Genomic DNA, 72,089 nt, shown 5'->3' with positions numbered 1-72,089 from the left:
AATTTATATGTTCCTAGTAGGATACTAAAGGCTACGTTTTATGCAAAGGATTTAACTTGACTTTTCTACCTCATTTAGAATTTCAAATAAAAGTCTTAGCCCTAGAACCTACAATGTCAAAATATTGGTGACCGTCGGTACTTTGTTCCGGGTTGGCTTCCGGGCAATTTACGGTTTGACGAGGGTCTACCGATCGGAAACCGGTGTCCGGAGCCCTACGTTCGCCTCACCATGGTGACCCCTTGACCATTTTGGTAGCCCAAGAAGAAAGAACGTGAACGTAAAGTGAAGGAACGGGGTTTTTGGACTTTTTTTTTCATTTAGACCTATTTGCGTAAACGTTCGGAAAACACATGTCTCATGTCAGCCAGGAATTTCACTCTTCATTCTGCTCAATTGATTTCGTTGGGAAATCGCAGTAAATTCCTAGATTGAAGCGAAACCTTCAGAATAAAATTGGCTCTTGATTCTAGCTGGACGAAAAGATTTGCAAAATTAGAGGTTAAGGGCACGATTCATTTTTAAACCTGAAACTCACTTCACTCGTTCTAGAATACATATCGATACGCTATAGAAAAAGGCCTAACTGGCCATGTTATGGAAATATCGAACAAAAGCAACGGCAGGTTAACGACTGCTAGTCACGTGATGAGCGATTTTTTTTTTTTTGAAAAAGCAAGAAATGTTTTATGAAAACTTAAAAACCAGATGAAAGGCGTCACGCGCTTGTCGCATAGCCCGATTAGAAACAGTTAGGTGAACATTTTGCCTCGAACGAAACCCTCCGCTACGACTTTGAACTATGTGCATGTTACCGAGCAACTCACCTTCTAACAACTTATTTAATGATTGGTTCTTTTCCACGTCGTTAACACGTCGTCATTTGAACTCCTTGAAGACTGCTGTGCTAAGGAAAAGGTAACCATAAGGAAGTTCAAGCAATTCATCATGCAAACTACGTTTAATGACTCAATTTAATAATTCAGTCCACATGAGTGCATACTTTCATGGATGCAATATAAGACGGTCTAAGTTACTTCAAAGGATAGCAAAGAAAGTAATAGAAAGAATCCAGACAAAAATTGATAAAAAGAATAGTATATGAAAATTGTAAGAGATCTGTTTTAAGCTTGAAAAATTCATTCAATGCAAGAGCAACCTCAAAATACTAACACAGTGGAAGGCTTAAACAACTTTAAACGTTGTCAGCATTGTTAAAATCGTTTGAATAAAATAAACATCTTGCAGTCGCTGAATTTTATGCCCGGTTTTTGAACGTCTTGAACCAATAGAATATCTTGCTGGCTAAAATATACTATAGTTTCTCTCCACCCCCCTGCCCCCCACTATCAACATCTTCTCCACCCCCCTTCATCTTTGTGCGACTCCTCCAACTCTTCGGCGACTGTCGGAAATCATTTCGTACGCAAAGTTAAAGACAAGAAAAGGCAATGAAAACTAACTGTCACTACCATTTTATCTCGGAATGCCTTTTTCTCTCATTCCACTTTAAATAGTGTGCAGCCATAAAATGAAAATACATTTCCTTATCTTTTCCCCCGCAATTCGAGGCCGAGGACACGCGCACCGACGATGGGGGATAGAAAAATCCCCCCGATGCGGGTCCCGAATGGCATGGGGGACTTTCAAAGCGACACTCAGAGAAAGGGAACGGGAAAGTTTTCCACCCTCGGTTCGGATTTTTCGGCCGCACTCGGTAAAACCGGTGGGGGATCAATTCCGGTCACGACTGGTAGAGGGAACACACTCCTGATAGCGACAAATTTGCCAATAAAAATGTAATTTATGAAATCTACTGTGAGCGATGGTATCAACTTTTTTCTTTTCCCGTCGGTACATGAAAAAGCCTTTCATCTCTCCAGTGAATCTTCCACTCGTAGCTTAAGGCTCAAGCGAGTTTCACGAGGGAGCATTAAGTTTGAAGCCCTCAGAGAAGGTGGTTTATCAACTGTTTGTAGAACAGACTAGAATACAAGCATGGTTGAACTCGGCTAGAGGGATGTATGTGTAAGTACTTGAATGATCAATAAAGAATCTAAACCCCGTTCAACTTTAATAAAACATCATTTCTTTTCTCTCAGCAGAGCGTTTCGAAATTTGAAGGCATAGAAATAAATACAAATTGATGATTCATTATACCTTAATCACGCTCAATTTCGATCTAAATTTGTTTTCTTATCAAGCACCAGTAAAGCGTCTCTCCCAAACCGAATTACACGAGTGCTTGGGCCCATGATTAATTTGCGTTTAAAGCGATGAAAACGCAATTTCCGATTTACATTCAACCGAAACGATTATGTGACCGCAACTTGATTGAACTTGACGCGTTTTTCCAATTCTTCACAGTGATACTGATTGATTATGCCTAAAGCAAGCTCTGAACACGCTTAACGCTGTCCTTTGAGAGTCCGAACATGACTTTGCTCGGAAATTGGTTTGTGTTTCAGAGTCCTAAAACGATCCTTTAGTTCAAAATGCAAACGAGACCGGCCGAAGGTAAGGTTTTTGTCGAAAAACACCCACCACCTCCCGGGCTGGTCCGCACATAAATCATTTACAATTTCACAATAAATTTTAATTAATTACGCGGCTTTACGGCTGACGTGAGCTTCGGCCGTCCAACGTTTCCAATGGAAATGGCAGACAAAATGGTGCTGCACCGCGCGATGCGAAGTGCAATCGAGTCCGATCAATAAATGTCACCGTGATGATGCCGATGACGAAGCCGGTGGAGGTGATGGTGGCAAGGAAACTTTGTGGAAAAGAGGAAGGGGGGGGGGAGGTGGTATCTCCCACAGTGATTGACTACGCTAACGATCACATTAACATCGTTACACGAACGGCTCTTTCATCGATATGGTCGCGCTCGTGACCAAATTTATAACGAGATGATTAAATTTTTGGTCATATTTCGTCAGAGAATGGGCAAACCGTAAACAACATGGTCACGCACAAAGGTGCCATAACAACGAACGCGTTTTTTATTGGTTTGTTTGAAACTGTATCATTTACACCGTTCTCGTTTGTATTTCGCAGGTACCATTTTGCTCTATTTTACCTCGAATCGTTTGTAGCTTTATCCTTTTGTGAACAAATAGGGTTTTTATGTTTTTATTCGTAATTCCCATCATGACACTAATTGAAATTATCGTGAATTTATTAATGAGGGGTAATATTGATTGCATTATACATTATAATATGTCTTAAATTTCAATTTAAATGATTCGCGTATGATATAATCCGACATACTTTTAAAAACAAACCTTTGCTTATACTGAAAAAGACAAAACTTTATAAAAAGGCTCGAATGGAAGCATTTAAATCCGGGTTATACAAGAGACATTCTAGTGCGATGATTCACCAGAAAGGAATTCCCAAATCGCCCCTCAACTGTCCCGGGAGAAAACGTCGCCCCGTTCGGGAAAGCATCCCACCGTCTCGAGAGTAAATATCAACAAAATCGAAAATGAAGTGCAAATCATATCAGCAACATAATAAAAGTCTCAATCCCCTTCGAAATACGAAGCCTTCGATAGGCAGTGACAACTTCGTGGCCTGCGATTATCCGAACCTCTACCTTTCCACATTGCATTGCACGCGGACTGCAAGCAGGGGGGTGTTTTCGGTTCGTTTTCGCTCCCACTATTCCATTCCGTGGTTCAAAATGTGTCAAGTGCACCCTTCGGTAAATCCAGAAGCTCGGCTGCGACCGATAAATGGCTTCCAGGTTGACCCAAGCACGCACCAAGCGTCCCTTCATCCATTGACATCCCCCTAGATGGAATCGTTTTTTGATTCGCTTTTTGCAAGAAATTCACCCCACAGCTCGACCGTTCACGCCCAAGGGCTACAATTATCATCTTCAGTTACGCCTCGTGCCGAAGAAAGTGGCTGTGAATGGAAAGAGATCCTTCCGCATTGCCTTCGGTTGGCGACGGTCCATAGTTACAGCGGTTCGATAATTGCGTTTGGAGAAGTGCTCGAGGAGGAAAAGGTGCCTTTGAAAGTTCTGGAAGGCATGGAGAAGGGAGAAAACGATCGAAAATGTATTTAAGGTTAAGTTCTTGTATGTTCTTATTGACTTTTCGATAGCATGAGTGTGTTAATGTAAAGTTATCTATTTTCTCATTAAGCTGTTCTTATCAAAACAGATAATATTCTTCAATTTTTTTCTATTTCTTTGATTTTCTATTTCTTTTAGCAAGATTTATCTCATATCTGTTTTACAAAATCGTTCTGAATGCTTTTCTGTTTGTTTTGAACACTCCTATGATACACCCTCACCGGCGGATGAATATGTTGATGTATGGTTAAACATCAATATCCAATTTCATCCAATACTTTACATCCATAAAGCCCTCATCACTATTGATATTACGATGGATTTCGCCGTGCAACCGTTTCCATCGACAATTTCAATATGTGCCACATACGGCAAATCTTGTACAACACACCGAATAGAGGAATGCCAGAAACCACACTGCACCTCCGGTCGTGGAAATCCAGTTGAAAAAAAGGGAAACATCGAAACGATTTTTTACCCTTTATTGTAATCCCACCGATCCTCGGTATGGCAATATTTTTCAGTCCACTCCGTCGTTCCGTCCGTCCGCCCGTACATCAAAGTGCACCCAAGCGGGAAACCAATCTTTGATATTTACCAAGTACGCACCGAGATGATGGGATTCATTGCCCATCCACTAAACCCGGCCCTCCCCGCGCCGTGGGGTCACAAGAAATCTCCCGTAGCATTGATCCCTCGGGGAAGAAAACACTTCTTCGGGCTTTTTGCTCCCATCAATCTCCGCTTTCGTTCTCGTACCCGTCGAACCAAACCCACCGGATTGCTGTAAATAGCTCACAACGTTGCCCTCAAGAAGAAGCACCCGGGAACTTTGCTCACTCAAGAGCGCTCCGGTTCGGTGTTTCCTTGCCTCACACTTTCCAGTTCCACCCGGGCCCTAGAAGGACTCGAGGAAAATTGCAAATCTCCAAAGTGGAAACATCAAATCCCGTGCGTATTTTACGAGCCATCGGTGCCGTGCTGCGACTTGCCGTCCACAAGTCCTTTGCACGCCACGCTCCCTGGACAGATGGATTGCGCCATAGGCCTGCCGCAAACGTCACACCGAGTTCACGTTCGGTTTGCGTTTCCTATAAAAGGAAAATCTCCTTTTATTTCTCTACGTTTGCCGATGGCAGCTGAGAAAGTCGTTGCGAGATTGATTGGCAGCGCGCAGGAAAAGCGTTTACGCCATGCGAAATAACCAATTCCGGGCGCACTTCCCGCAACGTTCCGGGAAACACGAAGCAGCATGGAACTTGTTTGTAGGTTTTGACGGCAGTATTTTATTCGTTCGCTCGCTCGGAAACCTTTTCCATATTCAATGGGTCAATTTTCGGGTGACAATTTCTCAACCCGTTCTAGCAGCGATGGCATTTCGAAAGACTCTTCGAAACGAACAATGAAATACAGTTGACAGTTGGAAGCAGTGCACCGCCCTCCCCGAGGGGGAGGACTTAGGAAATGCAAATAAATTTCATGACATTAAACTTCGATCGGTGCGCTACGATTTTCATCGAAAGGCAGGAAAAAGTCCACCTTCCAAGTTTCCTCGACCAGGTACGGTCGGAAATTTAATCCCGAAGGTTCGTCCTATGCGGACAAACACCGGGGAAATAGAACAGGAAATTGTACAACAGCTTGCAACTAATCTAGCCACACGCTTGACAAACCTCACATTATCGTAATTTCTCTCGAGTGAATATTGTGAGACTGGTCAGGAAAAACACCTCGGGGGCAACTGAATAAAAGCAGAAAAAGTGGAGTAGAGGAAAATGAAATTGATAAACAGAAAAACTATTGCACCATTCGATCAGGATACGACACGTGGCAGCGAATTGTTTACTTTGTCATCTGATATTTTGTTCCTGTGCGACTGCTATTCCTTTCAGTATTTAGCTAAAGAGTTTTATAAGTTGAAGTTTCATTACGCATATGAAAAATATGTTCGAAGTGAATAGCATACGAAAAATATGTTCGAAGTACTGGTGTTAAATAACACAATCATTTATTTATTGTGTTTTAACTCATACACAGTGTTCCTTTCAATTGTATCAATGTTTCATCTGATTTCAAATGGATCCACAACATAAATGCCAACATGAAAAACAATCCTTGTCTAATGACGTCCATTTGATTATAATGCACATACAGTTACTTTCGAATCAATTCAATCGTTTCGATACATGAGCTTCCCCAACCACGGGTACAAGCGACTCGATGGTCCTCTTGTGGCTGACCACGTTTCCCAGGCAATCTTCATCTGGTCGGTTCATTGGAAATGTTTGAAAATCGCTTCACTGAACAAATGGATCGCAATTATTATCCTTCTTGCTCGGATAATTAAAATCAATTGCAGCTGGAGCAGCCAGGGCCCGGAGTTGGCTAGGCGAGCGATTACTTCCAAACGACCGATGCAGTGGCCCGGGATGGGGGATATTTGTTGCGAAGTTCAATAACTATGGCAACGATATTAAGAATTCATTGCGGAACCCAGCCGCAGACTAATACACGGCATTCTGCATCTAAAGAGAATATTGTATGAAATGTTTGATGTTCGATCCAGGGATCAAGTTAGGTATCAAACCGTTTCTTGGAACGTGGGTTGAGCCTTTCCACTGCGGTAGAAAGTTTTGACACGAATGTATCTCCATGGTTCTACACGATATCGATATGTTGGTCCGATGCCAATTCTAAGCTCTAACATTGGTTAAACTATGCGTTCATACTATAGTTTTTCCCATTCTTTCCATACCGCAAGAATGCTAGTGGCGCCCGTGGACTAACCGCGTTGGAGCTAGATTTTATCCGGGTGTGGTTTTTATGCACCATAAAATTCCAATCGACCCAAATTAGTTTTTTCGCAGCCAAAGTTTGGTTGTGCTATTTTGGTTGCTAGCAAGAATCCGATCCATGTGCGATTCCTGTTTGACTGATTTGATGTGCGACTTTAATGAATCGAAAACCCGCGTGTTCGGACACTGTGATTAATTGGAAAAGTTCCGTCCGAACCGTCCTTTATCTGCTCCGGCGCCGGAGGTGTGATATTTACGTGAGTATTTTATTGGAATTTCTTTTGTCAGACATCAATTTGTTTGTTTTGTTCTCTATTTTCTAGTGAGGATATTTAGAACCTCTTATACCGTTGCGCTACTCATGTTCTGACGTATTAGAATTTGGTTTTGTTGTTACCTTCATTCAAACAAAAAAATGAGATGCGTTGAAATATATTTCCTTGATTATTTGGCGTTGTCTCTATAACACAGACTGTTTAGAAACAAAATCCCAACAATAACTAGAGAAACACATTTCTTTGTGTTCCTTCCATTTCTACCTCGAATTTCGGATTCGTGCTAGCCAGAACAAAACAAAATCAATCCATTTTCTCTTTGTAGTTTGTTTCTTATGAAAAAGAACCTCCACACCCAGATCTCGCTAAGAACTTCCCAGTCCAGGAGCGTTAGGGTGCGCCACGAGACGGAAATGAAAAAAAATATTATGAATTTTTCGTCCAATTTCCTTGCGAAAATCCCCATTCCGATTACCCCGGATTTTTCCCCCTATAACCACCCTCCAACGAGATCCCTCGGCCGGAGGGTGGAGAACCGTTCGCCCGGGTTTGGGTCCGTTTCCGGATGGGGGTATTTTGTTTACCTTACGCCTGTGTCCTTTAACCAGCTGGGCGAACATTTTACGAAGGCCTAGGAGGCGCTTTTTAAGGGACCTGGATTGTTCCCCTTCCACGTACGTTCATTTCGGTTCATTTCCCGTTCATATTTATTTGGAGCCGCCGACATTTTTGAGATGAGCACAATTTCCAATTAGATCATGTTGTGCGCTGGGCATGGTATGGAACTTGCCACTGATTAGGTCGGTGATTACTAGGGAAATTTCTCCTTGGGAGGGTTGATGTATTACCTTGATTTACCAAGAAATCAGAGAGACAAAAAATAGTTAAAAGCAGTAAGGATGTGGTACTGGAAATATAACGACATAAGGAAACAGGAAATGGAATACAAATGGAAATTGAAATGGAACGGAATAGAACGTAATCAAAGAAAAACAGAATGAATTTCCCGGTTTAAGTAAGTAGTACTTTGAAATATGATTATTTTTACAACGAACAACGCACATTAGATTTAGTTCCTGGAAAAACTTTCAGTGGAACTAATTTTGTTCTATTTTATCAACCTTCCCATCGAATTTCATGGACACCGGAGCCCACGCAGAGCGCAAATATCATTTGCCTACAAATTGCTACTTGATCTCGTTGGCGCAATATTTTGCGTCAAGAAACGGTGGCCTTCAAATCCAGCGCTCGTTTTATTAATTTCTCCCCTGCTCCCACGAAAAGAACAGGAAACGACCCTTAGGGAAAATGGTTCGGAAAGGTATCGCCACTTGTCTTGCCTTCGGAGCTCGGAGGTGCCATTCGATACCGTTGTTTGTGCTGCCTGGATCCGCATCTTCAAAGCGCTTGAAGTTGGAACTCTGTTTGTATTTCGATAACCGCCCGTGGCGATGACTTGAATTCGCCAGAAATAGCGATAGCCAACGTCAGTATTTGGTAAATTTGGGCAGGAGCTACAGGGATTGCAGATAATGTTGGTGCTTGTTGTTATTACACAGTTCATTCCCGCGATGTTTAGTATGTTTGCCAGAAATAAATTGGAAAAGCATTTCATTTCACCGTAACGATCTACAAGGCAAAACCGTCTTACTTTTAGACCAAAATAAATATAGCAAAGAGTTCTTAAAGGAACAGTCGTTCCAACAGAAAAAATACTTTTCATAGACCAGATCCATCTTTGTTTAAAGAAAAAGTTCCCCCGTTTCTCTTTCATCGTTCTTTTCTACAAAATTAAAACAATCGGTTCAATGCACCTCATTTGATATGCATCCTTAATTAAATCATATCTTTTACGTACAAATTTAATAGCTTCCACTCATATCCACACGCACACCCACTTCTTTCTGTTCCAACCAACAGCTGCCACAGCAGCACCATACGCTATCCTATCTACGCGCTTCATAATTCATGATCCTCTTACTTATGCCGGAAGCGTGTGATTCTTAAGCCGCTCGGAAGACTCCTTTCGCTCACCTGGCATGCTGTTGGCCACCAGTCCACCGAACGTTAAATTTGACGGATGAAAGCTTAAGATACTTAAACGCCATCAGCTTCATCGCCGTGTGCCGCCACCGCACTCATGTCATATTGCGGTGCAATGGGAAATTTTCCACCCCGAGAAGCATCGCGAGCGTGGCATTATGAAGATTTATTTTCCGGGAAAGATAGTTTTCTTGAGGAGGGATCCCACCTGTCGTGGGGGTGGGTAGAAACTTTACCACGAAGCAGCCATGTGCGGGTGGAGTGTTTTTTTTTGCAGTGCTATGCACAATAATAGGCGAAGGACGATCGCTCCGGACGTGGAAGGATAATTTAAAATATATTCATACTTAGTTCTAAAAATATTTCGGATGTTTTCCACAACTTCGCACCGGTGTGACCAGAACATCCCTAATTATTATTCGTATGTTTTATCTGGGAAAACATATCGTTTGCAGTGAGTGAACTTTTTCGTCCGTTTTCTTTCCAGCCCACCCCTGTACGAATATGCTTCCATCAAAATTCCCAGAGACTTCCATTTTGCACAGAGTTTTTCATATAGTTTTTTTCCCAGTGGCTTCATATCATGTCATTCCGTATCATGCCCACGGAAAGTTTCGCGAACAGGCCTGAACGGGCAAACTACGTCGAAATATAGCATAATTATGCAAATGTATTCTTGCTTATTAGATTTTCCATTCCTTTCGTCGCGGTTTCCAAATTGCATCAGCCAATTGTTCCAACGGGGATCGCGATAAATGAATTAAACCAAGACCATACACATATCAACCAGTTTGTCAGTGGTGGAAATTATTCGAAGATGGTCCCTCGCTTTAAAGTGGACTAAATTAAATCCTAACTAAGCCCTTGTTTCTTTGTAAATCTGTGAGTGTGTATGAGCGTGTGTAACTGTTTGGTGGTTTTTAATTTAATCCAAACGCGAGAATCTCTCTGAAAAGATAAAAGAAATATTTTAAAAATACTTAAAAGACATCATCAAACAAAGATCTGTAAGCTTACTTGAGGAAAGAATTGGAAAAATCGATATGTGAACAAAGGCAGGTGAGGTTAGTCAAAACGGAAAATAAAAAGTAGACAACCGACATTCTTCAACGGTGTAGCAATATTCAGCATCACTTCTCCATGCTCTTTTGTTTCCGACCGACGAAGAAACTCCAGCCACCGGCAGCAACTGGTTGGGAAAGTGCCTCAACCTTCGGACGAAGATGATGAAAATTTACTGTCCACTTTTCCGGAGTCCAGCCCGGTTCGTTCGCCATCCCGTAGGATGATTTCTGAACCGCTCCAGTCCAGTCGGGCGGAATTAAAAGGGTTCAAACCGTAAATTACAATCAGACGACGTTCTTCGTCCGCCTCCAGAAGGAATGAGGGAGGATCCGGCGGGTTTTCCGATGTCCCGATGCGATGATGACATGCAAGGCGACGATGAGATAGCAGCAGCAGCAGGGTATTTGGTCTCCTTTCACGCTTCCTAATCCTGCGCCGTGTCAGGACATCCTTCAACGTTTCATCGGGAATTAATGGCTTAAAATATTCATTATTCAGACGAGCAGCGGCACATGGCGGAACGTTCGTCGTTCCGTCGGCCCGCCAACAGTGCTCCGGGAGTGATGACCCCTTGTCGGTGGGTTGTCCCGGGGATGGACGATACACTTACGGCGCCCCACGGATGCGATGTTCCGATGAGTGATGTTCAATTGATTGATGCTTTTTGGTTCGCCGGTCGTCCTGCGACGAAGCCGATAAACTATAGCCCTTTGGAGCCGTGAGCCGATTTAAACTTTCCTGCCAAAGCTCGCGAACTCCCTTGGTTTCGATCGGCCTCCCTCCGACGTGACACACGGTCCGACAGCTAATGCAATTAGTCATCGTTTTCGTTGGAGCGGGTAAATTCAATCGACCGCCCAAAATCAAGCTCAGCGCCTCAGATAATGAGGCTCTTTGATGTGAGACATCGCGCGGCAATTGTGGGCCATGCAAAAATGCCTTCGAAGGATCAGGATTACCTCAAAGGGAAACGGGTTAATGAATCGTTTGTTTGATTACATCATTTTTGGTTGGTTTTTACGAAAGCCTTCAAGGGTTTCAAGGGATAATGAAGAAAAAACAGAGAATTCTAGAAACCAAGAAGCTTGATAATAAATGTTTTTTTTAAATAATTACAGTAGAGAAATGGCTAGCGATGTTGAAAATTTTGCATTTCATTTGCTTAAAATTTGGATTTGCAATTAGCCTGCAAGTAAACCTAGTTTGAAATTAAGGCTATCTAGAAACATTCAAATCTTATCTTAAAGTTAAAAACTTAAGTCTTTACATTTCAAAGGTAAGTCCGACAACAAAGTTGATAAAAGGGAAAAACTATGTTTTAATAACATTTTCAGACAAAAATGTACTATCTTCTCGATGAATAAGAATAATTTTTTGAACCTTTTGCTTGATTTGCACCAGTACGGGTGTAATTTTCCATTCTCATTCAAATAAATTCAAATATTCTCCCAACCATACGTAAAAACGCCGTCGAGTGCAACTCAATTCCGCAGGCCAATTTTCACGAGCCGCTGGACGTCCTTAGCGCGATTCCGTATCCGTCCTTGAGGATGTAGAAATTTCCACAGAAAAAAAAGGATTGATGCTAAACAATTTCCATCCATTGAACGAACGGGGTAAGATTCATTGCTGGAGGGAGCCACTTGCTGCACAAGTAACCGAACTTCCGAGCACTCGTACGCGTATGTTAAAAACCAATTATCACGCTCACTAGAACGGATCGTCGGCCCTTTCCTTTCCCCTACAGCATTTAAGGTTTGTAATACCGAGCCCAATGTTTACCCTCTCGTCATCTCGTATTTCGCAAGTGTTGTTCAAAGAGCACCACTCGGTCCAAAGTAAGTGAGCATTAAATTTACGTTCGGCGGCACGGCTCGAAGCATTGCTTTGGGATGGAAATGCTGCGGGAGCCAACCGGGAAGTGCGGAAGTGGATTCACAAGTGCTTCAAGTGTTGCCACGGTTGTTTGGCCGAATGATGGAAAATTAGGGACTCGGTTTCCATAGGGATAAGTGAAGCGGGCGCTAAGTGGTCCGTCTCATCTCGCTAAAAGGATGTAAGCTGAGAATTTGAATTAAAAACAAAACGCTTTTACGCTTAAATATTGCCAAAAATCTTTCGTGGTGGTGAGGTAAAAATGAATCCATGAGGAAATTGGGTAGATTTCCATTTTTTAGGATTGCATGGGAAATGTTTCCTGTTATTTTGAGTGTTCTTTTTCCGTTGCTTGTCGTTGAAGTTAGTTAAGTAAAATTTTAATTTGTAACCAAGTCTATGGCTACTTAATCATTTTCTCAAATATCTAAAAACATGAAATAAAAAAATTGTGATAAAATTTGAATGAGAAATCAATATTAACATATAAGTTTATTGCTATTTTAAGAGTAGGCAAGCAAGAAAGCAACATTTCCACCTAATCAGTAACGGTTACTGCCAGTCGAACGCTGCACGACTCAACATTGTCAAACCCTAATCAAAAAGGTACACAGTGAGCTCTGCGGTTCGCTGTGAACTGCCCAACACGGATGGCCTCCGTAAGCTCCCCTAAGCCCTTACGAGCTGCGGAATCGGCCGAGATTTTACGCCGGACGTAATCCCATTTTACTGCTGCAAGTTTTCGAACCGCTGGGAGGATTAGTTCAATATTGACTGGGGATCAGGTAGAGGAGTCACAGCCATAAAACCCTGCCGAAATAGTGGAGCATAAATCAATTTTGTACCTCTTTTCAAACAAGGACATTTTCAGTACAGATGTGACATGTGTTTCAATATGTAATCTGCAAAGAAAAACCACATCATTGATGGGAGAATCTTCATTTAGCTAGAAAGTCATTGAATTGATCAGTGTGTCGAAATGTTTGGCTCGATAGCTAACTTGTTTTTGTTATAAATAGAATCAGAAAATATTTTGGAGCTATTTATTTGTTGTTAAAATTGTTCATTGATTTCGATTATTTAATAAAAACCTTTTTCGTTATTATTGATAATAAAATAATTTTAACAGTAATTTTACATGTTTCATAGAACTTTCTAAACAGTTTTTCTCATCTCTTATAAAGAGTTTACAGTAACTAAAATTGTTCAATTTTACCGTCCCGTCCCGGCCGTTATTTACCTCCCCTAATCTTCATTACGCCAAACAAAACAAAGCCTCACCTTTAAGGGCGTGCTTGCGCCGGCAACAAGACTCCCATCTATCCGTCCGTTCCACCCATCACCAAACAAAAGAACCCTGCCCAGCGCTCCCGCACAAACACCCAAGCCCTAAAGGTATGCGCTCCAATGCTAATGTACCACCGGCATTCTCCGGTGTACGATTTGCCATGCCAGTTTAACACCAAACCGAGCGAAATGCCGGAAACCTGGCACGTGTTTTTCTCTCCTAGAACGTGTGAGGGGGTGGAGGAAGGGGACGGGAGAGGGGGGGGAGGAGATCGAACGGATGGAAGGGCCAAGGGCATACCAACGCGGAGCAACAGCAACCGAACCGAAGCAAACACGAACGCAACGACAAAAGGGAACAGGAAAATCGGTTGAGTTTTGGATGAAAAGTAGGGACAAGCGAAAGGAGGGGTGGAAAATGAAACACTTACACTTACAACCGCACCCCTGTGACGATGGTCGAAAGTGCTCTAAAAAAGGACTCCGCCACGAACTGCCGGTTGATTCAACAAGTTTCCTCGGCTCGGCGTGCTTGGGAATGCACTTGCACCGACGGGGAAAATCCATCGTATCCGAACGAGTTGGCACATGCGCCTTGCGAATGTCCTGCTGTGGAGAATCGCACTCTCCTCGTTCACGATGTCTAGGATATCCCGAGACCCGATGCAACCGGGATCAGTTTCCTTCAACACTCGCAGCCGTGAGGACGCGTCGTCCTCCAGTGTGTTTTTCCGCAGATTCGGTACTTTTCCCTTCACGAAGCATAATGTCACTTTAGGGGCGGTAGGATTTCTTTTCTCGTTACGTGTTTTGGTGCATCGATTCATTAGAGCTGCAGGAGGTGTTTCAAATGAGATTATTTTCTTTTTGTTTCCACACGAGAGCAGTGGCATTTTTATGCACAAACATTCCCCTCCGGCGTTTTAAACAGAGTGCAGTGTTGCGTGAACGAAACATCCCGAACCAGTTTCCCGCAGGAAACACCCAGGCCGTATTTACGTTGCTAGGTAACGCGGTGCAAAAGGTGACGCGCCCGGCAAAAGAAACCCGGATAACTTTCCTTCGCGGGGACGGTGGTGGAAAAACCTTGGCCGGTGAAAACAATGCAGCGCCAACGTGTCCCGTACGGGTGCGTTTTTCCTTCCAAAAGGGAAAGGGTTTTAATTGAATTAAACGGAAATTAATCATGTCGTGTTTGTGCTGCGTCGAGCATTAATATCTAATTATGAATAACGAAAACAACGGTGCAAGCGTCGAAAGGAGGATGAGTTGAGTGAAATAATTCATTTTTCGTAAAAAATCAAATGAACCTGAGGCCGTATCAGAGGCCGTGTGCATCCCATCGTGATGTTGCTGTTCGCCGGTGGTGTCTCTCGCGGGAAAATACTGCCCGTTCCCGCTTCCCCATGCCTACTGCGTGCGTGTGCATATCCGCTTGCGTTTGGATTATGTGTGTTCGAACGAAGTGATGGTAATTAAAATTTCAAAATTTTAATCCAATCTCGATGAATATTCATTCGGCGGCCGCGGGTCCGTAATTGCAAAAGCAAACGCAAGTGCGAGCGCGTGGGAGCGACGATTATGGAGTGGTGTCCTATTGTGTCAACTGTCGGCATGTTTTCGTCCGATGGACCGACCGGAAGCGGTGGTCTCATTTGGCCAATAAGCCGCTGATGAGTCCGCTGTGAGTCCGCTGCGAGTTCAGAGCCGGTTGAAAGCCATAAGTGATCCCTTGTGTCGTTAATGAGTTTGTGTGGGATTGTCGTGTTCCATTGTGTGCCGGAAGTGCATTTGAACAGATTTATGTGATGGCATTCACGATGGATTTGGGAATTGTTCTCTTATCGTTATTTATATCCTGTTTATTTAGTTTGAGTATCCCATCTTAAACACGTTTAGTTAAATGTTCAACATAAAGTTTCAGCTAGAAGCGTTCTCAAATGTGAATTGAAAATTCGACGAGAAGCAAACAAGTACCCGAGATGAAACTCACGTTTCCTCAAAATTTTACGTGACAAGTGGTTCGAGTTTGGTGCCGACGTTTTCAACCATGAAAAACGGTCGCGTTTTGTGCCGTATTTTCCCGAGTGCGCGACTAAAACAAGTGTACCAGCCGAGTGAAATCGACATCATCCACAGTTTTCCACTGCTGATCGAAGAATTGTTTCATCCATCGGGCCATCGGGAATGTTTCAGTGATCATCCGCCACCCACGGTTACGTCGACCGTAACGCCGGAAGCTAGCGAAATGTGCGTCCATCTCGACGCGTAGAGAGTGCAAGTGTGTGTCGAGAGTGTAAAGCCAGGGGAAACGGTGTGCCTTTCGACTGCCCGCCCCCTTTCACCAGCCACCATGCGCCTCCATCGGCTGCGGAGCGTCCTCGAGCCGTCCGTTGCCTGGCGGTTGCTGCTGGTGACCGTTCTGCTCTGTGGATTACCCCGGCCGGTCACCGGATACTTCGATCTCTTCCTGAACCACTCCGAGATGATCAAACTGATGGGTAAGTGGGTGGCTGCCTAGCGTGCGCTTTTTCACTTTGATTTTCCCGACCCACCTCGTTGCGCCCCGGGGCCCAATACGAGCCAAACGTCGAGTCGCCGTACCGGAGGCGTCCCTTTTTTCAGCGGTATCCTTCCACCCCGGTTTAAGAACCCAACACCACGGTTAGGTTATATTTCCTTTGATAACAAGGGGAAACCCTATCGAAAACTATTTCCCAACTACAACGCTTACGTTCGTTCCAAACAATGTTTTACCTGTGTTATAAAACGGACATGAAATCAAATCGATCTGTGAACAAACGAGATAACATTTAGGAACAACAAACCAAAACATTAAATGGTGTGGCCGAAACCCTTCACCACAAATAAATCATTTCTAGCGTCCAGTTGGATGGAAATCAATCAAGCAAACCGACAACCATTTTCATAACTTTTCGACGAGCCAGATTGTGTGATTGTGCAAACGTCTCCCTCTGGACCCCAGTGAATCGCACATCGCCCCTCACCTTCGATTGCGGGAGATGAAAGAACCGTTAATGTTAAGGGACACCGCAAACGAGTTTGAAGCGGCCAATATTCGATGGAAGCGGATGGCCGGTGGGTGGGCATGGTCAGTAGGAGTAACCGAATGGGGTTTCCCTCGGTCTCGGAAAACCCCTTTTTAACCGCCAGCATTTAAAGCATCCATTTACCGAAAACCACTGCATGACGTGAGGACAAGTGAGCGATAAATCTTCCATGGATTGAGTTGTTTGTGTGTTGTTGAATTTTGTTTTACTTTTATTCCGGAATGTGAAGGAAAATTTGAGATTTTCCGAAACGGAAAAAAGGTTCACAGCCCGGATTGGCCAATCATCTATGCTGATCAGTTTCGGGTGCTTCTTTAATTGTACTTAAAATTAAATAGGGTATAATAGTTATTTTACGCATTTGTTGTGATGATATAAAATATTATTTTCTTCGTAACAAAGCGTAGATTAATTTATATTTCTATTAGCTGGCTCGGTTAAACATTTCTTGAACGACGTACAACTGTGGAAAATATTTGATTTTCACCTATCACCACATATTGATTGTTCATTCTATAGGTGCCATGTTCGGTGAAAATCAAAGAGTTCAAAAACTCAGATAACTTACAGGTTCATGGGAGTTGGAAACTGGATCGATGAAAATATGTGATATCAGCTTATGTCTTGTATTTTAACATTTACCACTTTAACGTTTACCAATATGCCATAAATACCAAAACTTAACAAAATTTGTCATTATAACTAACAAATTATTTTGCTTGTTATTGAAAATAAACTATTTCTTCGAAATCAACTCGCGACGATCTGTGAACAGGCATGCTGCTGTGACCGTTCATGCTTACAACTAGAGATTACATTTCATATGTCATGTATATGTAGTAAACAAACGAACGATAGAAAATCGTCATTTATTAAAAATGTTTGTAGTTTCCAGACATGAGATAAGAAACATGTGTCCACAGAGTGATTAAAAATGGTTCAGTCGTTTAGAAGCAGTTTAAGGACTTACACTGTGATACAAGAATAATATATAGATTCTATGCTGATGTCTTTACAACACCAGTAAACAGTTGGTCGTGTTTTCCCCGCTTGGAAAGGAAAACACAAAACAACACTCAGCGAAAACTTAACTTCACACTTAATAACTCGTTACGGGTGAGGAATTATTTATAGCCCAACGCAAATGAATCATTTGTGAATAAATTATACCTAATCAATATTCATCAGCCCATCGGCGCTCGGCGCAGGTTTGCGGATTCGGTTGGCCGGCACGCCATCTGAAGTGATTCCCATCATTATCGCGGGAAGGCCACCGCCGCCTTTTTGGACCGTTTTGGCTAACGAAGCTAATAGTCCTTACCGCAAACACATTTGTGTACCGCTTCCATCGGACAGTCGGACTGAAATCGGGTGGTTCATTGCCCACGGGTAAGCTTTAGCAAAGGCTTTTAATGTACGCCACAAACCACAGCGTACCATCACATGTACCCCATGGGAGGAGCAAAAATCGTTTGAGGACGCACATTCAGATGGATTAAAAGAACACCCGTTACCACGAGTGATACTCAAGAGAGGTTTGATATAGTTTTATTTTTCTATGAAAATAAATAGAAACCCTTATCTGTTTTGAGTAATGAGGTTAGATTTTTTTCCCGCATCTAAATTTTTCCCGCTAGTTCATAATGAAAACCTCAATGGCTTTTTCAATAAAAACTTGAAACATAAAATGTTCTGCGGAAAATTCTCACCTCATTTTGCACGCAGACCTTTATCTCCATCCTAAACGTTTTTTTACAGAATGGCAAAGAGAAACGATGATAATGTTATCGTTCATTTGCATTCCCCTCAATAAACAGGTGTTTGGTGATAATGTTCCATCTAACGACTTTGGGGACCTAGAAAAAAGAAATTCTCACTCCTAGGCATTAACGGAACAATGAAACATTTAAAAAGTTGTTTGAAAAAAGATGATAATTCTGGAACGGTCTCTTCGTGAGAGAAGTATCTTGCACTTAGCAAAAGAATGTCGAGCCATTTAAAAACACATTACATGCAATGTCAACCTAACCATAACTTTGTGGTCAAAAAAGTCTAATTGGTTGCTTTAACAGGAATATTTAAGAACAACATTAAAAGAAGCTCCAATTATACATATGCATTCCATCTACGTCGGGATTATTTTCCCACAATTAATCACTTCCAACATTCATATTGAAGATATCAATATTTCTTGACGCAAAAACGCATCTTGCATTGGAGTGGCCACATTACATACAGCCCATAAAGATCAACACCAGCATGGTCGGCATCTACTCGAGCGTTTCAATTTTCTTAAAAGCCTCCTTTTGAGCATCCAATCATTATCGATTTCCCATGCCGACCGTGCGTCGTCATGTGTAACTAGCGTAAACACTTCCATATTTTATGGCCCCTTGTAACGGCGAGAATCGTGCCAACCAAGCGATGCGTGAGCTGTTAACACAAATCGCCAGCATAAATGGTGCTGCATATATGGTTGCGGATCCGTAAACCAGCTTTGGGGCGGGTCGGTTATGATTATGCGCTGCAGTCGTTGGCAGCCCGTCGATAACTTCGGGCGTTAATGTTATGCTTTCGCAAACCACGTCGCTGGTCAGAGCATATTACGACAAAATTTGTCAATTGGGTGACTTCCTTAACGGGAAAACATGCTTGGCCTTAAAATTGTAGTATCCAGACAAACTTACGAGATTATTGCATACAGGAATATTCTTTTTAAATATTGATATCTCTCATGTGTATCGTGTTTCTTAATTTTTATATCATTATAAGTTTGATGTTTCCACATGTTAGCACTTTCATGGTCTATTTGGTATCTGTTTCCGTCGTATCCACGATTTTCACTTAACCAAATGTTTAATTGCAGTTTCTATAGTAAAAGTAGAAGTCATTTGAATCGATTCTAGGTTTGCTAGTTTATGCACGATCTTTGGTTTATATGATTTTCAATAGATCAAGAAAGAATCTTTATTAGAAGGACATCTTCTTTTGCCAACACAAAACATATGGTTCGCTGCTATTGTATGCATTCTTCAGGAAAGTCTTCCACGCCACCGGAAAAGTGCTCGGAACGGCACGGTATGTCCTTTCAGTGAGCCGACCAGCAGCGCTCCTCACTGCCATTCATCTTATTTCGCCATAAATCGACATAAATGTCACTTGAAATCAATTTATTATACGCCAATATTTATTGGAATGGCGAAAATATCGTACCATAAACCACGCGCGCCGCAGTATATGAAACCACCGAGGACAGTTCGATCCACTGTCTTGAGACAGAATCGATCGGAAGGCTGCAGAAATTGATGTTAATACCGGGCTAGAGGGCACCCATTGTAAACTTTTGCTGGAGCCATTTTTTCTTTGTTGACTGGGAGGAGTTATCCTTTTTTTTTGCTACACATAAGACATTCTTTACTGTAGGAAGAACGAAAAACTATCGAACGAAAGAAACGGATAGTTATTTCGAGGAAATTGAATTTTTAGATTCAGAAGTAACATACGTTTTTTGATTGTTAAAAGCAACCTTTATGTCGTGGAATGATTTACAAGTCTGGTTCTGCTAAACATGCCAACTTTATTGAAAAAGAAGAGATTGTTACCAATACGAATATTGTTGCAAGAACTTTTAACATAGAAAAATCCAAACCAAATGAAAGTTTTCAGGATATCGTTTTCAAAAACCATACTGTTCTTCAGGCTAAGTATTCACGAATACATATTTGAATTTAGAAACAGATTCTTGTCCTGTATATTCAAAACTAATGTTGTTTGAACCTGACGCATTTTAGCTTAATACCTCCATCACAAACTATGAATATCAGAAATTTCGCTAACGAGCTCCTCACTATAGGGCATTCTAAATTTGTCTGCATCTTCTTGTTGACATCTAGTTTAGTTTTAGCACGCTCCAAATGCAAAACTGCACATAAAATGTGGCAAAATGCCAAGGTTTGGCTTAAAATGTGTCGCTGATAAAATCATGTCACAAAAATATATCTTAGCACCTGAAGGTTTGTTCAGTTACCCTGGCCTTCGTTGCAAACTAAATTTAGTAAAACATTTTAGCAAATGTTCTTTTTTATTCTTATTTTCCATGCCACTTGCCGACCCTAAAAGATAAACTATTTCGTACAATGTCAGCAGAGCTACGGAAAACCCTTTTCATTCTACCTTCGGCCGGGGACGGGAAAGGCCAACGAGAAAGTTTGCTTAGGCACACTATCGGGAACCTGTGTCATCATCCTAAAATCACAACGGATGTTTATGCTAGCAGGCTTCCAAATTTATCATGCACCAGCGTGACAGCTCGTGAGTTATGATGCAGCAGCGTCGGATGTCGTCCGAATGGACCTCGCCGCTTTTGCTGCCGGCGCAACCGTAGGAGAAAGTTTCAAAGTGCATACGGTTTTGGGAAACTATGTAACTTATGTCACTCTATTATACTGTAAATTTTCTACTCAATTCTAAAGGGCAAGTTGCTAGAAATATGGTAACATAGGCATTCATCGGTTGAATGAGTTTCTGAGAGAAAATTACGGATTAGGAACAATGTCTGTTATTTTCTTCAATTTTGTGAAACTATTAGCTATTAAACTAATGTAAATAAAACTGAACAGAACCGTCCAAAGTAGTTAAACTTTATTTTATGTGCTGTTTTTGGCTCTTGCAAAAAAAGCAAACGTTATGGCTGGAACATTCGTTCAAACGAGAAACGATTCCGATAGGCAAAATGCCAACAAGCTCACACAGAATGCATAATGCCAAACATTATCTCAACTTTTTCAAACTTTTATTGTAGACAAATAAAGTCAAAGTTTGTGCAAAGAAAAGCCTTCGCGTCTAACACGGGTTTTAGGCGGAGAGTACCATAGAAAGAAAACACAGAGCGCCTCGCAAAACATACATGAACGATCCATTCCGTTGAGTCGGTCCATCTTTCCAAAAACTTTCCGCGTGTGTAGCAACAACAACCGTCATAAGACTTCATCCTGCACCCCGCATTCCGCAAGATCAGCCGCACGAAAATCAAATTGAACCATCGGTAGGAGACATTCGGCAAATAGAGCCCATTAAACGTTATCTGGATGCAATTTATGAACAGGGACCAACGGGGAGAAGCAACAAAAAATCGTAGCGGCCAAACGCTAGACACTTTCCATCCCCGGCAAACACCAAACCCTCCGCTCAAGAGGCTGCGCGAAAGGATATCGGGATCGCCGGATTGCCGGGAGGCGGATGTGGAAACCACTTTAGACAAAAAACCTTTTATGCAACGTTGAATTTTATGAAGTTTCCTGCGACGGCTTTTTGTGCGCTCGGAGTTCGGGTGTATTTTCTTGCCATCGGGAAGGATGGCGCTCCGCTCTTCACGCACCATAAACGCAATCTGAATACTTCATACCGGTTATTTTCATTCAATCCCCCCCGCTCGCTTCCTCCGACTGTCTGGCTATGGTTTTTTTTATTTTTCGACTCTTTGGAAGTCGGCAAATTTGTGAAGCGCTGGCGAGGTGAACAACAAAATTTCAAAAAATGATCAAACGTAAACAAACAGTTCTTCCTCATTTCTTTCCGTTCGCCAAACGGCGGGGAAAAACTGACACATGCCGAGGGCAACGGCCGTGGGTGAGTTTTTCATCTGACACTGAGGCGGACTTTGATGTTGCCGCGCCGTGGAGTTTGCATTTGACAGCTTGGTTATAATGTTGCAAACACACACAGCGTTTGTGCAAAATTTCTGTTGGGCTCGTTGTTTCTTAAACTAGTTCAGTACCTTGTTTCATGTGTTTCATAAATTGCAGCAAAAGATTCACCGGATTTGCTCTACTTCCACCGAAAAGAAACTTCACTCTAGGGATGCTTTAAAAAATCCACTCCTAAATACTCCCTCGCCAAAGAAGTAGCTTCCGCCTTGCGAGAGTCTCCTTGACGACACGACCCTCGATTCACTTTTGGTTCTATTTCTCCCCGAGAAATTCATTTTCTCATTGTTACTTTGAATTTCATATTTACAGGCTAATTCTCGACACAATCCGCCATTCCCAGGCCTAGCGGGCCAGAAAAAAGAAGTGGGAAATAAATCCTCTCCCACCCTCCTTTGCCCAACCTGGCGCACAATGTAAAAAGAACAGACGGACGGGCGGAGATACTTTCGACACACGTCACCTCCGCTTCGCGCGTATGCTCAAATCAAAGTTCTTGCGTTTTGGAAAATGTTCCCACTTCCAGCGGCCGAAATACGGGGAAAACCCAACCGGGAGTAGGGGGGGGGGGGGGGATTCATTCTCCCGGCGTTTGGCTTTGTTTAATTTCATTCCGGACCCGGGAGGGTGCGCGTTACAATTTCAGGTTTTCCGGTTCCCTCCGCCAGCGATAAGACTTTCAACAAACGGGCTGCCCTATTTCCCATCGGATAGCGGCACAATAATAGCACAGGGGTTTGGCTGCCGCCTTTCGCTCAATTTCGGCGCTCGTTTGGATGATTTTCGGCGCAGCACTTCAATTCCGGGCGGTGCGTGTGCGTTCGGGTGGAAATATCGCTTGAGCCAGCTCGCTGCCAGCATTCGTGCCAATTGCGGCAGGTTGTGGCCCCACGGTTGTGCTAGACGTCAGATAAGTTTTTGTGGGATTTTACCCTGCTTCCCCGGCCCCTCCCCACCCTCTGCCCCGGCGCTAGAATGCTGGCTCTTGCCCTTTCGAAAGGAGAGATGGAGCTGCGAATCAAGATCTTTTTTAGCACGTCTACACCGTACCACTTCCAGAACCAGATCCTGCCGGAAGTGGCCCCATTCCTGAGGGGACACAAACTTACAAACTCCGGCCCGCTACCGAGGCACCGGGAGGCTGGTGGCGCCACCGAGCGGGAAGGGGTGCTATATTCAATTTTCATGATAAATAAAATTGATAGTGGCGTCTAGGAGCAGACTGACTGACTGAATGGCTTCACGAGCTGAACCACTCACTCCGACTCGGTGCGCTCGTATAGTTTACCCCACAAACAACACACACACGTACATACATGCACGCCCGCTAGCAGAGGAGTTGCCACTTGGAAAAGGAAGCAGCGTTCCTTCTGGACCAGCCGAGGGAAAACTTTCACCATCGCTGATGATGATAATTGCATTCCGGTGAGAATGTTTCGCAATTTCTCACATTTCTGCCATTCGAGTGGAAAACGCCACGCCGCCGGCTTATCCTCGGGCGCGTTCGTTTTTATCAATATGGTAATAGCTTTGCTAAAGTTGGTCACTTCACACAATTTTCATCATGTTGTTGGGAACCGGGCGGCTTCCGTTCGCCAGTGCAAAATTGGGTTCCCAGTTCCTGGGAGCGTTATTAAATTTTCATCAAGCATTCAATTCTTAACTTTGTGATATTAAAGATTTCACAAACGAAGACGTAAGTGTGCAATTAAAAAAATCATTTATAGATAACGATAGTTAACTCTAAAAAATAAATGAAAATTCGACATTTAAACTATAGTAATGCAAATAGCAAATTCTTTGTGAAGCTAAGCCTTAGCTAGATCTTTTAAAATCGTCAGTTAAATGGATATTAAAAACAACTATCATCAAAACAGATTTTACTGAAAACATGAGCTAAAAACGCTTGGCAATGAACGTGTTAAAAATTACTACACTGTTTGAGAAATGAAAAGACGGACAAGATTTACAGCAATGAAACCTAAAAAAATTAGTATAGTTTGATCGAATATGCAATCTTGTTAAACAACATTATGGTTTCAAAAGATGCACATTTCTCAGAAAATTTTAAAATAATCAACTTGGGTTTGCATTTTAATTGAATCTATTGTTTAAGAGAGTAACGAATTTCAACTCTGCAGGATTTGAAGCAAATGTAGAATGTTGCTTCATCGCAAAGCAAAGCAATCCAATTTCCAACTTCCTAAAGCCCATTTCCGTACTCCCGACACTAACATGGCCGTCCTTACATCGTAAGGCTCTAATGAACTTTGCTAACTGCTGTTTCTGTGCGTGTGTGTATACGTGTATGTGCCTCATAAGGAAATGAGAAATTTCGCCTCAGATTCATCGCATTCGGGGGGCCATTTACTTGTTGTGCGTTGTGACGTGCCCGGAACCCCGGACCCGAACCCATCCACCCACGACGTGTCCCAGCCGTGCTTTGGGTCCTTATCCGGTGGCCAGACCGACGAATTACCGACACCACACACCAGCAACACCGTAATCACACACGCCCCGAAGAAACACGTTTGTTGCTTAATCAAGTGGGACATGTTCTGCTCGCTGCCACTTTTCCATGCGTGTGTCGTTTGTCATTCTATTTTATGTGTGACCTCCGCCAACTGGAAAGCGCCCGAGCGGCGTTGGTTGCTGATTCGACCAAAATCCAAAACCCCCCTCCTCCCGTCGCCGACACGGTTCGGTTCAGAGAGATCTGTTGCGTTGGGGACACCGCACAAATATCCACCCCCTCGAGTTCCGGGGCGTACCGACTCCAACGACGAACGAGTTACACAACCTCGACCAAGACCCCGGAACAATTTCTCACTTTTCACCAACGCGTCAGCCAAGAAGTGTGCTCTGCCGTTTCGATGCGAGCTTCATTACTTGCCAACAAGGGGTTGGATATTTTATTTTAATTACGCTTTAAAGAGCATTACGTCGGCGTGGAAAATGGTGGCCCGTTTCATACTTGGCGGCGGGAAAGTAATTTGAGTGCCGAGTGGCAAGTTCGAGTCGAACAATAAAGTTTTCCCGACACTCCTCACCACGTACAGATTTTCTTGAAGAAGTGCATTGAGATGGATTAAGTCACAAAACACCTAGCGTATAAAGTAAGTCGAAGATCAACTTTTTAGTAAGATGGTATGTGGCATTCTTAACTTTCTCTTCAGGAGTTTTTCATGACTTTTTCAAAATGGTTATTTCAGCACCTGAAAATTGACAACTAAGATGTTTAATGTGTTTGCAAATTCATTAACAAGGAGAGTTGTGTGTAGTAACTCGTTGGAGACAATTCGGACCTGCGGTTCCACAGTTCCATCTGTATCTGTCATGAAAAGGTTTCGTAATCCTTTTTTTAGTAAGGGTATAATAGTGTGAAAAGGAAAAATCACCCTACTTAAGCGGAATTAAATTGTGGAAAAACAAAACATATTATTGGCTACCCACCACGCAGTTTATTTATCTACTAGTTTATACTTGTGTGCTTCTCTGCGCATCAAAAGAAAAGAGTTTGTAGTAAATTGTAGGAACTGGAGCTTAATCTAGGTACATTAATACGTAACAAGAGATGAGGTTCATCAATTTCCCGGTTTAGTAAATTAACTATAAACATCACTTTAGCCTTCTCTCAACAAATTTTCAATGTTTCGGGTCCTTATCCGATAGAGTATCTCGAAGTCATAAGGCCACCTTAAAAGTTTAATTACATGCCTATTCGATTCGTTTGACCCAACGATCTGTAGATGGGCACCACATAACCGACCCAAGCTCTAAGATGGATCGCACTAGGTAATCAAATTGGGTTTTTATACATAAAGGATTGTTGAATTCGCACGTCATCTTACGGACTAAACCGAAAGTCCAATTGGCTCTTGTGATGTCTAAAAGTTAACTTATCGTTCGAAAGGACTCAGATCACAAATCCTATCAGTACGTTGAAGTCTTAAGCTGTTTAGGTTTATGAATACTGATACTGATGTTTTACGCAGGAGAAAGATGTTACCGCACATTCTTCAACACAGATGACCAGGACAGATTCGACAAACCCTATGTTGTAAAATATCACAATATCCTTATCAAAATATCTTTATCTCGCTGGGAGAAAAATTGTCACGTCATCAGCATACATTAAAACCTATCACAGGGTAGTCCTGAGGCTACATCATTCACGCAAAGTAAGAATAAGAAGGGCCCGAGGTAGCTGATTTACGAGACTCCAGAGGTACTTACGAAATTTCTAGCAACCTTTCGAATAATATTTCCGAGCTTTTGATACAATGGTCGTTTCCTTTTTGTTCTTCATTGAACAGTGTAAATAATTAACTAATTTAACCATTTCAATCCCGTTTTATCCCACAGGAATAGAGGCCGATCTTTTCTACGTACGCGATGGTGCAGTCAACGATTACGCGATGAGTTTTGTGGTTCCGATGAAACCTGGCATCGATTTCTTGCGATTTTCCTGGCAAAGCCGAACCGCTTATCCGGTAAGTACGATAGTTTAGATTTTCACACACAAATCGGGCATAGGGCAAAAAAAGTATTTCAATGTTAATTTATAACAAAAACGCAATGGGATAGATCAGAGTGTTGATTCATATCTACAAATTTCTGTATTATGTCGGACCGAAGAAGTGTTTCCCAACGAAGTGAGTTCAATGTTTGCACCATTATCCCAAATGTGGTCTATGTTTTTTTTTTTGCGGCCAACAATCGGTAACCCTCAAACCCACTCGTCCGTAGCTGTGCAATTTTGCGTTTCATCACGTTCGATGATGTCTGATCGGAATATGGTGTTTCCTTGCCTTCGAGTGAGCCGGCAAAAAGAAACCAACGCATATCAACCATGATAGCATGCTGATCTTCGCCGACTGGTGCGCCATTGAGCAAACACAAGACGGATAAAACGCAGTGTAAACAATGGATACCAATTCCGCACCATTAGGCCGGAATTGCATCCGGAACCAAGGGCATGAGCGGTACCTCGTCGGCTACGAAAATCCATGTTGATAGACCGCCAGCTTACTGGCGAAAGACCTAGACATCGGCGGCCAAAGCATGGATTACGTTCTTTTCTTCTCCTTTGGGCCATGGATTTTCGGGGCCAAGTCGAGTGAGGAAGCGTAAGTCTGCATTACAATGAACCGGTGCCAAACTGCTGGCAAGGATTGAATGCTGAAACGAACGATGGTTTATAACTATTTTTCGAGGTTCATCGTGCATGGGTCGGTTATGTTCTCTCTGGTCGCTTTTTTTCCTCACGTCAGTTAAAGCCATGAAAAGTTCTAGTCGTAGCGGCTTGGTTTGTCTAGCAAGAAAATAAGTATCATGGTTTGATTATCTTTTCCTTCCTAGCAAAACAAACACAATATTTCATGTTCAATCGACGTTATATTATTCCATTATGTTGCCTTCTTTTGTCGTACCAAGTTCCAACCATTGATGTTCAATTAAAAAAGTTCACATTTTATTCGTTTTAAATTACTTTCCTTGTAGTAGGGAATAATGCCTTCAATACCTTCTTGCATAACTTTCCCGTAACCTAACGCTATTTTCATCAGCTGTTGCGAGCAACATTTGTTGTCGAAGTCAAATTGAACGCGAGCGCTTAAACTGGGTCAACATAATTTGCGCTCGAAGAACCATAGACCTCTTTTAGCCGGGTTAAAAGAAACCTCCGCGCAGGACACGGAGAATCCACTCAGGAAACAAAGTAACGACTCACTCTAACATCGCGTTGTGCTGGTTAGGGGCAAAGCCCGAAGAAAACACAACAGCGAATCCCTACGCAGCCACCGATAAGCGAAAGGTGCCAAGCCGAGGTGAGGGAAAGGGAAAACTTAAACCATTGCCGAATGTTTCCTCCTGTCGGGCCTTCAAGTTTCGGTGCCGCTAATTTTACAAGTTGATGGGCCCAACCGACAAGACAAGACGAAATAAAAACTTTCCACTTTGCACGGTCTTTTGGAAATGGCGGGTTTTTCCTTCCGTGTTTGTTTGCTGGTCTTTCCTTCCATCCCATTCGGCAATTGTTTGTTTTACATTTGGCCAAAGAAAACCTTTCCACGCTCCACAAGGGGTGACGGTTTCGACCGGGAAATTTGCGGGAAAACATTGTGGCGCGCTCCATCGCATTGTCGGTTATGCAAATGAACCAATGACAGTTTCATGCGCAATTTTACTCCGAAAGCCCGCGGAAGGCTTAAGGAAAAACTTGAAACTCGTGCGAAAGGAATATAGACATCGGGGTGAATTAAGTACTCGCCTTCTGGAAATGGTTTCCATAAAAATGCAAAGAAGCTTGTTAGCATTGCGATATGTTTAAACCACGGTTGTAGGTTATTTAGCATAAAAATATAATGGAAACACTCCTGCCTGAGGAATAGGAAATGTGAACTAATTTGGGAGCTTAAATAATTTGCGTCATGATAAAAACTCATTTAATTTTTCATAAGCTAAATGTTTTACTGCACAAAAAACCTTGGATTCTTTTTAAAATTTTCCCTGACGAAAGTAACTTCGAAATAAATTTAAACGCTTTAAAGATGGTGAAGAAATCACCTGAAGTAGATAAAAGCTAGCAACTTTTAAAATCATACAGTACCAAAAATATCGAAGGCTGGCTCAAAAACTGATTTCAGAGGCTGAAAATGTACTGATCACACTCCTTCACAGTGAATGAGGATTGGGATAACCTCGACCGATGTGTAGATTAATTTAAATCAAGCACCTATCCTTCCAGTAAACTGCTCCGAAAAAAATGGCCCCCGGTTCGGACCAAACTACCTCAATAAATTTCAATTTCGCCCCATCCGTTCGTCGTTCCCTTTTTTCCATTTGCCAGTTCTTTCTCTCCAAAGAAGCGAAAAAACCGAAACCCAAACGTGTGAAAGCCCCAAACGTGTGGTTTGTTTGTTCGATTTGTGGCATTCGATCGAAAATTTAGGAGTGTTCCAGGGCGCTGTAAACGCCCCACGATCGGGAGAAACGGACTGACCATCCAATCGAGACCTTCCGCATTGACCGTTTCATCGGGACCGAATCGACGTCCCGAGAGATTCAACCGAACAGATCGGGAAGATTGCACATTCTATCATGAAACTCCCCAACGTCCGTGGCGGGGCCACAGTAAGCCCATCATTCAACAGATGAGCGGGTTGGGGGCACACTTTTACGCTTAGCTTTTCAGTAGTGTTTTCTTCAGTCGAGGCGTATGCGTTTTAATGTTCTTTAAGGATGGATTTATGTCTCTTTTGGCTCGAATGGAGAATGAAATGAAAATTTATCTTCAAATTTTTATTTTAAAGCGATTTTAGAGATGATAAATGGAAAATTGATATGGAGAATTAAAGAGCTAAAGCATCCCTAAGGCAATTAGATTTCGTATTTACAGTGATGTTGATACCTTCATAAAATAAAAACAGTAAAATTGAAACAGTTTCAAATGAAAAGGGTTTCTTGCTGAATTGAATTAAACCAACACGCACCATCCTTCGTTTTGGATAATATGTTGCGTCAGTTCCTGTACAGCAAAGTCCTTTTTGATATTGCTCCTAATGAAGTTACACGACGACCCATAAGTGCAGCAGGAAAACTTTCCTTTCTGCGCTAATGGAACGCAACTTTACCCAGTCCCGGAGTCGTGGCTCTTTCATCTGCTTCGCGACGGGGGAGTGAGCCTAAAAGTCGCGGACATTTGCGTACGCTAAAATGTACCCTTGAAAACGGTACCCGGAAAACTAACTTTACTTGGGCGAAAGAACGCAGACTGCGAAGTCCTTGTTCGTCGTGAGTCAAAATTAAACGCGGACTGATTTCCATCCCTTACTTAATGCAATCAAACCCGAGGCCCGTCTCCGATGACCCGCTTTTTCGCTGCCATGTGTCCTTCCTGGGCTGGGTCCGCGCGAGAGCCACTTCCCGCTCGGATGATTTAATTTTTGAGCTGCAACTTTCCATGTCGCCAAATCTGCTCACATAAACTCAATTAATCAATTCAGCCTTCGACGTTGATTTGATTCCTCCGAGAGGACAGTTCCGGTTTATGCCTTTTCACGCTGTTTTGATCGGGCTAAATTGAGTTACTGACAATTTTTGAAACTTCCCTCTCCGAACGCAAAGTTCGTGGTGGAATGGATTTTAAGAGTATGTAAACGGAAAAAAATTGAACAGACTTGAGCATTTCCAGAGCACAAGAAATTCGTTTTCCATGAGACACAAATGGAAAAGCTTTCTTCAATTCAAAGCTCACACTCTTAGAAGTAACACAATGCCAAATACCGTTCAATCGTTCCAGTTTAACCACAGCTAAAAGCCTCTGGTGAACGATTCATGTATGTCGTTCGTTTCAGGGCATCCACAATTATTCAACCTCACTCGAGATCCGTTGGAAATGGCGTCCAACTGCATAGAGGAACGTACCCGAATCGGGAAAATACCGAATACATCGCCCGGATACACCCGCAACCAATACGTTGGCTATTTGTTGCTTCCCTTTAATGCGATTAGCAGCGGCGCAGACGAGAATCAATTAGTTCTCTTTTGTTGTTTTTAATTAGATTCGGAGGGTGTCGGACAGAATTTGTTTTACGGCATACGGTGCGATTGCTTGATGAAGTTCAATAAAGCTCCAGCATCGGTGTGTAAGGGGGTCGGGGGGCGGGTCGAAATTGAAATGAAATTCCGCTTTAACAACTGCGAGGTGTTAATCAAATAGTCTCATGGGTTACTTTAGAAACGCGCAGCAAATGAAAGGTTCGGCACCCGAGCTACAGACAGCTGGTAAACAAACATGGCGTGTAGATTAATTTTACAAGTGATTGATGTAGACTGAAAAAAGTTTCCCTCAGTTTTAAATTACTTGAATTGGTCTTGTACCGATTTGAAGTGCGTGTTTCTAGCCTTACTTTCTATTCCTGAGTGCTGTCAATAGCAACGTTGTCAGACAACCGTTTATTAACCTCAAACGCTTCACGGTCCTACGGGCGGAACTTTGGAAAGGTTCGCATTTCCAATCACCCAAAGTTCAAAAGTCCGATCAAGCTCCTGCCTAGGACTGGGTAATTTTAATTAAAAGCAGCATTACATACTTTGCTGGCAACTTCACGGAACGCTGCAGCTCGAAAACTTTCGTCCTAGAAAAGCAGCCGCCATGGCAGGAGTCGTCGTTCATCATCGGTCGCGATCCATTTGCGCGCTTGATTGCTAGCGAATGCTTCATTAACGATACCGAGTGCCATCGGCCACCCATCGCTCCGTTTTCCCAGCGACGCCATGAATCATTATCAGTGAATTCATTGCGTCGGTGTTATCAGCGAGTTGATTCAATATTGAATAATAATTTATTCCCCCCGCCGGTACGATGTCTGCAAATCATTACAGTTCGATGGGCGACCGACTACGATTATCATCAATTAGGATGTCCTTTTTGCCCTCCGGGGCGTCCAGGTTCATTTGCGCGTCGCGCATCCTTTTTTTTGAGCGGGTTTATTCCTCTCTAAGAATCGACCGAATTCTTCACTCTACCTACACCCATTTCTTGACAGCTCCCTTACACGATATCGGTCCACTTCGATGACAACGAGGGTGCCCTGCAGCATCCGGAGCTCGACATCCCGACCAGCGGCATCATCCCGCGGACGGTGGAAAGCTTCACCGTGCACCTGGTCTGCTGGGGAAACGTCACCAAGGAGGTGCCGGTCGGGATACACCTGCACGTCGAAGGGCCACCGAAGCACAACGACACCAAATTGATTATCAAGCGGAATAAAATTTGCATCAAAGGTAAGTGTCTGGCATCGTTTTTCTTCGTCCTTTTTTATGTGTTTGTGACGTTTTTCCAAACGAATCAATAAATTCAAGGAAAGCTTTACCTGAGTGATGGCTAAAAGCAATCATTTAACTTGTAAGGTTTTGAAAATAAATTTAAGCAGCAGGTAGAAAGCATTACTATGAATAACGTTTGCATTAAAAAAATAGACAAATTCCAACGACTTTTCATGCAAAAACGGAAAACGCTAGCACCTTCCTGTTAAAAGCAAAATAAAGAGTAACATTTCTTTTAAACTAAGGAATTAAGTAACTTTACCATAAAATATAATAAAGAGTACGAATCAGTGGTTTGGTCATAGTAAATCATGCGTAAAGAGCATCGGAGGAGTTGAACGGGTCAAATATAGTTGATATACCCCACACTGCTAACTCTCCTTATGCCTCTCAACTACAACCAATCGAAAAAACATTTACAACACTTAAAGTTAGGATCTATTCCAACATTTTAAAATCCAAACAGAGTAGCATTTGGCCATGAATGCCTCACAACAACTGAAAAACATCCTTACACGATTGGTTTTGAAGTCTGTGGCTAAAGTTTCGGTCAAAAACCGTAAGACCGGCTTACTGGCCGTCAGAATATTTTTATTAATTAATTTACTTTATTCTATTGGCTTCGTTAACTTTTTTTCTTATCACCGATTAAAATTTGTCTTTTTTTATTCAAACGTTAATTTGTTACCATTCTCTTCTTTCTGTTATTTATCACTTTTAAAATTGATGCAGACCTTCAATAAACGAAATGAAATATATTATTAGTCTAACATTCTCGTGAAAACCATCTTAAAAGTAAACCCAAAGAGCACAACTGTATCATCCAAGATGGAGAGGATCGTTTTATTGGTTTCTTCCTTCCTTATTCATATTCGACGCAATATTTTTCCTTCCATTCCTAATGGAATATCCGACAAATTTATTTTTTCGTTTTTATTTGATCACCAACACACTCTTCCTCAGGGACACCCATGCTGTTCGATGGAGTTGGTCAGTCGGTCAGTCCGGATGATTATGCCCTAAAGGCTTCACGCAACGAAACCCCGCGCCTGACCACTGCCCCGCCCCGAACTCCATCCAAATGTTGATTGCAGGATATTTTTTTCGTCTTCTTTTTCGAGATTATATCGTTTGGTTTTTCAAATCGATGCGGCATAAAATGCAAATTGATGGCTTCGATTTTCCGTTCACCAACCGTGGCTGCTGGCATTGACCCGGATTTTCACTCTTTTTTTTATTTTACTATTCGGCTTTTGTTCCGGGTGTGTCGGTAAAAGTGCTTCGATTGTGAGCATCAGATTAGATCGAATGAAATATTCACCCAATCATGAATATTCTTCGATCCGGCCGCTTATCGGGAAGCCATTTTCCCAGCAATCAACGATTCAGAATAAATTGGAACGTTGTTTTTGGAAGGTATCAATTTTAACCACAGTTTTTGTTTTGTGTGAGTGTGAATTTATGAATAGCGTATGGCTTGTTTGAATATAATCAGGAAAATCGAATGAAAAAACCTACATGAATCTACCTTCTTGCAACCCTACTAAAAAGTCAGTTTTGCGCGTGGTGCTGTTAATTAAATAATCGTTTAATATCACCCCTAAGCTAACCGGGTTTTAAAGGTCAGATTGCTGCTTTTGATCTTACGAATAACCTCGCCCAGCCACGGAATAATACCGAGCTCTCCGATGCCGGTTGCCCTCCGGTGGAGCTACTTTCATTTTTAAGCCAAGCACCAAACACCGGCAACCCCGTCCGGGTCGAACGCGTTTTTCCACCCACCGAATGATGTTTCCGGCTGCCGAAAAAGAATGCGATAAATTTCAATTAATTCCCGCCTTCGGCGCGCGAGCAAACAATGAACAGTTTCTTACGATGCGGCCGCAGATAGAACACACCAACCGTGGGTTAACATTAAATTTTCCCTCAACCACAACTAGGCCACATTTGCCGAGGCTCGGTGCGCGAGTTTATTACCGGGGGCATTCCTTAAGCCACGCCAGAATATTGCATTGACTTGAGCAGGGAAAGTAATGTTTGGTATTACGTTCTAGCAACTATGCTCGGAGTGTTTCACGCCTCGTGGAAAATGTGGGTGGATGGTGAAATTTTCCATTTGATTTAATTTTAAACTGGAATTGCGATTTCAAGATAAAACAACGTGCTGGCGTAGGTCAATCGTAAAATAGACAAAGAGATGTCGGAGGCTAATCATAAATTCATTTCAAACAAGAAGAGTTGAACAAGAGAGATATCCTTAGAAGTTTTCTCAATATATTCTAATTTCATCAAAACATTAGCTCTTTTTTTCATTTCAAAATACCCTTGATATTATTACAGGTATGCTTCCGGCAAGGAATCGCCTGCCAGCAGCTGAGATCGCACCTCAACAAGGGCCAGCTCTTCTTGGTGCAGCCGCTTGCGCTCTGGGGCTCGTCCTGGTCGTTGGACTTATCGCCAGCGCAATGTACGTCCGAGCACGAAAACAGATTCGACAGGACTCGTTACAGTAAGTTTTAATAAAAATCTTTTAGTATAAATTTACAATGTCACCATTATATTTAATTTCTGTAAATTTTCTTATGAAACAAACACAAACATATCATAACAAAACCAGTCTGGGTTTCCCCATTTGTTATACCCTTTTTTTTCTTTATGACGGACGAAATAATGAAGAAGATTCCTCCACGATGCCCATGTTGTCATCTCTTGGAAAGCAAAAAATTAAAACATCTTGCTCTAAAAGCATGTCCTAAAAGTGTTTTCCAACTATTGTTGCTAATATCGGTCGTGTACCCCGTGTGGAAACATGTTTGTACAATCTCGCTTCCTGCGCTTCAAACTTCCTTCCTTAGCCTCGTGTACGCAAGCTGGCAACATATGTCCGAACATGTTCATTTTCCCCAACCATGCGGTCCCGTGCTTGTATGCATGTGTGTGCGCCCGTGTGCCTGATTTTCGTTTTCAACATCCACCGTGACAGGTTTTTTATGTCCATTTTTTTTTCAAGAAAAACAGAGCACACCGGATAATCCTGCTGTCAGCATGTGGTGCCGCTCCGGTGCTGCTCAGCTCGGCGAGCGCAAAGTCCGGCAATTTATGGTCCATCGGTCCCTTGTGGACTTTCGAAAAGCTCGAGGTGCCTTTGGTAAAGTGTCGATTGCACATGAAGCGGCCCACCATGGGCAATTTTAGCGCACGTGAGATGAACTTTTTTAAATCGTGAAAAATAGTTTCTTTGTGCAACATTCTGGACGCAATGTCTGGTGGTATATGCAATTCGGGCTGAAGGGGCCTTAGTTTCCTGTTCAACGATTCTTTTCTAATGCTCTCATAGAACAAAGGACTAAAGAGTATCTATAACCACACTTGATAGCCTTTGTGGCAGCTGATTTTGAAGATAGCAACGCATCCTGTCAAAACCAATTTACCATGAAAAATCAAACATTTCATAGAGGATGTAAAACTAAACCATGTTCATAATTTAAACCTTTTATCTCTTTTCAACACAGCACCAGTTTCACTACAGCAGCATATGGCAGCCACCAGAATGTGTTCATTCGCCTTGATCCACTGGGACGTCCTCCGAGCGCGAACAGTGGCTCGTACGCAACGATTGCGAGTCTCAACAAGTATCCCATTAGCGAATCGAAGAAGTCATGTGAGTTAATTTACTTTCAAATTGTGGGAAAAGCGATTCTATAACATTGTGTTTTTAATTTCTTGTTTTATTTATTATCAAACTCAAGCTAGAGTGAAGATTGAGAATATTTTAGTTTTTTTATGCATAGAGTTATGTGTATTTGCAACTATTGCTGAAAATTAGTTTATTCCTGTTTTTACTGAAATAATCTAAATTTTACATTTAAAACTCAGCTTTACTAACATAAAAAAAGGATGTACTATCTCTACACTTCTTGACAAAAATACAACAAATTTTTGAAATCCTCAAAATCATTATTCGTGTTGCACAAACCATTCAACTTACTTGAATTCAAACTACTTGAAGCACAAACGTATTCAACTTTGTGTAGTTTTTACATAAACAATACAAACAAACAATAATCATTCATAACAATTTCGAGGTGGTCATTAATATTATCCCAAATGTAGACTCACAGACGGTTTTAATAAAATAACTAAATCGCGGACACTACTGTAATCCAATGACAGCGAGATATGTCAAGGAGTATTCATCAATGGTTTTACAGTGATGTAATATCAATAATTTGTTATATGCAACATTTGTAACCATTAAATTAAACCTTTCAAAACAACTTAAAGCCTGTCTCATAGTAAATTGAGCCAAAGAAAGCGCGCTACTGTGGCGCCTCTAGTAGCGTCAGCCGGAAACTAATATTTTTAGTAGTATTAGTGAATAGTAACAATCAAGTTGTGCAAGTTTCAGATCTGCACTATTGTTTTTCGCTAAATGCCGTATAATGGAAATTGATCGACCTAAAATAAATCCGCACAAATAACTGGAGCGCCGGTGGACAGGTTGGCAAGGCCTGGAATCCATAATAAAAGCAAAGAAAAATTTCAAGTATTTTTCTTTTGTACAGTTATACATAAGGTTTGTTATAAAAATAGGTTTTTACTTTTTGCGTGTTCCCTGTTCTTATAAATTCACGTACTTTTTCTAGACGATTTTTCGACCTGCCATTATTAAAAGGTTGTCTTGAAGTGGTACTGGGCCAATAAGATCACTTGGTACCAAAACCAAATTTCCCAGAGTTTCACCCCATCGAAAAAATCTGGGCAATCACAAAACTTCGTTTTAGACAAAGTGGTGAAACAGTTACAGATGTTCTTGGCAAGAGGAAGTTAACGGAGGTTGCGAAAACGGTGTCCCATTCCACGACATGGGCGTTAATGCAGGAAACAAAAACAAAATACGTGAATTTAAAAGAACAAGGAACACGTAAATAGTAAAAACATATTTTTATAACAAACCTTATGTAAAACTGTACAAAAGAAAAATACTTGTCAGTTTTTTGTTTTTTTATTTTAATGGGTTCCCGGTATATTCAATTTGCTCAGTTGCCTTGGTGCTATAGTATTTTGTGCGGATTTATTTTTGGTCGTTCAATTTCCATTATACGGCATTTAGCGAAAAACAATAGTACAGGTCTGAAACTTTCACAACTTCATTGTTACTATTCACTCATACTACTAAAAATATTAGTTTCCGGCTGACGCTACAAGAGGCGCTACAGTAGCGCGCTTTTTTTGGCTCAATTTACTATGAGACAGGCTTTAATATCATAAAATAGAACATACAGTGCTTCCTAGAAGTCTTTCATATAAAATTTAGCCGGAAAGGGTGAAAGCCAAACTTTTGTAAAAACTCTCTTCTCCACCCCTTCTTAATCGAGCATCGCTGGGGCGTCATGCTAGATTTCAAATGTGTATTAGATTTCATCCAATAGTGCCGCAATATAATATTGTTGTAATTCTTGTAAGCATACATTTTAAACACATGGACTTACTTATCGTTCAGTTTTCGGAAACATCGCAGTACTTTAATTTAAACCGACTTGTTTGCGAACCTTTTCCTCCAAAAACATTTCCTTTAATTAAATGCTCCAGGGCTCTCAATTTATGTTTCCACCGCTCCGCACCTAAATTACTCTATTCCTTTTATTCATCTTCGGTCTGGTTTTTTCCTTCTTGTATGCTATGACTCGCAAAACAAACGTTCCCGCCCCCCTTTTTCCCTCCCACGATCCCCAAACGTAAACATCGCATCGTATCTAAACGCACCGGGCGCGCCAACCCCAAACATAAACCAAACCCGACCAATCTCTTCCGTTCGATTTTCTTCCATGCGCTTCCGGGCACGATCACTTGCAGGGTTTCGCAGCACACCCTCGCCCTCGCCGTACGCGACGGCCCTGCTGCCCCTCGGGGCACCGAACGGAACGGCCGCCATGGGGACGGAGTCGGTCTACGCCAAGCCGGAATCGGTCTGTCCATCCCGGGTGTCCTACTACGCCTCGTCCCAGCTAACTCAGGTAAGCTGTCCATTTCACTCGGCAAACACCCATCAAACGCCTTACCGCCCTTTTTTCCGGAGCAGCCAGTCCTTTGATTACTCTCCCCCCCCCCCCCCCCCCCCCTTCCCCATGCCCCCTGTTGACCTTGTCTGTTGTCTGCATCCCTCGCTCGTAACCCTCGCCCCTCCGACGGAACGGTTTGGGATGGAACTTCCTAAAAATGGATGACAAGGGTTTGTCCGCGCTGTTTCCGCGCAGTGTCCGGCAGGTTCGGAGGTTCGCACAGGATCGCCCTTCCACAAGCATTAACCCCTGCAGGCGCTGCTCCACAGTCGTTTGTTCAGGACGACCGGTTCACTCTCTTTTTTATAATTTACTACTCCGCGAGTTGATATCTCGTACGCGGGCAGCCATAAAATACACTCACAGTCAATCGAGTGGGGTAAAACATGGCATAAACTGGTTGGCTACACCCGCTATTCGAAACTGTCTGATGGAAAAGTGTTTTACTTTTTGAAATGCTTTGCTTACAGCTTACACGCACATGGATCTGTTGGCTTTGCTTGCGGTTTTAAAACCACCGCATTTGCAAGACGAACAAAACATTTATCGGACGCACATGAACTACGGCCGGCCATTATTTGTGGGAATGGCATTAATGGCTATATTTACCAACCATTACCGGGTGTGTCCTCGGGCAGTCATTTCTTCGTACACCCGACAATAGAGTGCAGTTTTCATCATCTGTTAATGTTGCTAACAGCCCCGGTGCACCATTGCGCTACATAATTTCACACGTGTAGTCAATAGCTTTGGAATTTATGTGTTTCGATAAGGAAACCTAATAAAAAATAATACCACACACACACGCAGCCTGTTCCAGCAAATGTTTACCGTACGCCACTGTCCCAAGTGGTGTAGCAATAGATGGTTTTTCCATACCAAATTCTGTTACAAAACACATGGTGTTAAAAAAGAACCGAAAGCTTGTGGTAATCCCACTTTGTTTTGTTCGCTTTTATTCAATGAAACCGTTTCATTTTATCCATGTTTTCGTAGCCCCTCGGGCAGCAACTGTTTCATGCGACTACTATTATACCCTATTGTATAGTTCCCAGGTGTCGCGCTATCCAACCACAAGAGCACAATTTTACAAGGATTAAAAAGTAATCGCTTGTTTTTCAAAGCTTTTGCCATAAGCCTCACCGGTGGCGGTGGATTTGCTTGCCGCTATCAAACTCAAACCACCGTCATAAATAAGATTAAGGTATCCTAGTGGCGGCTTCTAATTAGGATAATTTATCATCTTCTCTCGATGTCATTGCCTAGACGGTAGACAAACAAGTGGAACCATAATTACTCGCGCGTGTGTTGCTATCCGCAATCCATCAACGCCCTTGCGCTCATTAGGGCTATCAATTTTCATTATGAATTTCATATTTTTTAAACTTGTTCAAAATGGCACAAGAATGCTTAGGCTGGCACATACAAAATGATTTACTAAGTACGCCTAAGCCATCGCAATGATGTCACAAAAGCGAGCCTGAATGAATCAACTACAATTGACGAAAAAATGAAACGCGAAACAGCTACCATTATTTTCTTGCACAATGAGTTTTTTTTTCTTCGACTAATGTCGTGTCGAAAAAATCAATAACTCTCGCTCTATTATGCCTCTGGGAAAATATTATGTGGGACATCAACCTTCAACAATAGGTCCCCTCATTAAATGGCAGAAATTTAGAATTCGTTTATAGGAAAATCATCCTCATTCCGGTGATTCATTTACGCTGCTTCGATCAAAGACATCCAGAGCGTACCATAGCAACCCGGAAAAGCGATCCCACCCCCGTCCTTGTCTTTCTCCCTCACCACCTTCCGCGTCCTGCTGGGGCGTAACGAAAATTTGTCACTGAATTGAAAATTAAGCAATTTGAATAGAGAGTAGGGATTTGCCTATTTCACCCCTCGCCAGAACAGTTCCGAGCGACGAACCGTGACACGAAGCGAGTTTGACAGTTTGAAGGCACAAATTTCTATCAATATCGTGCGCGGGGACAGGGCATCGCTTCGCAAAACAACAAGGCCAGCGCAAGCGTCAATCACGGTGGAAGGTGTGTGTGCCATCGCCTCGCGGGGGAGGAAGTCGTTGAAATGTTGTCGAAAGTTGGACGAAAGGCTCCTTTTTAAAGTGATTTTCTCGTGGGCTGTTGAAGTGTGCTCGAGCGACACCTTGTCTGGGTTGTTGTGTGCGTTGAATTTGATTACATTTTGGGGTAAAGTGGAAATTTACACGCAGTTTTGAAGTGAAAGTCAATAGGCGACGATTCGTATTTACAGTTCATCGGGAAAAAGTGGACGAGTGGAAGATTATTAAAGCATTATGCCTTTGATTTCACGAACGTTTGATGAATGAATGATTATGTTTCCCTATCGAAAACCATTTGGAAAAAATGAAATGCATCAAAATGGACTACCAATAACTTGTCATCTAGGAAAATTTGTCCCAGTAAAGCCAGAAAAAAACATGCCAACCAGAAGAGAATGGCCAAATTTTTTCAGCTGTTTGAACTGTCACGCAAACTAACGTAAAACAAATCCCAACCATTATCTGTTCCCGAAGCGCGCCGGGTGACATAAGCTCGGTCCCGGTTTTCCACCCGCAGCGTAGAGGTGTTAGTTAAAAATTAATAACAATAATGAGACTCTTTGTCGCAGCGAAAGATGAGACCAGTCATTTTTCACAAAAATCACACCCCATTCTTGCCGACCGGACGCACCCTCCTTGTGCGTTTTTGCTTTCCTTTCCTTTTTCCAGCGCCGGAATCCATCGTCTACCAAGGGGGACGCCCTGACTCTTCTCGTGCATCGGAAAGGGCGACAAAATGGATGTGAAAATGATCCCCTGATACCGATGGCGTACTCCCGGCACAAAACACACCGCACCGCATACTGCAGCGTTTGGTTCGGTTTTTAGCTTTTATCGGGAAGCGGAAAACGTTCGGTTAAAAAGGGACCACACGAAACGCACACAAAGAAGGCAAAATAAAAGAGACCCATGGGGTGAAGGAAAGCACTTTTTAGGTTGCTCTGGAACGGGAACCGCAAAAGGTTGCGGTGGGTGAGCCCGTGCCACAAACATAAACTTGACACAATTTGTAACAAGATATTCCGGCTTTTACGCCACGAGGGCAGACATGTTTTATTTCTTCCCACTGTAAGAGGTGGGGAAGGGATGCCGCCCATCGGAGGGTGAGAGGGGGGCGAAAAAATACGGTCCGTGACTAAAGGTGAGAAAGTGGAACATAATTCTTTCGCCATAATCCTCACCTGCTTTGGAGTGGTTCCGCTTCAAAAAGGGGTTTAGCAAAATGCAACCCAGAGGAGGTTAACTTCCGTTTCCTTACACATCCCCTTTGAAATAGGTACATTGGCGCCTAACAATAACGCTTTCTTTTTAATGCATTGAGTGTCTTGACATCAAAGTAATTCATACCTGACGGAGTCATAATGCTTTTAGTCAATCACTACTGGTGTTCTTTAATCCAACTTTGTATTTCTTATAAGAGTTGTCTTACAGTTGCCTAAGCTTAATTTTTCAGTTTCAGATCATCTTACTAACTGGTTTAGTAAACTATGATTTCCACGTGCTTTTTTGTAAAATTTAATGGTTTTTATAGTGTTGGCAATGTTTCATTCCGATCGTTCACGATCATTGCTAAACTTTGATAATCAAAAGCTCCAAGTCACTAAATCAATTCTTCAACCTTTTTCCAAGGTATGGCACAGTTAAACCTTATAACAAAACAGATACTTTCTTAGTAAACTATTTATAAATTATAGAACTTGGACAAGAACTTTTACCATCTCAATGCTTTGGTGTAAAGAGATTGTGAAGCACTTGAAACACTTTACGCTAGGTTTCTTGGATAAGGAGAGTTGAGTTTTCCTTTTATCTAGACTGTTATTAATTACTTACGTTTTTTTTGTTAAGGGTTCAAAAATTATGAACCTCAGAGACTTTTCATTGAGTATTTAAACACTTAAAAATATAAGCACCCAAAACGATTCGTAAAATCAATGGAAATTGCATTGAAAACTCCTATGAATGCTTATTGTAATATCTCTATATATATAATTCTTGTGTCACGGTGTTAGTGTTCAAACTCCTCCTAAACGACTGAACCATTTAAACTCAAACTTTGCACACACGTTCCTTAGGTATGAGAATAGGTTTTTAACTATATCTCATATCTGAAAATTTTATACTTTTTTAATTAATTACAATTTTCTATCGTCATATATTGATTTGTTTGTTTTGTTTACATTCAGCAATGACACATAAAGTGAACTACAACAAGTATAAACGGACACAGCAACAAGCCTTTTGACAGACTGGGGTGGTGAGTTTAATACGTAGGTGGTGAGTTTAATTCAAACAAGTCGTTTCATGTAAGTGACGATAGTAAAATCTTGGTAATTTTTGGTAATAATAACTAATGTTGTTAATTGGAGGTAATAAAATATGTGTGCAAATTATTGATGCTTAGAGCAGTGAGAAAACCTTCCCATTTACCAGTGAAAACCAGTGAAAACGAATTTCAGTATAGCTACTACAGCGAGGCTATGAACTCGCGAATAGGGACGAGCATGCTTATTTGTCACGTTTACATGCAATCCAACGTGGCGTAAGTTTTACTGTCAACAGGACAAAATGCGGCGCATAGTCATGATATAACAAAACGTGTGTTCAAACATTAATGTCGCTGATAAACTCTATTACAAAACTACATGTATTTAGTCCAACACGCTATGATGAGTATCGAGCATCTTTGCATGATAATTGAAAATTTGCCGCTAAGTCATTATTATGTTTTAAGTTCGCCGAATCGAAGTGCATCTAATTTGATGGACACTGAAATAAGTCGTGAACTGCAGCATAATATTGCAGTCATGTTGGATATCGTTTCTCACAACGTATCAATGTTGACTGATGAACAAGCATATGTTTACGAACGCATTATCATGGCAGTATCAACGGGACAAAGTGGTATCTTTTTTTGGATGCCCCAGTCCGAGCTGGCAAAACATTTCTCATATCGCTCTTGCTTTCCAAAATACGAGCAAACAATGACATTGCAATACCAGTTGCTTCATCTGGAATTGTAGCTGGAAATGGAGGTAGAACGACGCATTCATCATTTAGGCTACTTCTAAACATCAATAGGAACCCTAAAGCCGTATGAAACATCAAAAATCAATCACTCATGGCCTAGGTCATGGAACAGTGAAAAATAATTATCTTGGAAGAATGCACCATGGCAAACAAGCATTCTCTTGAGGCGCTGTACAGAACACTCAAAGACGTGAAGTGTAATAAAGATTGTTCCAGTAATACAGTAGGTCCCTGCAGTACGCTATACTCGATATACGCGAATTCGCAATACGCGATTTTTTACAACTGACAGCTCATAGGGTTGCTCGACTTCTGATTAGTCAATTTTACTTTGTTTTGGTAGAATGAAGTTTTTAATATGCACTTTTTAACAGAGATATAATGATACAATACAAAAAATGGAACACTTATTAGTGAATTGGATTGAAGATATGTTAAATAACCGGTTCCCTCTCAGTGTCAACTCTTCAATATGAAGTATAAACGATATGGCAGAGGAAATCCGCAATACGCGAAAATTCGATATACGCTATTGCGTTCGGTCCCAAACATTCGTACTGCGGAGACCAACTGTACTGTGTTTCTCCTCTCAGGTGATTTCAGGCAAACTCTTCCCGTAGTGCCACGATCCACCTGTGCTGATAAGATCACCTGAACTTGCCTTACTCATCGGTGTTGTGGATCAATTTTGAAAAACTTTAGCTAAGCATAACACGTTAAGCGCTACGTCGGTCCCATGGGGCCGACAGCGTTCTTTCCCGTATGCCGGCGTCGGCCCACTCGGACCGACAGAGCCGTTTTGATAGGGGTACATGTACTTCGGGACCGACAGCGTAGTAAGTTTTTCTGTCGGTCCGCATCATTAGAACCATTTGTTTAGTAGTCTTCGGGGAAATTTCATTATAGGGCTTTGCATATTCTAGAACAAAACACAAAGACAGTTGAAATAATAATTGAACATGATTTTGTTCATCGATATCGGCAGATATCACTGTGAAGATATTATTGTTTCTATTAGTAGTCAAACATCGCTTTGTAGACAGAATTGTTCTAATTCTAAAGAAAACAGATGCCACACATGCTGAAGTCTGACCGTATTTTCATTTCTCTGTTTTGCCTGGTTTTGTTTCGTCGAGACATGATTGAACGTGAATGCACTGCCTCGCTCGCCGTCGATAGTTTGCTACGAATCCCCGGCAGAACGGAAAGCAGGGCAAATTACGCGTAGCGCTTAACGTGATAAACAGGCACGTCCAAATGCTACAGGATCCATCAGCTTCTACTTTCTCCAAACAGTTATTAGACATCGGCAATACACCTTAGCAGATTCTTAAAAAGCTCTAATAGAAACCCGATTTAGAAAACTAATATGTACATCATACATGGCTTACCAGGCGTACATAAAACATCGTTTATCTACGACGACGTAAAAAGTGTAAATACAATGAAATTAATGTACTTAAGAAATATAATGTGACCTTTAAACCAATTTTTAAGAACATCAAACGGGTCAGCTAGTGATTAGTAAAAAAGAACTATTACTACCAAAGACTAAAGAATGAAGAACCAAATATTAGTCTGCAAAAACAGAATTTTCACATAAAACCATAAAAAATGTTGTCTTCAGTGATTGTTTGAAATAAAAAGATACGGAATTTAATAATTCAAAACGCATCCAGCATACAACCACACTTTCATTCCAACACGAAACAAAGAACTTCATCACAAAAGTTTGGTATGTGTACCACATACATTATTGTTATCAATACATATTTGGAAATAACTTTCGTAGCGACGGTAAACAAATATCCTCTCAACCCACAACAACACTCGAAACCGAAAAAATTACTCAACTTCGGCAAAGTATGTTGTTTCTTTATTTTTCTAGGGCAGCTTTTTGACACCTAAACCATTAAACATAGCTCTGGACACATTCTAAATTCCAGTCAACACTTTCCTTCCTTAATGACAGAAGCAATCGTGGCGGGAAAGTTTTCTCCCAGGTGTGAAAGTTTCATGACAAGCGCCACAAAAAGACTGCCCGGTGACAAGTGGAAAGTTTCCAATGCACTAAAGTATGTGTTTTAATGATGTGTTCATCATTAATTTGGAATTTTCTTCCCCGTTCCCCCTTGCCACCCAAAAACATCGACAACAACAAGCACCCTCCGTTGAAAAACAACCATTAACCCGCCTGTTGTTAAATATGATCCTTGGTCGCAAGCAAGGAAGGGGGAAAGATACCAGAACTCCACACCGCAACTCCATCATTTTCAACACCATTCGTATCCGGGTGCCCCTTTTTCCACCTTCCCAACGAATTGACCGAGGCTTCTTAAAAGGGGTTGGGCACGGCAGCCGGGGGAGCGAGGTGCGAAGGGTGACAGTTTTTCACCGGGTCGGTCCCGCAGCCGTAATGTTACCGTTCTGAAACAAAAGTATCCACCGGGAAGAAAGGTCGGAAAAGCGACCCGTTACGGGAAATGAAAACCAACCACCGGGCGCTGTGAGTGTCGGTGTGTGTATCCCTGCTTTGAAAAGGCACGGAAGCCCCTTTTTAACTGCGGGCGAGAGTGTTTCAATCCGCACGGCCAAGTGAGTGTACGACGGAAAAGTCAACGTGCGGTTTGACTGCAAAACCGAAAATATTCCACTACACACGACGTACGACGCCGGGATGAATCAGGTGCTACACTGAAGCGACACTTCGGTGCCTTTTTCCAGCGATGACATAAAGGTCCATAAAGCGGAAGAAGCTTACCAAGGTTGGGGCAAGTGCCTTAGGCTGTAAACGAAGCGCCTAGCTTAATTAAAGCTGACTCGTTTTAAAGAAGGAACACATGTTTCTTGTAACGTTTTTGTTCTGTAAAGAAGAAAAATGATTCTTATATGTTGATGATGGCCAACTACTATTTACGATTCGAAAGTTTCCATACTACACGCTACAGGTAAATGAAAATTCCACATCGTTTTCCAACAGCGAGCAGCCGCTCTCCACGACGCACCATTCGATAATTGATTGCAATGTTCGGTGGCCATAGTGGCAAACCATTGACACGATTAATCATCCTGCTTTTATCACTTGCATTACTAGCTTCCCTTCGCTCCGTAGAGCACTCCAGAAGAAAAGGTCCTTCAGTGCAAACACTCTTCTAGACGCTCCAACTCTTCTTGGACGAGTGCCAACTGGCAGCGACTTGTTGAACATGGTCAAGCGGGACATTAGCAATCCTTGACGGGTTACAAGATCCTAAAGGGCAGTATATTTTTGATCACTGTCTGTGTTATCTGTGTGCTAATGGACACAACATTTTGTAGAGCGATTTTCTTCCATTTACTTTGAATTCTCTTTTCAATACACTACGAAATAAAAATATGTCCCAACGTTGCATTTTGAAAGCTTCTGACTTAAGCAATACAGAGATATCTTTGTCCTTTGCTAAATAACATTTGACAAACACATTCTTCACCACAGCAACGCCCACAATTCCGGCAAAAACAACACTACGAAACAAGAGACTGTTTGATAGACTAAGGAATGAAACATAGTCTTAATTCAGCCACTACAAAGTATTAATCATCTCTCTTCATCGGGAAAAACTCGACGTCCACCGCTTCGTAGCAGGACAATGTTGCCCACTGTCTTTTACCCTTTTTTATTCCCTTTCATCACTATTCCGTTAAACTTTTGTAATGCTTGCGCATCCCGGATGCTGAATTGGATTGGCAGCTGGATTCAAGTGGAGTGATTTTTTTCTTCTTGTTTTCGTTCGCTCGCTTCCATTTGCCGTCCGTTTCAATTCTTGTGCCTTCTGCAGGAATTTAGAAACAGCAATTCATTCTATCCTTTTGCCACAATTTCAGTGCAGCAAGGATCTTCTTATGTACGGTGCATTGATAAGTTTCTATCGACGGAGCATTTTGGATGAGGTTAGAGAAGTTTTTGTGCAAACACTTTTACGTCAAAGATCAAGACTCTTAACCGAGAAAGCATGGGATAAGGCCTAAAATATCTGTTATAGCATATTAGCTGTAACAATACGCCAACGCCCTTATTACCATCGTTAATAATCAAGAGTCTTTGAAATGTGTAAGTATCAGATCGTTAGTATCTAAGCATTAAGCGGTGGGATAATCGGGGGCCCTCAAGACGATTCCATTGTCCTAAATGGTTCTATACCAAAGACCAAAGCTAGAGTCCTGCATTTTTAGAAAAAGAAATTGATTCTATACAAATTTCTGTTTTTTTTCCTAACACTGTTGCATATCGTAGAACGAATTTTTTTTTCTTATAACAGGAGAAGGAAGAAGATGTAATTTAATGCTTTAACTTTGATCGCTTTTGTTTATTTTATATTTTTATTGGATTTCAATACGATTTCCAATTATTTCAAACTAAACAAAAGTATTTTTTGGTAGGTAATACACATTCCCTTTTACATCATGTTAACAATCTGAACAATTCGACAATGCAGTTCATTATGGTCTACAAATCCTTAACCGATACGGCCCAATAATTTAATATTGTAAACTGCACTTTCAAACACTGTACTCCGATAAATTACATGGCTTTCTTTTCTTTTTAATAGATTCCAATCGATTTCATTTTTAATAGAGTATCTTTTAAATAAAGTGTGGCCTGTTGATTTTGCCATTTTAAACTATTATCAAATCTTTCAATACGAGGGTTTTATTTTGATTCTTTTACTATTTAAAGTATTGGAAAAAGCATTTCTTTTTTTTGAGCAAACTATAGTTCCAAAGTCGGTTGTGCTTTATTGCCTTTTTCCTTCAATTATTTTTGGATGCGATATGAACCACGAGTAGATTCACTAAATAAATCATCCAAAAAGAAACTTATCGCTCCACCCTTTCTTTAGTACATGTGGCCCCGATAAGTGCACGGTACAATTTTTCTCTCGCCGATTTCAGCGAAGAGCGGGTGTTGATGGATGGAAAACAGAGTTCAAACTGACAATAGAGTTTTCCCTCCGTCCGCTCCATCGGTGCATTTCTTTAGACCAGTGGTTTCTGGCATCCATTTATCAACGAGCCCCCGAACACATCTTCAGCCTGGGGCTACCAAGCGCAAGAACGCCAAAACGCGGTCATCCGACGTCCAACGTGCGCTCACCGACGGACACTGCTCCTTTTCCGAATGAATTCGCGCGCCACAGCGCGAGTCGGGTCCATGTTTTATTCAGCAGCCGGTTTTGGAATATCTTGGACTCGATTCAATATTTGAGCGCAAAGAGTACGGATCCCCGAGCCAGCGTTCCTCTTCCTCTTGCCCCCGAATGCTAACGAGCCACGATTTATACGCGCGCGAACGAAAGGCTTGCGCGCACCGAACTGCACCACACTGGGCCGGAAAAGTCCGTGGAAAATCTCGCTTTATCATTTCATCGCCATTTTTCGCCGGAGAAAAGCTCTCAATTATCGAGATGCTATCGCTCAAGGCGATTAGTTAGAGCTGTATGAAACGGACGGGGAATTGCTGCACTGGATAGGTGCTTTATGAGGCATATTCAAGGAATTGCGAGCAAACCTAACGAATGAAATATGCTTCCGATAGTGTGAGCAACTAGCGTTTCTACTCACTGTGTTTATCTTGGGTTTTATATATTGTCTTTACCAAAGCGACAAAATGATACTAAAATAAAACACATCTTTCAAGTAAATAACAAGACAGCCTTTCAAGGAGCCTTGAAAGTTGTTTTACGCGAGACTTTTTACCGTCCACTTGGATTTTCTTTTTTAATAGATATTACAAATCAATGATACTCTCTGTAATCGATTTTATATAACAATTTAAAGCTTTATACAGAGCTTTATCTTTGAGTTAACAAAATTGAAAAAAAGCTTACGGAGGTTCAAAAGTTGTTCTCAAGATTTATCATTCTTTTTTCATTTTGTTTTACTTCTTCATCCATGTTCTACGGGTTAAGGACTTGGTTGATGATTAGCAAACCAGCTTATAACATCAGATAATTGATTGAACAAAATAACCGACGAGCTCAAGGAAACTTGAACGCTCTTTTTACTTGAGAACAAAAAGATCTTCTTTAAACACGAATTTCAAAATATTATTGTTATTATATTACTACTTGATAACGAAAAAATGTTATTTAATTAGCTTTAGCACAACAACTTTGCTTAGAGCAAAAAAGCTCGAATGCTTGTTTTTCTTTTTCGAGATTGATCACTGTTTATTTGGTTTTATTTCTTTCTCCAAGTTTATAAACAAAACCTTTGAAGAAAATTAGCTTTTAACATCAGATCTTTCTCTTTCGTCGCGAACTTTATCTTGGATTGAATAAAATGTTAGGAGATTTCTAGCTCTCAGACGCGAAAGCGGTTTTGACTCAATATTTAAAATGTTATTCTTTGTTTCTCTTCTTCAAACATGAATTTAAAACTGATGGAAACTGTCTCCATGTAATTCGTATTGTACGATGAATAATTAATTTACTTTAGATATACTATCTCCATGGACTTCGTTGATTGTTCCGAAAATTCTATAAACAAAACCTCAGAAACAAATCGAGTTAAAGTAAACTTTAACCCATATCAAAATTAAGATCTAACCAGCTGAAACAATTGCCTGGTGCTAATGAAAGCCTACCAAAACCACACGCCCTTCCCGCGACCGGCTCGAAGAATCGCATCCTTGAAGGCTATCGGGCATCTCCATCACCTCGCTATCACCGATCTCATTCACAATCCGTTCAAAGAGCGAAACTAATCCAAAGCTTAATGAAAGCAATACCTAGCCCGAGCCCAATGCCGGGGCATTAACTTCACGGCAAACCGATTTGCCAAACACCGACAAACACCGGGTTTATGTGTTGTCTCTCCGTCGGGCCCACTCTCCGACACGATTGCTGTGCTGGCGCAGCTTTAGTTGGCTTATCAAATTTCTCTAATCATCAATGAAATGCCATAAACATGGCCCCTGCCAATCCCAATCGGCAGTATGAAGACGCAAACGAACCAATTCCATCGGCCCAAAGCACGCATACACACACACCGTCTGTCGGGTCGTTCGGTGATCCTTTCCATCTTGTGGTCGTCGTTCGATCCTGGACATGACGTTCTTCGCCGTTGGTCCTTGTTTTTCGTCGTAAAGCTGTGTGGCAGCTCACTACGACGCCTTCAACGATCGTAGGCCCTGAAATTTGATTTTCTCGACTATCTGGTATGAAAAGGGGCGGCGAGGGGGGAGACCAATGGGCTCATTTCTCAAGCTGCCCCGGAAACGTGTGAAATGTCTTCTCGACACGCAATCCTGCAGCCCGGTAGGTGAAATCCGATGCGAACCGTCCCTCCCAGTGTCCTTCGACCTGTTTCCGTTTTCCCTCAAAAAAAAAAAAGTACCCAAAGGCTCGGTGGCGGACAGCTTTCGTCGTCTAATAAGCAATGACAGTCGTTGACGCAAATAGGCAGCCGAAAATGGGCACCAAACGACGAAAGGATTCACCTTAATATTCTCGTCGCTCGGTCGCTTCCGTGCTGAGGTACAGTAAAAAAAACAAAGCGGCTCTATGTGTCAGCCCAGTAATGGCAGAAAAGGGACGGGCCGTGCCGAAATTTGGAAATATCCTCCAAAGCTCGAGCCAGTCACCGGGCCGGGCTAACGAGAGCAGCCTAAATCCCGTAACGTCGTCGTGAGAATAGTGAACGAGACTTTTTACTGGTTTGGCATTGTTCATTTGGCTGTGATTTGCCGCAAATCCGGGTTTTCCCACCAGCACCCGGGGGCACCATCTTGTGTGCACGCCTTTTGCCGAGACGGTACGCTAATGGTTCGCTTTTCTCCCGGCAGGTCTACAGCCTGTCGACGCCGGCCCGGAGCATCCACAGCAACGGCTCGAACCCGAAGGACAAGCTGCGAAGGATCGCCGTGTCCCCGGGCACCATTATCTGCCAGCAGCTCGTCCAGGAGGGCACGTACGGCAGGATCTACAGCGGCATCCTGCATCATCCTCTGGGCGAAACGCGAGACGTGTTGATCAAGACTGTTGTTGGTAAGTCGGTGCATGTTTTAAAAGGCATTTTTGACAATTTTTGCTAGGAAGCTTTCCTCCATGTAGACGTGTATGGTTATTCCTTTTCTTAACATCTCTTTGACATGATTTTTCATTATTTTTACACCTTTGCTGCATGTTTTTCATAAAGCATGCAATTAAATTATCATTAAATTGTATTTGCTCCAAGCATGCATGATTTCTAATTATGCTACAAATGAAGAAAGGTACCATCAATTGTTTGTTCCATATTAGTACATGATTTATTTAATTTTTGCATGTTTTTTTATATAACGAATATGGAAACAAAAGACAAATTTAACTCACTGAAATGACTTTTCTCATTTAGATTTTAATTATATTATTTGTTCATATTACCTAAATATGTTGTTGATTTTCTTCATAAATTAAAGTAAGTTTTGAAAAATTTTTGTTTCCATACACGTTTCGATTTTTTTTCGTTTTTTTTAATTTCCTTCATATTTCCTAGACATAATTTAAATTTGGACTTCATAACTCTAAGAAAGCTGTCGAATGAAATTGGCCGTGGTTTAACAATAAAATCAATTAATCTCCTTTTTATTTTCCCTTATAGCAGTAGGATGATGTAATTAAAATATAAAACATCAACTCGATATATTCCTTATCGATTTATCTTTTTTTAACTTTAATTTTCCGGCAATCAGTAGAAAAAAGATGAATAGAAGAAAATAAAAATAAAAGGAAAACCAAAGCTTTCTTTATTTACCAATGCTATACATTAAGAGAACAAGTGGCGTTCAAAGAAAACCAATCCTTAAAGATAAAAACTACAACATTTTCTCCACTCTCCCCAGATGGTGCCTCGCTGAGTCAGGTGGCTTACCTACTATCGGAAGGTTCGACTCTGTGCGGCATCTCCCACCCGAACATCCTCTTCCCGGTCGCTGCGGTGACCGAACTTTCGGGGCCACCGAAGGTTGCCTATCCGCTCACCGCCAAAGGAAATCTCAAACTGTAAGTAAAACAAAGCTCCCTGCACCGATGTTCGAAGATTTATCTACTGCCCGGCGCCACCGTCGGGGTGGTTCCTGGGTTCGGAGGCATTTTGCACCAAACTGCAACTGATAGACAGTGGCCGGAAACGATACGAAACGGGGCCAAAACAACACAGCCCGACTGGGAAAACGCCAAGCAGCGGGGCCGGAAAAACGATCCCAACCCGGGATCAGTTCCTGAATAAACATTACATGACAGCGTACTGTTTTTGTCGGGCTCGATTTCACGAGTCGTGTTAGGTGTTTTTTTTTATTGTTTTCACAAAACAAAAAACAACGATAGGCAAAGTCCCACACATACAAACACTCCGCATTTCCAATGCGAAGCGAGTGGAAGAAACGTCTTTAAAGACGTTTCGAGGCCAAGGAACCCGTTTTCGGCCGGAAAAACCACCTGCAGCGTTGGCACGACACGCGGAGACAAACAAAAACCCCCGCGCCATCTTGGTGCCCCACGATGGTGGCCGCGATGCAAAGCAACAAACGAAATGTCATCCTTTCCACATCCGCCCTTTTCTCCGTATTCTTTTTGATTTCTTAAGAAACCGCTCCTGGCTACCCTTCGCGCGCCACCACTCGGCCAGCGATAGAACGGGGAAACATTTATCAAATAGACATTAGCAAGCCAAAAAACCCCTAACCGAGCGTCCAATGGAAATGGGGAGAAAAACCATCGACTTCGCTTCGCTTTGATAGGATGAAGTGAAATGGATCGGAGAAAAACATTCTGTTCCCGGCGCTAGCTTTCTCAGCAGCATTTTCTTCGAATTTTCACCCACTCGTGCCTCTGGACAGGCTTTGCATGTTGCAGCATAAATGTTGGGCAACATAACAACATGCTTGTTTCGTGTGGCTTTGTTTTTTCCTCGAAACCGTACAAGTACGTCGGGTTCGGTTGAATGTGTGGGACGAAAACATGCCTGGGTGCCGGGGGAAAACCTTACAGGATGGGAAATTCTGTTACCCCACAGTCCTTTCGAAAGGTTTAAAAAGAAGGAAAGTTCTCGCCGAAACCGTTGAATTTCCGTCGAACGTCAATTTTATTTTTCGATTATTTGAATGATCAATTTCAATACGATTTGCAATTTTTGAAGAAACTTTGTTCTAAGTTTCTTAGGTGTGCGTTTTCCCTTTCTTCTGAAGATGTTTACTCAATCTGTGCTGTGGTTTTTGTGGGATTTTTTTCGTCGTCCCGAAAAAACATCCCGAAAACATATGCCTTTTTTCCCTTCAGGGAACGTATAAAAAGACACATTTTATTCCACCTTTTTTAAATCTTCCCTTTTCCGCCCGAATTATCCTTTTAACTCCCTCCCCGAGCTACGGCTAGCCCGAAGACTTGAAAACTCATCTAAACAAGTCCCCGGAACCGGAACCCGAGCGTCCGGAGAGCAATAGGCAAGCAAATAACTCCCCAGTTTGTGGAGTGGAAAGGGAGATGATGGGGAAACCTCAAAAGCAAATCACCATAAATTTAAAACCAATCTTCTGCCAATCTGTCCGTCCGCGTCCGTTCTCATGTCCGATTCCGTTCCGCTTCTTTCAGGTACTTGCAAAGCTGCCGGGAGATCGGAATTCAAAATTCGCAGCTCAGCACCCGACAGCTGGTGGAGTTTGGCCTTCAGGTGGCCCGCGGCATCTCGCACCTACACTCGCTCGGCGTGCTGCACAAGGACATTGCCACCAGAAACTGTGTGTAAGTGTACTTTGAATCGGGGACGGATGGGCTCCATCATTTAACGCCACCCGGGAGGGGAACAAACGGACATCGAGCGCATAAACATCACATCATCTGTAACGTGAAACTGAATAAAATCGGATGGCCTTCCCTCGGGGGGGCGAGGGATGGAAAAGTCGTCCCAAACATAAACACATTTTTTCCACAACCCGCTTTTGAGACTCGAGGGTTTTGCGCTGTTGTTACTCACCAACCAGCCTTGTCGGGGACTTCGGCGAACCGCAGCGATCCTTCCGAACGAACTACATTTTTTAAGCAAAACCCTAGAATATCGCTCTCGTGAAACGGCCTTGGGCTGCACGTCGACCCACGTTTAGCTGAAGAAAAATGTAATTGGATTCTTCTGATCCCGGCTTGCTAACGCACAGGCGCATTATACACCATGACCCGCGGTTCAACCTAATCCCTTGGCGGTCTTCAATTTAATTCGTTCTAACTGAATAAAAATAAACTACTTTTAAAACATCTACGCTCTCCACATTATCTATTCAGTATTTTAATTTTTTTAATAATCTTGACATGTTGGGTATTTTTGTGCTAGAAATTATACAATTTTCTGATTAAGGTTACACCCAGATCAAACAAAGATGGTTTTTCTATTTACATATGTTGTCCACATTGTTTTGTAGACTTTATTGTCTGTTTTGCAACTTTGTTTTGTAAGATTTTTCATTCGTAGTTTTTCCGTATTTTATTCCGTTTTATACAATAAATCGGTTTTTATAATAAACAAAAATTAGAATTACTGATACTAAATTTTCAATTTATTCGTTTTAATTTTCTTGTTATGATACAACAAAGATAAAAAATTTGTGCAAATAAAGTTAAAATATTTGTTAAATGTAAAATATGCAGAAAAGCACATAAACCAAACTCAAAACTAACAAACACAGAAACAAAAAATGATCTATCAAATATCTAATCAAATATCTAAATCTAAACACACCAATCATCAAGCAAAGTGCTAAAACAAATAGCAATCTATACACAATAGTAACATATTTGGCAACAAGAAGTTGTCTAATTTTCCATTTAGCCTTATAAGCAGACTAAACTAATATGTTTTTTGCGTGTGTTCCATTATCTGGTTTGTTAAATTTGCAACTTTATTTCCTATGATTTTTCATTGGATGTTATAGATGTCTTTTTTCGATTTTCGTTTCAAAAGCTAGTGTGACTTATACTAGATTTCTATATGTTTATTTTAATTTTCCCTATTTCTACTCACTTTTCAGTCTGGACATCGAGCTAAACGTTCGGGTTTGTGATAACGCGCTGTCGCGGGACGTCTTTCCGAACGACTACCACTGTCTCGGGGACAACGAGAACCGGCCCGTCAAGTGGATGGCCCTGGAGACACTCGAGAAGAAGTTCTTCACCGCATCGAGCGACATCTGGAGCCTGGGGGTCCTGCTTTGGGAGCTGGCGACGCTGGCCGCCATGCCGTTCGAGGTGAGTAGGCGAGCCGAACACACTAGCCTTTTAATATCGCCCACTCAAGGGTGTCTTTTGCGATGGGAAAAGGCCCCCACGAGGGCACCGCCATCCTTCCATTATGGCATTACATCAATCACAATCAGCCGTCAGTGTTTGTGTGCATTAAAATATTATATTTACCCATCGAGCAGGCGAGCATCGGTTCGTCCCGTTTTTAATACCCCGACAACATGTCCCTTTGCGCCTTTCCCTCTAGTGCCGGTAATGGCTGGGAGTTGAGGGGATCCGTCTGTTTGTTTATGATTTCGTCACTTACAGCAACGTTATGGTCCGGCCGTTGAAGCACCTTCGAACGAGTCCGGTTCCCTCCTACACAGGAAGCCTACAAGAGTCCATCGCTCGGTCGATTGCTCGCTTTGACACTTCTCGGAACGGACATAAAATGACACACCAAACCGTGGAGGAGGCTAGGTCAAACAGATGGACGCGAACCCAGACCGGAGTCCGGAGCGTAATATGTCTATCGGAACGGTCCCGCACTTTGGACGCCTGCCCCAAACCTCCCTCACATTAATGATAATGGCGATGGTGTTGACCTAGTTCCGCTGGTACACGCTTGCCACTCCAAACTCGACGACAGTAATTTGGATGGGACAACCTCGCGCCACATCGACGCATAAAGACGGACATTTCGTGTAGTGATGGGAATAAAAACTACTTTTAGAGATTTGAATTAAATCATCACGGCGATTCAAATGTTTTAGTTACTCTTTTGTGTTTTAAAACGCGAAAAATATGCTATTAGTTGTAACAGAGATTTGAATCCTTATCAGGGCTCCGAATCCTTGAAGAGTGAAGGAGCAAGTAAAAGATTTGCTAACAGCCCTAGCAATTCAAATCCGAAAGGAGGGTTTCGAATCGCAGATAGAGATTCGAGCCCCAAATAGGGAGTCTCAAATAGGGAATCCCTATAACAGATTAAAATCCTAAGTAGGAATTCGAATCCCAAGAGTGAGAAAAAGAGTTAGGTCTTGTTATCCCAACCAGACATCATTCATCACTAATATCCTTTCTCTCTAGTTTATTTATTCTTTTATTTTATTTTATTTTACTACCCTGACAGACATCGAGTTTCTGATCTAGATTGGAGTCTCTGATTATAATTTGAATCCCTAATTGTCATGTGAATCCCTAATTGAAATTAGTTTTGTGGCACGCATTCAAATCTCCGTGGCGACTGGTAACTTTTTTACTCACTCTTCAGATGAAATTCAGAATTCGTTCTTTGGGAGTTGAATCTATGTGACAACTAGCAACTCTTTTACTTACTCTTTCATTCTTTAAGGATTCAAATCTCTGATAAGGTTTCAAATCAAAAAGGAAATTAAAAAACAAGGAACGTGAGGAATTAAATCAATCAATCCAATAGTAAGATTCTACTCACTCATTCAATCTAACTCAGTACGCACATCACTAATCTGGTGTGCTCCATCGAACGGACGAAGACGCCCGTCCTTGTGATTTTTTGTCAACAATATTTCCCAAAATTATTGGATCCCCAAAACGGACCGAAACGTAACGGTCAAAAGTGTCCGTTCGAGTGTAACCAAATAAACAGAAAATGTGAACACATTTCCCCACGGTGTTGGAGTCGTTTCACAGTCCGCTCGGGAGTTTCGGGAGCCACACACGCTTTACCTAACATCCGTCGCCAAACGATGTCTTCCATCATCGAACCATTACATTGATTATGAATTAATAATAAACAACAGTCAATTAATTAAATTGATTCTTCTTTCAGCCAGTGAGATGTGAAAAGGATCAGCCTACATCTGGCATTTGAGGAACGTTTTTCCCGGGGGTGGAAAAAAGCCCATCCTTGAAAGTGCTCTCGGGGGAACATGTAAGGCCCGTTTTACTTCCCGAGACCCCGGCCATTTGTGGTTCATGCCTGCGGACGTAGCCGCCAATGTAATAACACTCAACGGCGCAACAATAATCATAATCATTTCGAGCTCCCGGACGAAGGGTGTGAGTGGTGAGGGTGGTCTGTTCCTCCCGTCCTCGGAGGCATCATCGTGATTGCATTGTTGTCTCCTTTGTTGAGTCACTCATAAATCCACCTAATCGTTTTCAATCCTTCATGCGCCCCGGCTGCGTGAAGACGGTGGCAGCTTGAGCCAACACTTTGGCGGCATGGAAAACGACATGAAAATGTGTTCTTATGTACTCACCCAATGGTTATCTCCACCCACCGCTTGGGAACCACCGAAATGTTGCCCGGGCTTCAGTCCAATCGGTTGCGGTAATAATGGCGATCGTCGACTGTAGAGAAGATGAAAGGGGAAGTAAGGAAAACGGGTGGGGGGGAAGGAAACATTTGAGAAAACACAAATTTCACAACAACTCGGACAAGAGCAACCCCCACCGTTCCAGCGTCCCTCCCCCTCACCAACCAGCTTCCGGCGCAAATGGATCCTTTCATTACGCAGCTCATTACATGAAAGAATTCGTTTCATCTGCCACCTCCACACTGTCCTCGACCTTTCGTTTTCCGCTTTTCCACTCGCCGGGAGGAAAATATTCAGGCCGGGCAATAAAAACCCCACACCCCTTTCCCTTGGCCGTCGCTGTATGGGAAGATATTTTGGTAGAAATTTTTTCCTCTTTTGTTTTGCTCTCCGGCTTTGTTCCCGTTTCCTTTCAGCCATTATGAGCATCCTTTTTTTGTCGGGGCCATCTTTTTTACTCACTCCCGTATGGTTCACCGGCCCCTTTTTTGTCCGTGTGCTATGTCTTATGAGTTTCGCTTGTGTTCCTTGCAACATGTTTCGGATCCTTTGGCGCTTCCTGTGCGACATAATTGCAAACAATCACTCCTTCCCTCCGCTATCACTCCCATCGTAATGGTCACTTCCTCCAGTCGTCCGGCGTTCAAGAGGAAGTGAAACAAATGTGACGCATTTTTTCGATATTGGATTCCCCCATTTCCTGCTCCTCACTTCCCCTTTCCCGAAACCGAAACCGACGCTCGGCATCCGTTGCAGATTACCGGGACTGAATTATTTCATTGTCTTTGATCCCTTTCGCCCTTCCCGATTCGTTTCTTCTTCCATTCTTGATATCTTAACACCTCTCGTTCTCTTTCGCTCCTTCGCACCACACCCGGGGTATCTCTTTCGAGTGCATTTCGTACGTCCAATTCACCCCTTTCGCTCAGGCCGCCTTTACAGGAGTTTTATTTGCTTTTCACACTCACTTAACGCATCCCTGAACGGATGAATTGTTCTTAATGCTCCCCTATTTTGTTTTTCTTGGGTGTCCTTTTCCGAGCCCTGTACCGTTCCTGGTTGCCTTTGACTGGGCCCTCGTTGGAATTTCCTTCCCGACTTCGAAACCCATCCCCCTTTCGGAGTTCGGACTCAATTTGCCCGTTTAATAGTGGTAATGTAATGGATTATGTTTAATGCGCTGTGATGTTGTGTATTGCTCTACTCACCCCTCTATCATGTTTCGATTTTACCGTATTATTCCATCCCAATCTCTTCCTACCGTTCTCTATCTCCCTCTCTCTCTCTTTACGTTCCACAGGAGGTGGACTGTTTCGAATTATCGGCCTATCTCCGCGACGGCTATCGGTTAGCGCAGCCAGTCAACTGTCCGGACGAGTTGTAAGTATAACCTTTTTTTGCTTTTCATCTCCCTCCCGTCGGGTTCAACTCTTCTTTATCGATTTCCACTCGATCGGTTAGCGTGAATGATTAAATTATGGAAATGTCGAACCTTTATTTTGATTACACTTTAAGCGGATGGACGAAATGGACACGATTTAATCAAGTACTTTCGAGGATGGTGTGCTTTTTATACTGCAGTATTTTGTTTTACTCGGAGCTCCATGTCGTCGACATATTTGATTATTTTTTGAAACTGTTTTTTTTTTTAATTATAAAGTAACTTTAAAATTTTAAAAATTATGTTTCACGAATAACATTTTTTTATGTTAGTATTAAAACAGCGGTTGGCACAAAAATTTAACTCGAAAACAGCGGCTGCTGTCCAAATTAAGAAATAGCTCATCAGTTCCTGGCTCTAAAGTTCTTGGCATCTAAGTTTTTTTCTAACTCATCAGCTTTTGTTTCTTGTCGAACACATTAAAATGAAAAAAAAAAAAATTGTGGTTTCCTAGATAATTACACTGTGACATAAATAAACATTAATTCATTGCTTTAAAATCAGCTTGCGCCGATTAGCAATTCTCCGAGAACATTTTTCTTTGCTCATTTCCAAATCCGCAAATGAGGAGATTCGAGCTCGGGGATATATATAGTTTTTTAATTTGGTCAGGACCAAAACTTTAGAATTGCTTTAAGTTTTTGTTAATTTTCTTCATTTTAGGTTGCCAAATAATAATAATATAATCTTTTTAGTGCAAACAACTATTTTGCATATTTACATACCTTCTAAATTACCCAATGTTTTGTTTGCGACAAAATTGAATTTGCGAAAAAATTGAATTCTGAAGACAAAACCAGATGAACACGAGACCAAAGCTGAAAAGTTAACGATAAACTCAGATGCGTTAGAGACAGAAGGTGATGCGCTATTTCAATTATGACTGAGTTAGACGTAAAGATCAGTGGCAGCGACTGTAAATATATTGCTTATTTCAACTACGGTGCAAATACTTAACCGACTTTCAAGTAATGTTTTATTTGATATACAGAAAAAAAAGCGATTAAAAATCTGTTTCACAGCATCAACTGCTTCCCCAATAGCACAATCTACGATTTGGTCATTGGATTTTTATACTACATTCTTCTTCTTCTTCTTCTTCTTGGCGTAACGACCTTGTTGGTCATGCCTGCCCGTTAAGGGCTTACGAGACTTGTTTGCCCTGTTGTACGTGGATAGTCAGTCCTCTCGTACAGGGGAGGGTCCCGGTCTCGGTTGGGATTCGAACCCAACCTACATTACCATTCATAAATTATTACACAAACTGTTAACGGTACACCTATATTGTTTTAGTACTGATTGATTGAAAGATTTTATCACATCATATCACGCCTTTTCACTTCTTCGTCCAACTCTTTATTTTGGCTGAATTTATAAAGCTTTAAATTTCCAACTGTACGTATTACCGTTACCGCTCATAAACCGGTACATTTCCTCCTTAAACAGCTCACCCCATCTCGCCTCATCTTTCATCGTTAAAAACGTTGCCAAAATTAATTCCCGGCACACGTGTGGCGAAAGCATAACGGGGTGGAAAATGTTCGCCATAATCAAATCTCTAACAACAGGCCGTAAAATGTTTATCCTTCATCATCACCCGAGATGGATGCTCGGTGAGGCTGAGTGCATCCTTTCATTAGAAGTTTTAACATACAAGCTGAGTAAATTGATATGTTGTAAAGAGCCGGGTTGTTCTTTTTATTTTGTTTCCGCCATTTTCATCCTGTAACACAAAGCAACATTTCATTTCGTCCAATTCACCATCGGGTGCGCCGAGCTTTCGCATAATCGTTAGCTTCCGGTGCGCGGCACACACGTACGTTACGAGCTTCGCACGCACGCCTGTAAGCGTTGAGGAGGGTTTGCCAATTTGAATTCCTCTCCCGGGCAGAGTGGGGAGGAGGTGGAACAATTTGTCCCGGAATGAGGATACGCGCGAAAAACCGAACATGAGCATGAAACGTGTAAAAAAGGTGCAAATGATCAAATTGCTGTCGTTAAATACACACGCGCGCACACATACCGTACTGTGTGTCTTTCAGGCATGCCAGAAGTTGCATTTTACTGTCGAAGGGTGGGTGGGAAAACAAACCCACCCCATCATCATCGACACCAACGGCCTGGGGTGTGGGGAAAATACTTCTGATTTGTGTTCATACTCTCGTTCGGCCATCGCTGGTGGAAAACAAAAGGTGAGAAAAACCAAACCAAACCACCCCACCGCATCCGAAAAACAAACTTCCTCCTTCCCCCCCCCCCCCCCCACCCTCGGAAATTCTGCGAAGTGAACTGAAGTTAGTGCACGATTGCGCCACCCGTGACGGTTGTAAAGTTGCACTTTATGTCCAACCATAAAACGTCATTGCACGGATCGTAAAAATGCTTCACACATGCTTTCCAGGCCAGAGGGGCTGGCACTGACCCGGCCGGCAGTCGATTGGCCGTGGGGCGGAAAAGCCCTCAAGGTGTTTATGAATAACATTACCGTTGCGCTAGCATTCCGAGAAGGCATTCTGAAACGAGACTCGCTCAAAGTGCCACAAAGCCACATGAGTTTTCTTACAAGAGATGCCCTGAAGTGGGAGAGTTGCGCGGGCAAATGGGCACGCTCTTGCGGGGTTTGCTTTGCCGAGTAAATAAACAAAAGGACACAATCGTGTGTACAAGATATTAATAGTTGCCAGCAACATTCCTTGACTAAATATTTACCGAAAAAGCAACGGCAGTGGCCCGACGTGCAGCAAGGAAAACATCTTTCGTTCCTTAGGGCTATTATTACTATTATCATTCGCATTATTTTCAACCATTTTCTAGCTGCTCCCTTTCCTTACATCGCGCGTCCGTTTGGCGAAAGCATTTGCATACCCGACACGCCTCAACCGAGTGGTCGGCGACGTTGGATGTTCTCTTCCATCCCGGATCCATTCGATCCCGGGATCCTCCTGGACAATCACGACAACCTTCGCGAGCGAAAACGAATGTCCGTTTTCCCAGCCCGTTTATTGTCTGTTTTTGCCCACTTTTCCACGACGACGTTATCGAAGTAGATCGCTATCGCACGAAGGAAACGGTTGTGTACTTTACTATCCTCTTACTTGAAACTACGTTCTCATGTTGTGGGAAAGCATCGGAAGGCGGGGAATCTACCCCCGGCACAGAATGACAAAATTTAATGCTCATTTATTCCGTACAGTTGCTCAAGCCTTCTACCCCATTAGCTACCGCTTGCATGGATGTACGTGGAATTGCAAGAAAAAGTTGTACCGAACGCGTTGGGGAAGGAACGCTCGCCAAGGCGAAGCACGCGCAAAACCAAAAGTTACTAAAACTGGGCACGACTATCTCTCTAAACCACTGACACGTTGGGGACGACTTTTCCTCGCTGCTGTTTGGGTGCAGGAGAACGAAACCTCAATGCAAAAAAGTGAACCCATGGATTGTGGGTGGCACGACTGGCATTCAAAGCACAAACAACGGGAAATAAAAAACTATAACAAACAATATCGCAATCCAGCGTCGAAAAGGAAGCGGGAGTACAGGAAATAAAAAGCCATTAAATGCAATGCAAGGAGTAACTTCACCCCAATGGAGGGGGAATAGCTGTCCATCGCTTGCAACGGAACCGAGTTGGACCGATTTTGTTTTTCCCCAGCGCGGAGATTTTCCCACAGCCAAGAGTCGCGGGCGGGCTTTTCGTGCTTTGCAGGCTAATGGCGTTGAATAATTCAACTTTTTAAATAAGACACAAGTACCGAACGGTGGAAACAGCATCCACGGAGGACACAAACACACACATTGGTAAACAAACGATGAAACAACCACCCCACCCAATTCGTTAACCACTCTGCGAAAGAAAAACACAACGCTAGTTGGAACACGCCATCACTTTGCCTTCCTCCTCGACGGATAGAATGTGAACCGAAACCGTTGCCCTCTGCTTCTTTTATTTTCGAAATGTTTCAGTTACAGTTCGTGTAACACCGAAGCACCCCCAAAGTGGAGGAAGCATACACACACAAAAAGCCAAACTTCTCTAAAGTATGCTGGCCCCCAGAAAGTGTCGTCAGTATCACGACAATCATAAACTGTGCTTTAGGCGAGGAAACTGTCTTGAGGGCCAAACATCGGGTGTGTGGGAAGGGCCATCACATAAACTGTAAAGTTTCGTTCCATTTGAGAAACGACTTTACGACAGACTTTTCCATCGTCCCGTGATTTTTTGTCTGGTTTTTTTTTTCTCCAGCCGCTCGTCGGTTCTTCCTCCAACGGTTTCCATAACGAAATACATTCCGAAAAGGCGAAAAACTTTCAAATCCTCCGCGGGTTGATGCGTTTTTGCTTTGATTTATTGACGTCAAAGTCATTAGGTTGCAAATGTCGGCGGCGCGCTTGACCTGAGGTTGGGGGAAAACATCACCGAATAAGAAAATTGTCAAATTTTGATTGAAATAAAATCCGAAAACGTACCAAAAGTCGCGTGATTGGATTTGAATTTTAAATTATCAAAACTTTGTTGTTTTGGTGATATCCAAACCTAAACTGAATGTTAGAGATTTTATAACGTATTCCTGTTTCGTCAATGTTTGCCTTTTAAACGGAAAACCTTAGCACCCAGAAGAATGGTGTTTTATCCGTTTTCCACAAATTTTGACATATTTTGAAACCTTTCAATGTCCATTTTTCAATTGTTTCACAACTCAGTTAGTAAGAATTACACATTTTTGATTTTATTTTCCCATGATGAAAATTTTCATTGATTCAATTTTCGATACATCCATTGCTAACATATGGGAAAGTCTGGCCCGGGGGCCAAATCCGGCCCGCCAGCTGATTGTATCCGGACCTTTAAAAAGAATTTAGAACAACATTCAGAAAAAACAACCCTCTGATCGGACTTGTTCACGATATCACACTCATTTTTTCCTAGAAAAAGTACGATCAACAGTTTAAAACGAGGTGTTTAATACTAGGCGAGATTTGATCTATTGGGTCTTGTACAATTACCCAGTCTTGCGGATCTCATCCACAATGCAGCGGCAAAATAGCATGTAACAAGTTTCAACGAATGCATTTCGATATAATTACGAAACCAAATTTTGAACCATCAATTCTTCAAGCTGACCTATTTCAATTATTTTGTACATTTTTGTAGATTATTAATGTCAAAATAAAATAAAAATAATTAATAGAAAGTACAATAAACGAACAATATGTTGAAAAAATATAAAATTTTACGGTAGAAGCAAAAGCTTTGAAATATGTTATATTATGTTAATGTTACTTTCTAGATTGGAAAACTGATTTTCCGAATTGATGTCGGGTTCTTTTACACCACCGGGCCATTTTTAGGAAACATGTGTCGACCCCTGGTCTAGAAAGCAGCTTAAATTGCTAATGAAATGTTAGCTAATTTTTTCACTATTTATTAATTAGTGTTCCGCTACTTCTTAACGTTTCTTTGAGCAGGTTTTCTCTTTTTGAATTGTTTTTTAATTGTGTAGCAATCGATTTCACCTCTCCTTCAAACAGACCAATTGTCTGCTACCAACGGCCAAGTATCATAAAAATGATGATGCTGTGCAGGCCAATGTTGCTGCAAATGTGTATACAGCATGAAATTAACAGAAGTATAAGCTCCCCAGCCTTGTCCCCTTTTCCGTTCGTCGCATTGTGTTCATAAGCAGAATTGCTCTTTTGGCTCTTGGGTAGTTGGTGTTATATTTCTGTTCTTAATTTCGCTCTTGCTCTTGTCCGGCGTCCACAAGGCGACAGCATGGTTGAGCATCCATGATATTCGGTCCTTCCATCCGCAGATCCGGAAGTTGCAGATGTTTCAACCGGCGGACGAACCCCGCCCTCCCCCCGGCCATGGCAGCAACAGAGCAAGAAGAAACAAGTAACGCCACAAACGAACGCCGCCGGCCGGAAAGAACCCTGCAAACTAGCTCAAACGGAGCCAATTCGTCCATCGTAATCCTTTGCCAGCATTCCCTTCTGCGCCTCAGTGGATGAGCGTTCGTCGTGTCGAGGGCTCTCAAGTTTTTGACCATTGTTTACAGCTTTTATGCAAAGCAGAGTCAACTGAATAATGAATGCTTAAGCAGTTGGGGGGCAATCATATTTTTTCGGTCGCCTCCCAAAAACCCTCGTCGGCCAAACTGGAAGACACAAGAAAGCCACGATAAGTACAGCGGGCGTTCGAATTATATGCCTCCCCGCGTTCTTGCACCGATCCGCGACAAACCGGATCAACGGACAAGCCAAAGTGAAATCCTCCATAAAACAACAGCGAATTTATTATTTGACTCTCCTCTTTTGCACTCAGGGCTGGGACACCATGGGTGGCGTAAAACATGGTCCCCCCAGGCCCATCTCGGTTCCTTTGGCGATTTCCCTTCGCCAGTAGATCGTCGCAGATCATTGCGAGCCAATTGAACCGAGAACCGAATGGCTGCTCCATCGCTGCCAAAGAAATTGCTTTAGGAAACAATCAACTGAAATAAATACACCAAAAAACGGTTTCTTCCCGCGCACCATCTATTTTCCCGAAACACTTTATATTACGTTGGACGATTGAAAATGTTGACGCGCTCACCACAGGACACGATCGTGTTGTGTGCGGCAAGCTAATTGAAAGACAAATTAATCACTTTAGATTTATTAATTCAATTATCGAAGACGTTCGCCACTTCGCGTTGGGTGGGAAATGAATTTTTCGGACGGCCATCGCCTCGCCGGGACGGTTCATAAATCGTGTGTCTCTTCCCGCGGTACACTCCATTGATTTCGTCGGTTATGGTTATTGCAGTGCAGACGGAATGGATCCCATCTGGCGCCGTGCTTAGAGACGCCCAAACTGTCGTCCTATTTCCACTTTTCAAGAGCCAATGCCGATGTCCAATGGCTTTTATGAGATGCGCACAGCCTCTAAGCCATCGTAAATAATTGCCAATGGGTCGTGGGTGTTCTATGCCATTTCGTCGCGAAAAAGTTCATTAAAATAACTGCATGCTGTTGGCGAGGGTGAGCTGATCGACATTCCGGTCCGGACAGTCGTTGGGTTCTGTTTTTTTGCGATACAGGTTTCATTGCAAGTTCTAGATATAGGACGCATGATAAAGACTATTCGATTCAAGCCGGACCGAATTTAGGCTATGTTTGCATAGCTAATATTTTTTATTAAAATAACTTGCAAGAGTACTCTCGGATAATCCTGCGTTTCCTTTAAACGATTTTGACATAAAATGTAAGATTAAAATAAATAGTAAACTTAAAGTAGAGAATACGATAGAAAGTATTGCCTTCCAGTTTCGCTGCGACATGATGTTTAATTTAAAAAAGATTTTGATTATCTGCTGGTTTTAGTGACTTTAAAAAATATTATTGGCCGTGCCGACAGATAAGCTACCTTTTACAAGGCTGTACTATTAAAACATATATGTAAAACATGTGTTTTAAAACTAGTTTTACTTTTTATTTACTCAAATGCCTGTAAAATACGTTCTTAGATACATTTTAAATGAGCTTGTTTGCCATGATTTACTCTTTTTTATTAATATTTTGATGGTTTTGTTCCCCTACCACAGAAAGTGTGGCCCCTTTTTAGCTGAATTCAGCAATTTAAAACAAAACAAAGAAAGAGAATATTTTCATTGGCAAGTCTTACACATTTTGAATGTTTTGACTCTACTACCAGATTTAAAAGATAAAAAAAGATAAATTCAATTGTTTCTAAAATCATGCAAGAATTCCTAACGACAGTTTCAGCTAAAAAGAGTGTTAAAATAATATATTGCAATCAAGTAAACAAATAAATTAACAAATACTGAACAAAATTGGGTTCGTAATGCTTACATTTTGGTTGTGGAAGCAAAAATTAAAACATCCTCTTCAGAGGGTAACATGCTTCGGCTTATGTGGAGTCGAATGAACTGCTGTTAATGATAAGCACAATACTCAAAATATCAAAATTTGTTCAATACGAGAATGTTACAGCTGAAACAAAAATACACGTACAAAAATGCTTGCAATAATCTTCGTGCGTTACCGTCGGTTTATTATTTTTGGAAGTAAAAAGAGAAGCAAAAATGAATCTGTGATGATTTCGATTATTTTTCTTGACTGGATTGCGGGAAATAAAAGTTGTCCGCTCAAGGAGGGCATATTTCCTCACATTACCCTACATTATTTTTATTTCAGTTTTCATGTTAAATATTATATCATCTTTGCTCGAAACGTTCTGTTGTTTTAGATTAAATGTACATATTATTTTTATATCATCATCATAGTAGCATTTCATAACTACACTGTTTATTGTTGGTTTTCTTTCTGCACCTTCAAATATTTGCCTACAGTATTATTCCAGGATTTATTATTAAACCTACAACTATGACAGATTTCCTGCTTCTTAAAAAAACAATAATAAACTTTAAAAAAATTGTGCTACGCTGAAACCTGCACAGTTTCTTTTTCATGGCTTTGCAAAAAAGGCACTGGAACATTTTGTCACACTTTTCAGCACGATAAGCTGATAGGGAAACGTGACTAAATTAGTTTTGGGAAAAACGAACGTGTAACAAGCAAACAAAAAGGATAGATGCTAAATTGTCTGTCCTTTTTAATTAAATTCTTTAACTACTCTATCGCTCACCAAAGCTGCTGCCACTCGAAGGAAAATCACTTTAATTTAGTTATAGTCTCCCGGACACAAACACACATTGCTACTGCATTGGCACTTTTCCGGCAAACCCTCCCCTCCCCTAGTTATTTGCTATTTCCCGACTTTGAACAGCGCCAATGTTCAACACCTGAATAAATTAACGTTAAAATGTCCGATGCATGCACCAAAGCATGGCACGGAAATACATCGGACATCGGGCGAAAAAAAGCAAGAAGGGTGAAAAAACCAATCCTTGAACGGCCCAAAAAGTGTCCCTGTTATTAAATGGCATTACCTCACACCCTTCCCCCGGGGCCCTCCCTCCGGGTGCATGCAAATTGCTTCGAAAGTTGAAACATTTCCATTCATTTAGCGCCGCCTGTTTCGGTGCGGAATCGATCAAGAAATCTAACGACCGTGTTCTCGTTTCCCTAACTCGCTCCCTCTGTCTCACACACACTCTTTCTCTTTTTCCCTCTTTTTCTCATACATTTGTTCCGCTTTTCCCGCAGCTACACCGTAATGTCCTGTTGCTGGCTTGCGGACTACAAGCAGCGGCCATCGTTCCCCCAGCTAATTGCCTATTTGCACGATTTTCACGACGACCTGGGCAAGTACATCTAGGGTGCGGCGTCCGTTCGTGGCAACCCACGTTCACTCGGCTCGCCGGCTCTGTTGCATTCTCGCCGCGTGACGACCGGTCCGAAGGAAGCCGGCCGAAATACCGGATGAAGGAGGGAAATGGACGTCGAGCGCGTCGTCGGAAAAACGTCCATCCCCGTGCGAGCTGTGAGAAAATGTGCAAACCAGACCTCGGCCAGACGTGCCCCCACCTGATGACGATGGCGAACCCGACCGGAAGGAAGGAAGGACGACATCGTCCGTGCATCGACACGACGGGGACACTTATATTGGGGGATCGGGGAGAGTGGTTCGGGTTTTTTTTTTCTCCATTCGTCCCTCTTTTTTACCTCACCATCCATCGGACCGAAATTCCAGGAACGTGACTAAATCGGAAACGCAACACGTCGGTCGCAACTGCAATAGCATCGAAGCGCGAAGCTGCTGGGAAATTTTTGTGCAATCGTTCGCTGGTAGAAAAATTCACAAAACGAAACGATAAAAATGGAAGCGAATTGATCGTGGATGGGAAGAAAAAAATCGGTTTCTCCCGTTTGTTTTCCACGCGGTACGCAGCGGGCGTACCGAAAAAAAAAATGAAATACTATCGAAAACCACGAAACAATTCACGGCAATTGAAAAAAGATGAGTGAAATCCCGATCAAACTATTCAGAGTGGAATCCGCGTGCTGTCCTGCCTCGAAGCGGACAAAAGCACACAGAAAGTGTTGTGTAGATGTGTGTATTTATTGTACTCGATTAGCAAATAAGTATGAAAGAACGTGGAAAAACAGAGGTGCAAAACGAAACAAAAATAAACAACACATTCGTCCAGTGAGAAAATGAACGAGAAAATTTGTGCAAAGTTGTAACAAAGTGTAAAATGAAACCAGCAATGAAAAACAGTAAATGCACAGAAAGGAATAGCAAACCGCATAAAGTAAAAGTGTGATCAATCAGAAACGGAAAACTATGAAGGTAAACTTTGAAAAACCAAACCGCAGAGTAAAACAAAAATGGCATCACGGACGAGCTAGTGTACGGAAAGTGAAGTAAAGCAAAGCAAAGCAGCAACAAATCAAAATAAAAATCAAATGGAAAAAACCACACCAAACAATGAAGCAAAACCAAACCAAAGCAAATGTTATTGACACAAGGCATTGGAGATACAAAGAAGGGCAAGAGGTCATACACACACAATAGGAACACGCAACAAGGGGAGCGTCAATAACAGCAACAAGCAGATTGGAAACAAATATACACATATTTATATATTTTGTTATAGTTACATTTTTTACAAAACATTTAGATGTGCTGCCGGGCCGGGCGAAACATACACCCCACACACATACACGCACACGCAAAAAGTAACTAACGGAAGTAAAGTGAAAGCTACGGAAAGGCGGCAGCCTAAAGTAAAACGTAAACATATGACCGCAACAAAAACACTAGAGACGTGAAACTTACGCCCGGTTGGAAGGTTGAAAATGTTTTTGAAGTCACCGTTACGTTACGTTTATCGTTGAACCGCATTCTGGGAGGGGGATGCAACGTAGGGGAATTCGTCGGGTGAAAACGGAAATTGAACAAACAAAAGGGGAGAAAAGCTACGGCTAAACTACATACCGCGAAACCTGGTGACAAATGTGCAGAGTGCGACTGCTGCTTTTCGAACTTCTAAGCGACTGCTTTTTTTTCCTCCACGAACTCCAGGCTTTCCAACACCACTTCGTCCACTGCTTCACGAGGTGGCTTTTGCTCCTTGCAAACGGGTGGGTTGCGTTTCACGTGCAATTTATTTCCATTTTCCGTCCACACGGCTTTTTTCCCCGGGACGTCTCAAGAAAGTTCCTCCGCGATGAAAAAAGGAAGCACACAAACAGTCAAACGTCTCTTGTTGCTTCAGCAATCCGCTGCAATGGGCTATTTTATGCTTGAATTTATTTGACTTTTTTTTTCAAATGCATTCTTCCATTCCTTTGCACCGCGTAAAGTTTCCCCTCCCCCCAAGCCTAACCTTTCTGGTCCTTTCGTGCACGCTCGCTTTAAACTTTCGCTCCCAAACGCTTTGCCGACACGCCAAAGTTTTCCCGCTCGCCACAAACAGTGGAGTTGCAAAATACACAAGTAAAACTCGCAATCTTGCCCTCGGCTAGATGAAGGAAGCGAAAAAAAGAGAAAATTCCAGACAAAGCTAACACTTTTGCACACACTTTCACTTAAATAACAAACTTGAGCTCATTAGGAGGTCTCGAAACCAGAAAAAAATCACACAGATCCATGTCAGAAAAAGAGGAATGTTACAAACACTGATTATCCTCTCTTCGCTGTCACTCTGATTGATGAAAAAAGAAACAAACTGGAAAATAAAAACTAAAACCACTAAACTAACACTATTGGAAGCAAACAGGGTAGTAGTTCTCTAGGAAAGTTTTATTTTTCTGTTTCTAATATTGAAGAATGTTGTAATGTCGGTCAAATCCTTACTATAGCATCGCTAAACTAACATTCACACACACAACACTCGAAAATCATAATATGTAAGCTATCACTCTCGCTCTCTCTCTCTCTCTCTCTCTTCCTCTAACACTCTGTCTTCTTATCTATCGCTAGGATATCACTAAACGATCGTACATGGATGAAAGGAAACCCATTTCTGCTTCTCTAGATGTTAATATTTAATGCCGTAGAACAAGACAAGCATGAAATAATTATGCACGGCAACCCGAAACTAAAGCTAAAACTTGTCCATGTTCTTATAAGTTTTTTGGAAATGTGTAATGTTATGATCCCCCAAATATTGGCCAAGGAATCTGGGAGATAAAAAAATAACTGTAGAATATGTCATGTGATTTTACGTAAATCCGAATTTAAACCTCACCCAATTGGTTCTAGGCCTAGCAGATTTCGTTTCATCGTTTAATGTTATTTAATTTTGAATTATTGTAAAGCTATTCCTTATTGAAAATATTTGTTTTCAATTTTTACTCACATCACCAGGAAATGTTGATATGTGTTGCAGACATAACTGTCCATAAATTATTTCCACGGAATAGCTGGGCAGTGTCGCGTTACAAACCATAACCAAAGTCAAACTAATCCTAATCACAACAGACAAAACCGGTAGAAAGTTCCCCTAAACTTGTTCCCTTTTCCCTTTTACCATGTCTTAGACGCATCTGCACGAATCGCACTCTACGGTGGTTTAAATCACTACTCCACGCACAACCTAGTCAACAAGTCTTATAGAGGAATTAAAAGGGAATTGCATGTATGTGCAAGAAAATTATTCACTTTGGTGACCACATCTACGCTCTTGAGCATGGGAGGGAAAATTTAAAAAAAGAAGGACACAACCATTAGCGACATTAACGCGACACACTGCCAAAATTTGAAAAAAAAGGAACTCAAAGCGAACGGAAATTGAATGTTACAATGAGAAGGGAATTCAAAAGTCATACGAAATGCAAGACTTTACGCAACACTTTTAAACTTTAAAAATCGATGTTCGTCGTGTCCAATGTGTCACCCTTTCGGTCGATAATTGCCGAATACGCCCTCTAAATAGCTGATTATCTAACTGTTTGTTCAGTCTGCACATGGAGGAAACGAAGGGAAAGAAAACCTTTCAT

At 42.0% G+C, this 72,089-nt stretch overlaps 1 protein-coding gene across 1 annotated transcript; it reads left to right on the top strand.

The window, feature by feature from the left end:
- The first annotated feature begins 15,777 nt into the window (after positions 1-15,777).
- LOC131265513 (tyrosine-protein kinase Drl) lies at positions 15,778-68,460 on the top strand. Its single transcript, XM_058267788.1, has 12 exons — positions 15,778-15,925; positions 26,566-26,693; positions 31,752-31,989; positions 34,372-34,540; positions 35,544-35,692; positions 37,888-38,048; positions 51,032-51,233; positions 52,070-52,229; positions 53,817-53,966; positions 55,244-55,460; positions 59,037-59,116; positions 68,349-68,460. Exons 1-12 carry the CDS (start codon positions 15,778-15,780, stop codon positions 68,458-68,460), a joined length of 1,914 nt encoding a protein of 637 aa, XP_058123771.1.
- The last annotated feature ends 3,629 nt before the right edge of the window (positions 68,461-72,089 follow it).

This window comes from Anopheles coustani, chromosome 2, assembly GCF_943734705.1.
Source record: "Anopheles coustani chromosome 2, idAnoCousDA_361_x.2, whole genome shotgun sequence".
Lineage (NCBI taxonomy): Eukaryota > Metazoa > Arthropoda > Insecta > Diptera > Culicidae > Anopheles > Anopheles coustani.
This window is presented reverse-complemented; position numbering and strand designations above follow the sequence as displayed.

Excerpts from the sequence above, each read along its gene's own strand:
- LOC131265513 (XM_058267788.1), top strand. The coding sequence starts at position 15,778 with ATGCGCCTCCATCGGCTGCGGAGCGTCCTCGAGCCGTCCGTTGCCTGG. Across the intron at positions 15,926-26,565 it reads CGAGATGATCAAACTGATGG|GAATAGAGGCCGATCTTTTC; the intron begins GTAAGTGGGTGG and ends TTTATCCCACAG. Across the intron at positions 38,049-51,031 it reads CCTCGTCCCAGCTAACTCAG|GTCTACAGCCTGTCGACGCC; the intron begins GTAAGCTGTCCA and ends TTCTCCCGGCAG.